A 72,089-nucleotide genomic window follows, 5' to 3' on the forward strand; every position below is an offset into this window, starting at 1 on the left:
GTAAGACGCTTCGTGTGAACTCAGAGAGTTTGTCTGATGTGAACTGGGCCAACGGGCTCCAAATGGCATCCAGCAATCCATCAGTTGCTGAATCCATGCCTAAGTAGGGTCATCCTGCATTTGCTGCCTAGGGCCTTTTGAGGAGTTGCTGCTGTGAGTGCCTGCACTGGGGAGAACCCTCCATTTTGGTACCCTCCATTATGCCTTTAACTTTCCCTCCCAGCCCCACCAGAGACCCACTGGGAGCAGAGGCACAGCCCACCAGGGTCTGATGGGCCGGGGGTGCAAAGAGGTGCTCCTGTGGCCTTCGTGCCTCTCGTTTCTTCATCAGGAGGCCACGCGCTGCCTGTGAGTTGTTTGGCAGGCCCTTTCCGGACGCCAGATATTTATGAGGTGCAACATCTGTACAGCACAGCAAATGTATGTCTTTGAAAGGAAAGCGGATGACGCCTGGCCATTTCTCATGAGCACAGCTCTTCAAAAAGGCAATTGGCAGAATTGCCTGCAATTACTTAGCCTGGCAGGTCCTTTTGCTGCTCTCATTTCCCCCGCCTCTTCCTTTTGGAGATGTCTGGAAGGAGGAAGAGCCTTGAGCCAGGAGGCCTTCAAGGACGACAACGAGGGGGACAAGGTCCCAAACCCCACCTGGCTGCAGCGGCCTCACTACCAAGCCTGACAGGGGAGCTGTGCTAAGACCCAAAGGCACCTTGGAGGGAGTGGAGGGGAAGAAGTCCCGCTCGCTACAGGTGGGCGAAGAAGAGCGAAGAGCGAGGCTGCCAACCGACCGACAGCTGGAAGCTGCGCATCTGGCTGGATGCAAAGGATTTGCCAAGCGCCCAGCAGCATTGCAAGCAAGGCCCTCCTGGATCCTGGAAGGGTGCCGTGAATCAATTAAAACATATATTTAGCAGAGTGAGTAACAAAGCAGAAGAGATGAAATATTACGACAAGGTGTTTCAGCTTCGGCTTCCTTCAACGGCTCGGCAGAAAACAGCCCCCGTGGCAGGCGGAAGCTCCAGCACCCTGGCATCCTATTTCAACTCTTCCTTTTGGCTCGTTAGCCTGATGGATGCCCGTTTCTGCGAGGAAGGCAGGATGTAAAATAAAGATGCAAGTAAAACGCCATTTTAATCAATCAGTCAACGAATTTATTGATTTCATATCCTGGGTTTCTCCCATATAAAGGAAAGGCATGCATGCATGAACCAATAAATTAAAAAAATAATTTTATTTATGCATATATTTCCTATCCTGCCTTTCCCCTCCAAGACTTTCTAAAGCAGTTCCTTTCAAATCAGATTGTCTTTGCCTCATGTTCGAAAAGATGTCCTTGGCCCACGAAAGAAAGGCAAGATATAAAACAAAGCCATAAATTACAAGGTAATGTAATCTGAGCTTGCCCTTCTGAGCAAGGTCCACCAAAGACACCAATATGAATATTATATGAAAAAATGTGTTTTTTAAGTCTCCCCCCCAAACAACTGTGGCTTATCAGAAGCACAGGAATCAAACGGCAGCACCGCTGTTCAACCGGTCAATTCCTGTGAACCAGGCAGGAGCTTTCACAACGGAAGGACCCAGCCCAATGCCTGCTCGTGAGAAGGAGCTCCACCGAGCAAAAAGGGCTCCGTTCTGAGAAGGTCCTGTCTCGGGGTTTGAAAACAATACTGTTGTTGTTGTTGTTGTTGTTGTTGTTGTTGTTGTTGTTGTTGCTGCTGCTGCTGCTGCTGCTGCTGCTGCTGCTGTTGCTGTTGACCCAAAAGATGGCTGACTGGTTCGAAGTCCATTCAGAGGAGTTAATGCCAGCCATTGAAGTTAAGAGAAGAGCTCTAGCAGCATACAAAGCCTGTCCTAGCGAGCACAACTTGCAAGCTCTTCGAGCTGCTCGCAGCCAAGTCCAACAGGCTGCCAGGAGATGCTCCAACGATTATTGGCTCCAGCTCTGCTCTCATATACAGTTAGCAGCGGACACAGGTAACATCAAAGGAATGTATGATGGTATCAAGCAGGCCTTAGGTCCAATACAGAAGAAATCTGCTCCCCTGAAGTCTGCTACAGGTGTGCTCATCCAGGACCAAGCACAGCAGATGGAACACTGGGTACAGCACTACTCTGAGCTATATTCCAGAGAGAATGTAGTAACCGAAGAAGCATTAAATAACATTGAGTGCCTGCCTGTCTTGGAAGAACTGGACAGCGAACCAACCCTAGCAGAAATAAAAGTGGCCTTGGACTCCCTCGCCTCTGGCAAGGCACCTGGAAAGGATAACATCCCTGCTGAAGTGCTGAAATGCTGTAAGGAGATCATCACCACTGAACTGTATGAAGTCTTTTGACTCTGCTGGAGGGAAGGTGGAGTACCACCTCGTCTCCTTAACATCATCAGATCTTTCCATGAGGGAATGAAAGGCACTGTAGTTTTTGACGGCTCAACATCAGACCCCTTTGACATCCGAAGCAGAGTGAAACAGGGCTGTGTCCTCGCACCAACCCTTTTTGGGATCTTTTTTGCTGTCATGCTGAAGCATGCCTTTGGAACTGCAACCAAGGGTGTCTATCTCCGGACTAGATCAGACGGAAAGCTCTTTAATCTCTCTAGACTGAGAGCGAAGACCAAAGTCCAACTGAAATGCATGCGGGACTTCCTCTTCGCAGATGATGCAGCCATCATTGCCCACTCTGCTGAAGACCTCCAACAACTCATGAATCGTTTCAGCAAGGCCTGCCAAGACTTTGGACTAACAATCAACCTGAAGAAAACACAAGTCATGGGCCAGGGCGTGGACTCACCTCCTTCTATTACCATCTCTACACAAGAATTGGAAGTTGTTCATGACTTTGTGTACCTTGGCTCCACCGTCTCTGACACCCTCTCTCTGGATGTTGAGCTGGATAAATGCATTGGCAAAGCAGCCACCATGTTCTCTAGACTCACAAAGAGAGTATGGCTCAATAAGAAGCTGACGACACATACGAAGATCCAGGTCTATAGAGCCTGTGTCCTAAGCACACTCCTGTACTGCAGTGAGTCCTGGACCCTTTGTGCGCGGCGGGAGAGGAAGCTGAACACGTTCCATATGCGTTGCCTCTGACGGATCTTTGGTATCACCTGGCAGGACAAAGTCCCTAACAGAGTAGTCCTAGAACGAGCTGGAATTTTCAGCATGAATACATTACTGAAACAGCGACGTCTACAGCATTATATCATCTTCCAGAAGAGAAAGCAGAGGAAATAAGAGGGGAAGTTACCAGGATCCTACGGAAAGCAAAACCCCCCAAAAGTAACATAACAAGAAAGGAGAGAAATGCCATCAAGTCCCTGAACTCAGATCCAAACATCATCATCCTACCAGCAGACAAAGGCAACACTACAGTAATCATGGAAACAGAAGAATAAAGGGACAAAATCAGAGAACTTCTAGATCCCATCACCTACAGAAAACTGAAACGGGACCCAAGTAACAAAATCACAAAACAAACAAACATGCTGATCAGGAGTTCCTCCCTGCACCCCAACGTCTTCCAACAAATCTGCAAGACAGAAGCTCTCCCACCTAGACTATATGGACTCCCCAAAATCCACAAGGACTCTACCCCGCTCAGGCCCATTGTAAGTGCCATCGGCTCCCCAACATATGAATTAGCCAAACACCTAGCGACCCTTCTACAGACCCACATTGGACAAACCTCATCCTACATCAAGGACTCAGGGCATTTCATAAGCAAGATCAGCACCCTAAAACTCAACCCCGGGGATAGACTGGTCAGTTTTGATGTAGTATCCCTGTTCACTAAGGTGCCGGTAAAGGACACCCTGATACTCATCCAGCAGATATTCCCAGAAGACATCAAGGCCCTCTTCCAGCACTGCCTTACAACCAGCTATTTCCAGTGGGATAATGAATTCTACGAACAGACAGATGGAGTGGCCATGGGCAGCCCTCTCAGCCCAGTTATAGCAAATTTCTACATGGAGCATTTTGAAAAACTTGCCCTGGCTTCAGCACCCCTCGCACCCACAGTCTGGTTCCGATATGTGGATGACACCTTTACAATCTGGAGTCACGGTGAAAAAAAATTGGAAGAATTTCTCAACCATCTCAACAGCATCCACCCAAATATACAATTCACCATGGAAAAAGAAAGAGAGGGCCAACTCCCGTTCCTAGATGTCATGGTCCTACGCAAAACTGACCTCCGACTGGAACACAAGGTCTACAGAAAACCCACCCACACAGACAGGTACCTACACAAAAACTCCAACCACCACCCACGGCAAAAAAGAGGCATAATCAAAACACTGGTAGACCATGCAAATTGGAACTGTGAAGCTCAGTTTCTCAACACTGAACTCGACCATCTGAATTGGGCCCTACAGGCAAATGGCTACTCCAAAAATGAAATCACAAAAGCCATCAAACCAAGAAAACAACACCAAACTGAAGAAGAAAAACAGCCACCCACAAAGTATTTCTGCCATACATCAAAGGGGTCACAGACCGCATGGGGAAACTTCTGGAAAAACACAACTTACAAACAGTATTCAAGCCCACCACAAAAATACAACAAATGTTACGGTCAGCAAAGGACAGAAGGGACCCTCTCACCACTGCAGGAGTATACCGGATACCTTGCAGTTGTGGCCAGGTATATATTGGAACCAAAAATTCAGCACTCACACTAGAGTTAAAGAACATGAAACACAGCAGACTAAAAAACCAGAAAAATCTGCAGTAGCTGAACATGTCATAAAACAAACTGGACATGAAATTCTATTTCAAAATACTGAAATACTGGACAACACCAGCAATCATTACGTCAGACTGCACAGGGAAGCCATTGAAATCCACAAGCATCAACAAAACTTCAACCGGAAGGAGGAATGTCTGAAACTCAACAAAACCTGGTTCCCAGCTCTCAAAAACACAGAGTGCAAAAGGTCAACGAACTCCACCCAGCCACAAGGTCAGGGGATTACTGCACACAAAAGACCAGCTAATGACACCCATCAACCACAGGGACAGATAATCTCCCCTCCTTATCAAAACAATACATCCACAACAAAACACATTAATCAACCATCTCCTGATTAGGACAATAGCCTACCTCACAAACTAGCCTTCTCACAGCCATAAATACTCCACCCACTCTCAAGCCTACCCAGAGCACAGTTTGCTGTCCTCTGAAGATGCCGGCCACAGAGACTGGCGAAACGTTAGGAAGAACCACTTTCAGAACATGGCCAAGAAGCCCGAGAAACCCACAACAACCAACGACGTCTACGTTGGCTTGGGCACGTCGTGAGAATGGCTGATGGTCGGATTCCAAAGGACCTCCTGTATGGAGAATGAGTGCAGGGAAATCACCCCAGAGGGAGACCACAGCTGCGATACAAGGACATCTGCAAGCGAGGGGAGGAGCCTTCTGGTCCTGGCCTGCCAGGTGATGGATGGAACTCTCTGCCTCAGGCTGTTGTCATGGCAATGCACATTCATGGCTTCCCAAAAGGCTAAGAGAGAACTGCAGAGGATGTTGCTTTACTAGTGGTTGCTCCAAAGGGCTCACAGTGGGGTACATGTGGCTCTCCTCTCTGCATTTTATGCAGAGGCCGCCATGACAACAACCCTGTGAGGTTGGAGAGGTTAAGGGGTGGAGGGGAAGCAACTGGCAATATGTCACATTGATCTCCAAGATCCCTCAACGTTCCTCCATCCATTCTAAGCTATGGGAGGGGGTGGTGCGGGAACTGAATGTTGGTCAGTGTGTAGAACCTGGCCCTTCTCCCCAAGTGGTTTGGGTTTGATGGACAGCTCCTCAAGGACAGCCTTGCCTGTCCCAAAGGGTCCAAAATGAGGGGACCCTCCGGAGGACCGCAGAGCTGCCCTTTAGAGCCTCTGTGGCCATGATGAGCCTGCTGGGAGCGCCTTCTGAGTCTGGGAGCAGCCTGCCCCACAGACATCTATGAGCTTCATCTCTTTATTTATTTTCATTTATTTAATATTATTTATGCAATAGATGTTTGCCCAGACTTTTTCCAAAATAGGTCCTCAAGGCAGGTTATAACATTTGAAAGAAAGAAAGAAAGAAAGAAAGAAAGAAAGAAAGAAAGAAAGAAAGAAAGAAAGAAAGAAAGAAAGAAAGAAAGAAAAAGAAAGAGAGCAGCATAAAAGTTCAAAAGAATAAATTGGGCCTCCAGTGAGTAGAGCCAGCCTGGGGGGTCCCAGAGTTCCACCAGAAGAAGAGAGGGAGAAACCACGTCTGAGTTACCTGAGAAACCCAGGAAAGGGTTGCCGTAAATCAAAACGTGACTTGACACCACCCTTTTTCTCCCTTCTATTTGTCTATTCTATTATGTCTATTTTTATGTAAAATCGTTTTTTATATATTTATTGTTCTATTTTATGCTGTTAGCCGCCTAGAGTGGTCTTAACCAACCAGATAGGCAGGATATAAATAAAATTAAATAAATAAATAAATAAATAAATAAATAAATAAATAAATAAATAAATAAATAAATAAATAAATAAATAAACAAACAAATAAACAAATGGTGATGATCAGAGTAGACTTTGGTCTAGATGGGCAGGGTAGAAATCCAATAAATAAATAAATAAATAAATAAATAAATAAATAAATAAATAAATAAATAAACGAGCCAGTATTAAAAACGCATAATGAAAACGAGAGTACGGTCCCTCAGGCTGCATACAGGTGAGCTGGCTGGTCTTCAGTGTTCCAGATCTCATCCAGGATGAGTGCCTTAGCCCAATACTGAGTGGCCGTGCTGGGCTGCGGATCAGGGCCTCTTGAGTCGACCTTTGCGACGTGGCTCTCCTTGGGTCACTTAGAGGGAGACCCGGGGATGTCCAGTGATAGGAATGACCCCAACGTGAGGCGCCCATGTCTGGACCACCCCGCCTTCCACAGTCCTCGTCTGAAGGAGCCATGCGCTTTAAGGGGAAACCGGTGGGACTTACTCCCGAGAGAACCTTGTTCGGCATGAGCCATGCATTTCCACCATGATGACTTCCTTGGAAGACGGGACGAAGCTCCCTTTTCACCATCCTCCTAAAAAGAATGGCTGTGGGGCATCCAAGGTGGGAATTGGCTGACACAGAAAATGGAGGAGGTGTGGGGAGATGTGGGGAGGGCGGGTTGAAGAGCCGCATCGATTCCTTTCGCCCGCTGCTTCTCGCGGCTTCTCCTTGCGGGTTTTGCAGCCGTTTCTGCTGAGTCAAGCCGCCTCTTCGGAAATGGCCAGAGCCCAGCCTGTCAATGGGATAGAAGGAGCGTACTCATTAGCGAAGTAATTAAGTTCCTCCTCCTGTAGATAACACAGGAAGCAAGGATAATTAATGAAAGCAAACTCTGAACCTCTCCCTCAGCACCAGGGCTCCGAAGGGTGCAGGAAGCCCAGGACAGCGAGAAAGAGAGGCCCGTTCGGAGGGCAGCGTGGGAAGAGCAAGACCCAGGCAGGTTGGCCGCTGCCCTGATTTGATGGGTTCCCTGGAAGACCGTCTCCTACCTGTGAACAAGGCGCGGACGCGCTTCGAGGGGGCTGCCATGTCCCCCTCCTCTCCCTAGGCTTTTGCTTATGTGCTTTTAAATGGTCACTGAGGCTGAGTGGAAGGAATTGATTGGCTCCATCAAATGGGGTGTGTGTGTGTGTGTGTGTGTGTGTGTGTGTGTGTGTGTGTGTGTGTGTGTGTGTGTGTGTGTGTGTGTGTGTGTGTGTGTGTGTGTGAGAGAGAGAGAGAGAGAGAGAGAGAGAGAGAGAGAGAGAATGAGAAGCAGCTCATTTGATGACCCTCCGCATGCACATTGCACTGTCTGCCCACTCATTTCCAGGCCCTTTTGAGATATTGCCTTTCAGCTAGAAATGAAGGCACTTTGCTGTAATACAGGGAGAAACCATCAGTTTTGTACACAAACACTGTAGAAATCTCAGCTTAAAAATACAGACCTAGAAGACTGTGACATCTTAATTAGACCCCCCAAAATCAAACAATGAATGCAACCTTTCATGGAATAAAAATCCACCTCTTCAGGCACACTCCAGTAACTTGTGAGTCGTGCAGACATTTTGCATGTGAACATCTCCAAAATGTGTGCCATACGTTGCCGGCCACATTCTTCTTAAGGTGTCTCTTTAAAGCTGGTTATCAGTAGCCTGTGGTTTTGTGGTTGGGAATTTCCACTGGGTATTCAGACAGAGGCAGCACATGATTTGGCATAAGCCTCTCCCGTCCTCTGAGTCGCTGGTGTTTGGAAAACCCATTTCCTTGGTGGCTGAGGGTGGAGGAGAACCATCATGCATGGACAGAGCCATCTCCATCAGAACACTAGGGTAAAGTTCTGGATAAATGTTGATGATGAGAACAGCTGCAAGGGTCATACATTCCCTGGCAGATGTGTTGGCCATGGATAAGTTCAGTCAGAATTTAGTCCAAAGGTTATTCCGGAGATGTTTCCTTCCCCCAGATTTCCTGTGTGCACAGGGCACATATATTTAGCACCTCTCGGTGGACCCTGCTTAAAATATCATCTGACATGAATTTAGGCTCTTCTCCACAAAGTGAAGAGCTTTGTTTTGCTTCCTTTAATCCCTCGAAGTCTGTTTTGCTTTCCTGCAAGGGGCCAATATTGTGGCTGCTAAAGGCAGGCTGAAGACCCTCTCTTTCATGGAAGCTTTCAGCAGGGTTACGGCGAACGCATTTCTTCTCTTCCGCGGCTGTGCTTTCTGCCTTGTTTGTAGGCTTTCCTTTCATATTGAGGGGTTGTAGAGGCAGGAAAAGGATTTGTTGGGTTTGTTTTTCAGACCGAAGCATCAATTTCATGCCTCCTGAGGCTAGCCAGGGAACAGAAAGGTCTTCTGCTTGAGAGATGCATACTGTGATGATGCGTTTTGGAAACAATACGATGTCCAGAGATGCCTCTGACCTGGAATTCATGCATTTTTTGGAGGGGGAGAATGCACAAATATGCTTTAGTTCATGCAAATCTGTGTACAAAATGCATGACTTTGAAAACGTATCATTTGGGAGAAACGCGCACAAAATATGCTCAAATGCCTGCATGTAAAAATAGTCTTAGATGGGAACACACAAATGGGATAGAAATAGACAAGCAGATCAGACTTGGAGAAAGCTGACAAGGACATCCTGTCGATTTTCCCTATTCTCCCTGCCCAGCTTTGAATTGTTTTGTGATGTTTGATGCGATGTGATCTGCTTCCTTTTTCACTTCTGTCCGTTTCCTGCTTTGGGAAATGATGAAAGCCCAAGGCTGAATTCATCTACGTCTAGGAGGGTTCCCAGTAGATCTCCCTCAGCTAGAAGGTGCCTTTCTCTGAGCAAGAAGAGACTCTTGGTCCACCTCCTAGTCCAAGGCTGTCAGTTCTCGCTGCCGCACAGCGGCTGTCTGGAGTCGTTCCTCACTGTATATGCAGGTACTTGGGATCCTGGTTCAAGTTCTCCTTTCCAGGGAGCAGCCAGGCCTGACTCAATCTCCTCCTGAAATCAGAGTCATTTGGGTGTGTTGGGGCAGACAGTTACTCCTATTCAAAGGCACAGGTCACAATACCCCGTGCAGGCCTAGGTTTGTCTCTTGTCCTTAGTGTACAGTAGAGTGGATTGTGCCTTCTGGGGAGCCTTTTCGGAGGTCAAAGTCAACCACCCTTTCGGAAGAAATTCCTATAACCCTAGAGAGCCCAAAATGGGCGTGACAACCAACATGGAATTCGTTGAGTGGGCTGGTGTTTGTTGTCTGTTTGAAACCGAACCGTGATGGGGGAATGCAAGAAGACAGTGTGTACCAGTGGTGGGAGTGGGGACCGGGATGGGGTGGCGTTGCTGGCCGTGTGCTGGTGGAGGGGAAGGGAGGAGGGAAGGCCAGTTGGTGTCCGAGCAGGGCCTTCAGCAGTCTAGTGAGGAACCTCCGCAAGGAGCAGGGATATAAATCTGAGCTAATTGGCCAGTGCAGTTGTACTGTAACTTTATTCTAACAAGGGTTCTCAGCGGGGATGCCTTAATGAAACAATTATTCTTTCCAATAAAATAACAATTAGTGGTCGGGATTGAACTCACTGTTGCCAACCTGGAGCACTGAAGCACTGAAGCACAGGAAACTGGCCAGAGCCGACTTCTTCTTTGCGAAGAGGAAGAGGTGTGTGCTGCCTTTCTCCCCCCGCCCCAAAAAATGTGGCCCATGACGATTCTCAACAGCAGCCGTATCTCATTGTCTCCTCAGCTTTCAGGGACAAGGCGGTGACTTCGTGGCCATGATCCACGGGAGATGTGCGTGTGTTTGTCTCCTCCTGGTGGGCAACAGCAAACTCGGCAGCTTTTCCTACCCCAAATAATTCAGGATCATCTGGAGACAGGGGAGGAGGGTTTGGATTCCGCGCCATGGAATCCAGATGTATTGATGAATGTTATAAAGGGCTCATCCCAGGACAGATTTTACCCCCTCTTCTCTGGTTCCAGTTTTCGTCAACAACTGGGGATAAAGGACTCTGCAGAAGAAACCGAAATGGCCAGAGGGCTCAAGCACAACCCTGCAAGGATAGAGGGAAATAGCTTGGCCTTCAATGGATAGAAAGCGGGGGGGGGGAATTCATTCATTCATTCATTCATTCATTCATTCATTCATTCATTCATTCAAATTCTTACCCCGTTCTACCTGATGGCCAGGCCACTACTCTGAGCGGCTCACAATATCATAACATGGATATGGAATAAAACCGAAATAATAATCCAACAAAACATCTGACAGACACCCCCAGTCTCTACATATAAAATAACTCAAACAGAATATACAAAAGATGGCTGAGACAGTTGGTTACGTTTCCCTTACAAGCCCAGTTCTTCAGCCAGTGAGTGGAGGATATTTGCAGCTCCACTGAGGGTCCAGGAGGTTCCCTGAAAAGGAAGTGTGATAAAAAACAGGAGATTAATTTCAGGTTTAGATGAACGGGGTCCCCTCTCCCCATTTTCCTCCTTAAGAGTAGATTTTGCTTCTCAAAAGTGACCTGTGGAGCAATTGCAGGAGATGAGATCAGGAACCGCGAGCAGTGAAGTCAGAGCATGCTCACGCTTGTGCCTTGAAATCATTTCTGTATGCAAAATTCTCAGGAGAGGCGTCCAGAGAGGGAGGGAGGGAGGCTGAGGGCTGCCAGAATCACATCCTCTCTGTGCCAATCTTTGTCGCTGGCAAAAAAATAAAAATAAAAACCAGCCATCTGTGTATGTAGGGCAGGGGGGCAGCGTAGAGTTGTTGGCATGTGTCCTACTGTGGAATAGCAATGAGAGCGACCACAGGCTATTGAGATGGCGGCTGGGGAGATCTCCAGCCCATGAATGCCTTGCACAGTGTGAGTCTCTTGGCCCGCCTAGTCCAAGGCTGTCAGCTGCAGCCTAACCTGACCTGATGACCTTGCCCAGCGGATCCGCGTCGTTCTGTCCACAAGAGAATGTTGGCCTGGCCTGCTCTTGGAAACTGCTTGGGAAGGAAGGAAGGAAGGAAGGAAGGAAGGAAGGAAGGAAGGAAGGAAGGAAGGAAGGACGGACGGACGGACGGACGGACGGACAGACAGACGGACAGACGGACAAACTGAGCCCACAGACTCTCCCTCCAAATTCCTCTTTTTTAATTGCTTTAATAACTTGGGTTAGGGTATGGGATACAGAAGGTAAGAGGGAAAAAAGGGTTTGAGTTGAGGGGGGGGAGGAGAAACAAAAATATACTAGCATCCATTCTATTCATATTGCAATATCAAAATTCAGATTCCGCTTTTCTACTATTTTCTGCCTTCCAGATTTCAATTCAAATTTTGATCTATGTTTATTCAAGCATTGTCTGGTGACTCTAACCATTTGTAGAATAAATCCCATCTTTCAGTTGCCTTTTCTAAAGGACAGTCCTTCATCACTTCTGTTAGAATGTCAATTTCTGCCGTTTCCCTTATCTTCTCCATAAAATCATCTTGTTTCGGTACCGCCGGACTTTTCCAATTTTTGGCATAAAGAATTCTGGCTGCAGTGACTATGTCTCTGCCTCCAAATTCCTGGAAAACTTGGCTCCCCTTCTGCCGGCTGGTCATAGTGGTTGGGCTGAAGCCCTGGACCCAGGTTGTATTCTTAAAAGCCTTGAAAGTGCATACATTATTCAGGGAAGGAGAAGTGGCAGGATCCTCTTGGAGGCAATTTGCAGGCATCCTTGGCAGGTCCTGGACAGTGTCCTTTGTTAAAAAAACACCAAAAAAAGAGAGAGCACAGTGCAAAGCCAGAAACGGCACCGCCCTGCGCCTATTAGTCTAGTGTTGGGCAGGCACCCGATAAGGGCATGTTATGCCGTCAAAACTAATCCAGCACGGAAATGGAAAACCTCCTCCTGGACATCGGGAGTAGCTGATGGGAAGTGAAAGCATTTTGGCTGGACTTTCCAGATCTGGAACCGAGACAAACCAGCTTGGGCTGGGCCACAGCAGCTGCTTTTCTAATCTCTGCGTCCGCCAGGTTCTGCTGAATCGGCTGGTTCTTGTGGGTGGCCAACATCCATGGTGTTGGAATGGGGGGCAAGGCCCTAATGCTGGCCAGTCTTCCTCCTCCCATGAGCGAGATGGAAAGGGGAAGGGCTCCAAGAGGGCCACGGGCTCGCAGGGCACATGGTCTGCCCTTGAACGGTGCTGACCTGGGCCCAGGGAAGCTCCTTTGGCCCACCAAACGTGAAACAGCAGGCAAGGGGCAGAGGAGCTCTGGGGTCCCCCCCACACGGCCAGGGTCTCAGGGAGGTCTGCAGGCTGAACTGGGCCAGATGTGCTTCATGCATTAAACATCAGCCGAGACGGTGGTGCTGCCGTAATTCAATCAGGGGATGTTGTAATGTAATAAAGCCGGAGAGTGATGGCCTGCTGTGTATTATAATTCAGTCTTTCTGCCTGCTTTCAATGGTGCGCAGATCTGCTTAGTGGGTTTATAGAGATTTAATTTACGCGATCAAATGACACAACTGAACAGCCCAGTGAAATACACCTTGACATAATACTCAGTGTTTTAAAGTGCATCCCTCTTTATGGCCTCATGTGTCATCCGAGAAAAAGCCGAGCCTTCACTCTCATCCATCCTGGAGACAGCCGCCACCCCGTCGTGCTCCGTTGTTCCGCCTCCCGTTTGGGTGAGGCCCTGCCCCCTTCGCATCACTCTTCCTTCAGCCTCTTGTCTTTCCTCTGAAGCCCTTCTCTCTCCTCGGGAGCACAATCCACAGAGGTTTTCCCCTTCTGGGGCAGAGGAAGGAGCCAGCGGCTCTCGGAGGAGCTAAGACCACAAGCCCAGCTTGCTCGCTCTTCTCCGGGACAGGTGTGGGCAAGAGGTGGCTAGTCGGCTGCATCCAGGTTCCTAAGAGAGGGAAGGGCTTCCCCTGGGTCAGTCCTCCTCTGCTTGCCTGGAGAACATCCTCGTTGACCTTCAGCCAACCGTTATCTCTTGAGGAGGCCTCCTTAGGACGGTAATAAGTGCTGTTTGCTCCCTAGAAGAACAGAATCAGGATGAGAAGGATAATGTCTCCCATTTGACTTTGGTCCAGAGAGCCAGCTTCACAGCCGACACGGGCTACAAGCCTCTTGCTTTCCACTGGGGCCGGGGAGCAGGAGGCAAAGCTAACCAGCAGGTCCTTCTCCTGGATGCTTCAACAGGCCTGCTTCCCTGGGTCTCCATCTCTCTAATGTCCAAAGGCTGAGAGGTTTTCTGGAGCAAATCAAAACAGAACAGGACACGGAATATTCCAAACACTCAGCTGCTGGTAGAGGAGCAGAGAGGGTGTATGAGAGCACAGTAGAGGGAACTCCAGTGCTTGCAATCGGAGAGACAAAAAGCTTTATGCCTCCTCCTGTGCTTTTCTCTCTCAAGAACTGAACATACCAGATTCCCGTCCATTCCATTGTATTCCCAGCCAGCCAGCAAAAAAAAGAAAAACACCTCCCTCCAGAGTCACCCCAGCACATTAAGGGAAAACTTCTCCAAGTGAGAGGGTGCGAATGTGGAGGATTCTTTCCTTACTGTGTTTTACTGATGTGTGCATTTAGCTGTCCTCCTGCAGGGGAAGGAAGGAAGGGAGGGAGGGTGGGTAAAAGATAGACAGGGAGAAAGAAGGATGGGAGGGAGGGAGGTGAATTCCCCTTGTCATCTTGTGCAGGGAGCAAGATTCCTTTACTGGGGTGTGTTTTTGGCCAATGCATGGAAGCACCATCTGTGCATCAATAAAAACACGGACCAGTCTTGATGCCAACCTTCTCTCCCTCCTCCCCTCCTCCGTCAGTCTCTGTGGGAAAAGCCAAAAGCAAACAAGGAGGAAAGGAACCAGAGGAAAATGAAGCAGCCACAGAGCACACCGCTAGCCCAGCTTGGAGCCGGAAGGACAGATTCCCCCCCCCCCAGTTGAAACTGCACGAAGACCATGACCGGAGCACCTGGTCCTCAGGGAAACAGATGAGCGCCCGCTGCTCCCACTCCCTGGACTCCACACGCGTTCCGTGTCCCTTCTGGAGAAAAGCCACCGGTTCTGTCGGACACGACATGGGTGTTAGCCACTTATGTCCTTCTGCGTGCCGTGCAGGCACCTCGACCGCTTTCGTGTTCTGTTCACTCTTCCTGGCTTCTCCCTGAAAGGCTGGAGAGAAGTGCCATCCTGTGCGGTCACGCCTCAGATCCTCATCAAGTCCTCCCTCGTCCTCAACCCTCCGAAAAACCGGCTTGCAGGGGAAGGGAGATGCCATCTCTTCTTGGCAGGCCCCGGCTGAGCAGAGAGCCTAAGAAAGAGCAGGAATCTCGTGAAAGGGAAGGAGATTAATGGTTATTGTTGTACACAAATGGGTAATCAGGAAGGAAGCAACCAGGCCAAGTGTCTAAATTTAATTTACGGATATACAAATCTTTGCCTAATGAGAACCTAACAAGTATATTATGTCACGGGAAAAGAAAGCCGGTAGCTGAAAGAAATGCCCCTGATTTTAGTCATTACCTGGCAGGCCGAAGAAAGCAGAAAGACGGGGGTGGGGGGTGGGGAAGGTAAGGCTGCTTGCGGGATGCATTTATTATTCCAACCTGCTGATAGAGTCCTCCCTGCACACAGGGAGAAGTGAGCAGAAAGCAGCAAAACTGAATTTGAATGGGGAGGTTAAAGTGGTTTTCTTCTTCTTTTACAATAAAATGTCTCGGGATATGCTTAAACATTTTTCCCCCTGAGCAAAGCGAGATGGAAGCTACTCAGAATCTGTTGTTGATTTTAAGCAAAAAAACGCTTTGCATTCATTCAGAGGGCAGCGGGTGCCGTGGCTAGGGTTGGCGAAACCCAGGCCTCCTTCAAGAGGAAGCTGATTCGGCAATAACAAAAAGAGAGACACGAAGAGAAAGCTCTCCTTTGCGTGGCGTGCAATAAACGTGTGGCATTTGCTGCCTCCAGAAACGGTGGTGGTGGTGGCGGCGGCGGCAGAGGAAGAGGAGGAGGAAGGATCTCTGAGCAGCCGCTGGCCACTGGAGTTGAGCAAGTATCTCTCCGAGTGCCAACAATCCACAAGATCGTGGATTGTTTTGCAAGATTTCTCTCTCAACTCTGGATCACATCCTGGCCCTTGTTATTTGCTCTGTGGAGAGATCTGGTGGACGGAACCAGGAGGACAGACTCCACAGATGTGGCCCGGCAGGATAGCCGCTCATGCAGCAAGGGGCTTTTGGTCCAGCCCTCTGAAAATGTCCTGTACAGGCTTCATACCCACAAGCAATATCTGGCCCTGCAGGTTCTCATGGCAGGAATGATTGCTTTGTGCTCTCTTCGAGGGCCTGGGAGCCCCGATCCTGAGCAGAGCCAGCCTTCTCCTCTCAGAGGCTTTGCGGCCGGCCAGCTCCTGCAACTGGTCTCTGCTTCCTCCTCCACCCGAGTGCTTGAGCAAGCTGACTTTTGGCTTTGGCTCCAGGCAGAGCCACGTGGCCTAAATAATCGATCTGCTCAGTCACGGTGGATCTACCTTTTGAGCAAGAGGTCAGAGAAGGCAGAAGCCCAGGTGGACCAGGTCAGTCCTGGAGCTACACTCAAGCTACACCGCCCCCCCTTTTTTTTTTTGCAACAGCATGTTCTGGACATGTGCTAGCATGTTCCCCTCTGCCCCTCCACCTCATGTAGTGGGCTGTGCAGGAAATCAGCATCAAGCAACATCAATATTTCATGCCCTCAAACGCTCTGAAATATTTACAGTCCGAGTACAAAGCCAATAAGGTCAGCAAGCCGCTGGAGGGGAGGGCCGACGCCTTTCGCACCCCTGGCACCGAGCAGCTCTGCCCCGCCAACCTTTCCTTTCGAAGAGTCAATGCAACAAGCTCTGCCGATCAGCAAGGCTTCAAGATGGATCCCGCTCTTTTGAGATCTCCCCATCCCATGGGGGGAGAGGGTGTGGGGGAAAGAGAGACTTCAGCCCCATGAAAACGTCAAGGAAGGGCTCTAAAAATTAACTAGACTACTCCAAAGTATCTCCTATTGTGTTTTTTGCTGTTGTTGTTTTTTTAGCCGTGTAACTACCATTATGTGTATCTCTATTTGCTATTAATTTTCCAGTATAAGTTTTTTTTTTAAGTTTCCTATGCCAATAAAGGTTACCGAATTGATTGAACTGCACTTCTCTGCAGGACTGCCAGGTGGGCGGTGTTGTCAGGGAATCTGAGGTTACAAGACCCTCCCTCCTGTCATTCCCAGATCTATACTCCTTCGGCTCCCTGTCTGTCTTCAGGCGCGCCTGTCTTGAACTCTGGACATCCCTTGCACCTGGCTTCTGAATCTCTGGTAGGACTCCGTTTGCGAGACCTCTGCCTTGACAACCCCCCAGCTCTGGACTTCTCAGGCTGGGCTTGTTTTGTGCTTCCAGCTTCCAGGAAGCCAGCCCGCTTGTGGGAGGACAACGTCGAGCACAATATTGCTTGCATTTTGGAAATCGGCCAGCTTTATTTCCTCACTCAGAACCTTGAAATTCAACAGAAAGCACCGAATCCTTTGCTAATCTCACCTTTCCTTATGCCTTAATCCCGGAATTACTAAATTTAGAAAGTGGGACCCAGAGGGGCTGAGTGGTTTCTCTCTCTCTGTGTGTGTGTGTGTGTGTGTCTGTGTCTGTGTGTCTGTGTGTCTGTGTGTGTGTGTGTTCCTTGCTCGAAAGTCTTGAAATGCAAATGATGTTGGCTGTAGTTAATAACAAAGGTATAACTAAGTTCAACTGTAACACAATCAAAGGACAGCTTCAACTCTTCTGCGGTGTACCAGTAATGTTCAAAGACATGATTCTTTGTTGACTTTAGTTACTTTGAATCATGGAAGAAGAAGAGGACGGTTGATGTTTCTGCTAGCTTGGGCAACTGCTTTGTGCCTTGAGATGGGGTGGCAAGGGGCGAGGTGGACAGGAGATGGATTTTGTGCCACATCTGTGGCATCCAGATGTATGTTGTTCTTGTTGTTGTTTTAAAAAACTAAAAGCAAACATTTTAGTTAATGTTAAGAAAGGGACAACTGACCAGCTACTTTTAAAAAGTTGTAGCAGGGCATTTAAAAAAATCTAAGATTACAATCTCTAGTACATTGTCAGTAAATAATTGAGGAATCTAGTGTGACAGGTGAACCATGACAGGTAGACAGGTTCAGTGATTACAGCTGATTATTTGGCCCAGTGTGATTGATATTATTTGAATATCATTTGCATATGGCTATCCCAGGAGGTTGGGATTTGGTGGTCTAAGACAACACATACAGACAGACAGACAGACAGACAGACAGACAACACACACACACACACACACACAAATACATATATTTCAGCTTCATTCTCGACGTTTAATTAGGGCTGAGTGTAAATGGAGGAAGGGTGCTTTTCAGGAACCTTTTCTCTTCCTGCGAACAGCTCTGCCCCTTTTCGAAATGAAGGGATCGTTTTTAAAAAAAATGGATGGACGTGTTTGCGGTATTGAGAGCAGCTTAGCAGTTAATCAAGCAAGGATTACTCCACTGGGAGTCATAATAGAAAAGAGATGGTGGGTGAGGGGTGCAGAGCATGGTGGCAGAGGAGATCAGTGGCCCAAGCAGCCAAACTCCCACCAGCCTGTTCACTGGATTTACTATTTACGCTCCCCTTAGAAAGTCAGGCCTGCGCTTTGGGTGTGCTCCTGTGCTCAGCCTTGAGCTTGGAAGCACCGGTCTGGGCAATGGCCAGGAATGCGGGTGTACAGTTAAAGCTGGTGCGCCAGCTGTGCCTGCTCCTTGGGATGTGCCATCTGGCTAGGATGACACGTGCCATCGTTACATCCTGTTTGGACTACTGCAACAAGCTCTGTGTGGGGCTGCCCTTGGAGAGTGCTTGGAAACCTCCGCTGGTTCAAAAGGCTGCAGCCAGGCTGCTGACGGGCGCTGATTACAACAGCTCCACTGGCCACCTGACTGTTTCTGTGCCCAAATCATGCTGGTCATGACCTATAAAGCCCTCCTAGACAGCCTGGGTCCAGGATATTGGAAGGATTGTATCACCCCCCCCCCCCCATATGAGCCTTTTTGGCTTCTAAGGTCTTCTGGGGAGGACCCCTTCTCTCGGTGCCCCCACCTTCCCAAACTCACTTGGTGAGGACATAAGAGAGGGCCTCCTCAGGGGCTGCTCCCAGGCTCTAGAATGTGCGGCGCGGTGGTGGTGCCGCCCCCCCCCCAACACAATTTTTCCTAAAATTTTAATTCCCCAGCATTAACACAAAGCCCTTTGACAAGGAAAAAAAACAAGTTCCCAAAGAGACACTTACAGTACTGTGCTTTGATGAAACAAACTCTCACACACACAAATACTTCTCACTCCCTCCATTTGCAGAAAACAAGAGGAGGTAGCTGACCACCCTTTGTTTGATGTTTGGCTGTGGAGGGGGCAGCAAGGGGGGGTCTCAGGGCTCTGCTTGGGTGCCAAGGGAGGCATCCCCCCCCCTAAACATATGTGCCCCGCAGACTCACCACCACTCTAGGCTCTCTCTCCTGGGGTCTAGTGAAAGGCTCTCCTGGTGGTCTAGGGAGGCCCAAAGTCACTCAGATGAGCCAAACATCCAGATTTAGTAGGATATCCAGACCTGCCCAAAACTTTTTGGCAGAAAACCTGCCACCCCTTTTAGATAAAGAAGGCATCAAAGTAGGCAGGAAAGCAAGCAGGGCAGTCCCAAGAGAGCCAAGCCTTACCATTGGAAACAAAGCCACCCCCCTTGCAGCTGCCCCAAAAGGCCCCCACAGCTCATGATAAGGGAAGGCATCCATGGCAGGGCCTGACGGAGAGCAGATGCTCCTGAAGTCACGGTGAGGTGTTTTCGGAGGCACCAAGGAAGCAAGTGAAAGCATCTCTTCTATTGTCTTTCTTAGTGTCCTTGTTGTTTTTCTGGACCATGAAGTCAAAATGGACTTCCAGTGACCCTTCCAAAGTTCATGAGTGTGGCGATTTCCCAATGTCCCTCAGGGTCATATTCATATATTCATGAGCTGATTTGCATGGACCTATGAGAGGACTGGAGGGGCGGAGTCAGGAGCTGCCTCAGGAGGGGGGAGAGGAGGGCTGAGAGGGGGGGCAGTGTCATGTGGCCACCCCTCCCCTCCCCCCTCCGCCCTTCAGGGCGAAAAAAGGCGGGAAAATCCTTTTGAAAAACTGCTGAGAGAGACTGGCTGAGGTTTTGGGTGGCGGGAGCCGGAGATAATGGCGTTCCTGAGGGAAAAAGAAGGGCCGTCGTCCTCTGCATGGCCTCCTCCTCACCAGGGGGTGGGGTGGGGTTTGAAGCTGCCCAGTCCCAGGAATGCAGGCCCTCCCAAAAAAGCCAAGTTGCCCCCCTCCCCCACCTTCCCACCTTCCTCTTGTCTCTCCATCATCCTCAGGCAAAGACCTTCCTCTTCAGGCAGGCCTTTAAGCAAAAAGTTGTCTCTGGGATGCTGGATTTGAGCTTACAAGGTCTTCGATGTTTTAAAATTGTTTTTAGGATTTATTTTTAAAAGCTTAATGCGTGTTTGTTTCCTAAAGGTGATACTTATATAGTGTTTTTAAATTTGCTGTTTTATCCCTTGTTTGTTGCCTTGGGTCCTCTGTGGGGAATAAGATGACAGACTGACTGACTGACTGACTGACTGACTGACTGACTGACTGCTTGATTGATTGATTGATTGATTGATTGATTGATTGATTGATTGATTGAGAGGGAGGCCAAGGCAATGCAGGCATGACCTTACCATCTCTGAACGGGCTTTGCTAGCCTTCCATGAGGCAGCTGTATGAGGCAGACTGGTTTGGCAACGTGGCCTCTTCACATCATCTCCCGCCCTGCACAAGCTCTAAGGATCCCTAGAGATCCCAGTGGGTTTCTGCGTTGCTCGAGTCCGACTAGATGACCCCCCTAGACGTCCACTCTGGAGTTGGAGGAATCCATTATTCCCTGCGTTCTGGTGGGGACTTCACAGCCGTTAAAAAGAGAAGACCACCCCCACCCCCCCAGAGATGGAGGAGAAGGTGACGCGGGAGAGCAGAAGGAGACCAGCCGGCTGGAAAAGAGGAAGAGGGCCCTTTTCTGGTCCCCTGGGGCATCCAGAGGTGCCCCTCTGTCCATGCCCTCAACCCTCCCAGGAGCGAGGGAGGGCCGAGCGCAGCCACCGTAATATAGACACAGCACTATAGCATCCAGGGATGCTTCTGTGGAGAAGACAGAATGATTTACTCCCAGGTAATTACAGGGAAGCGTTTTATGGCTGGAGGCAATTGTCATAATTCTGCTTTGGAATTAACTTCCTTTTTGGGAGGCAACATCATTCAGGAGCGGCACACAATAGAGACACCTTGTTTATTCTTGGCACGGCCGGCAGCACTACGAGTGGCTTCTCCGGTGATTTAGAGGCAGGAATGGCAAAAAAAACAGGCACAGGCTCTCAACTTCGGCAGAGACGCAAGACAGCTGGAAGGCAGGCGATGGCCAGTCTCGGCTCAAGCACACGGTTGGTTTCAGGCAGGGCGTAAGTGGCCACCGCAGCAACGTTTTCAGAGCACCGACGGTGTTCCCTTGCATGTGCACGTGCAATGTCTTACTTTGTGTCTGCTCAAACAGGACTTTCTGGTTTCTGAAATGGCATCAAAACCTGCGTAACTTTTTATATATGCATGATAATAGTCTAAGGGTCAAACTAGACAAGATGGTTAAAAGCAGAACTTCCTTCTAGGGTAAAACTTGTTTGTCCTGGCACATTTTTTTTTCTTACTCCATAATTGCAATTTTTAAAACTTGCAATTGGTCATTATTAGACCCGTGCAGCTCTGAGGCATCCTCCTGCTGGAGCATTAATGAGCTGTCGGCTTCTCCTTGCTAGCTGGCCATCTCAAGTCATTTGACCCTGGGCTTAAGTAAGCTGTGCGGGTGGGCAATGGGGGTGGCGGTGGCGGTGGTGCTGAGGAGACAGCCAGGCAAGAGGAAGAAGAAAGAGCCTGGTGGCAAAGGGGACCAAATGCACGGGCACCCCCTCTGGGTTTGTTGAAGTTCTGGGCAGGTCATCCCTACTGATGCTTCACCTGCCCTCCTGGAGCTGTGCAGGCAGTTCGTCATCTTCTAACTCTGCAGGGTCCAAGCATGGCCTTTTCCAGTGGGTGTAAGTTTGTCTTCTCCAAAGGCTGGAGGAAGTAAGAGGGAAAGAAGCACCCTGGGTCAGCCCCCCCCCCCCCGATACAGCAGATGGCTCAGGGGAGGCTAGAGGAAAGCACCCTGATCCCCTGCTTTCAGGAAGCTTTTTTTGGAGGTCCCACCATTGCGTGCAAAGGCCTCCTCCCACTTCTGCTCCTCCTTGCTACAGCTTTCCGACATGGGTCGGGATTTTGCTCCCCACATTCAAGGTGGAGAGTGGATGCTCAGAAGAGAGCAAGGGGTGTAGCTAAGCCCAGATAATCAGAACTCATGGGACCAGTAAGATCTGAAGCAGAGGCGGCCCTGATTCCCACTTCCTGGGCAGTCCTAAACTTGCTCCCTCAAAGGTGGTTCCCTTTGGGAACTCAGAGCAGACAGGTTTGAGGCGGCTGCGTTTAGGCTGGCATCCGGGGCTCACCCGGAAGGAGGTGCCGTTGAACCCAATGGGGATCATGCTCTTCGTCCTGCAGGGCAGGTGACATTATTCAGGCAGATGCCCAACGGGTGAAGGCTGCTGGGAAAGTCCCAGTTTCCACCCAGTTCATTTCCATAATAAACTTGCCATCCACATGATGCAAGGCACTGACGGAGTGGGGGCCAGTGCCTTCCCCTGCCTTTCTGTGACTGTTTCTTTTGAGACATTTTATTAGGGTGGTCGTATAGACCAGATGGGTGGGATATAAATCAAATAAATAAATAAATTATTTTGGGGGGGGAGCTGGCAGACATTAGCAATAGGGTCATTTGAAGAAGATGCTCACTTCTGTGCCAAATGCTTCTTTTCAGAAACCTTTAATTTTAGCTAGGCCAAGAGGGAAAGAGAGAGAGAGGGAGAGAAGAAAAGGTCCAGAGGTGACGTTCCACCAGAGAACTTGGTTTATCAATGTTTATAATGGGGTTCCTTCCAGAAACAAGGGAAATTTTGTGTGTGTGGGGGGGAATAGATCTGCCTTTGGCAGTGCAGTACAGATGTAAATCCATACTGGGTACTTTTTAAGGAGAAAGGTGGTCTAAGGACTATTTTAAATAATAATATGTAAATTAAATAAATTCTGGTGAACCCTGGTATGAACTGTGAAAGCCCTGGATCCCAGGGAGATGACCTCTGCATCCAACCTGTTCAAAAACTGTGCATTCAACTAGCCAGGAGCCCGAGAAAGGAGGAGCCGCCAACCTCATCAGGACAAGCAGAATGAGCTTCCCCGGAGGAGGTTTATTATCCTCTTCATCATTTCCAGTGATTTGATTACAATTTGCACAGAACCCTCACTTCAGTCTTCTTGCCCGTGTTTTGCATCCGAACAGCTGCATCCACTTTGGGGTCAGGCTGCTCCTGCCAGGCAAGAGGCTTAATTGCTAAATGAACTTCTCCGAGATCTCCCTCCAGGTCTTCTGCTCAAGAGCAGCATCTGCTTGAAGGGTGAAAGCACTCAGGGTGGGGGACGGCGCAGAAACGGATGGCAAAAACAGCTCTTCCAACCCAGGTCGATTCCAAATGGAAAGTGTGGATTGGGGTTGAGGCAAAGCAACACGGTGAGGAGGATGCTTGAAAGGTTGGCGTCCTTGTGCTGAATGCTGATGTGGGGGAAGACTTGTCCCCGTCCTCTGGCTGGGGGTTGCAAAAACAGAACATGGAGGGAATCTTAGTAATAAGATGTTCATTGCTTTCAAAAGCGGAGAGTCTCTCATGTACACACATAGTGTACATGTAGTGTAGTGAATTTCTCTGAATACAGTGGGGTCTTGACTTGAGAACTTAATCCGTATTGGAAGGCGGTTCTCAAGTCAAAAAGTTCTCAAGTCAAATCTGCATTACCCATAGGAATGCATTGAAAACCATTTGATCCGTATCTGCTCTTTTCCGTCCATAGAAACTAATGGGAAGCTGCTATTCCGCCTTCGACCATTAGAGGGGGATAGTTTGTTTCTTTTTTTTCTTAGGTCAAGAAAGGTTCAGGGAAGGCAGGGAAAAGACAGTCCAGGCAGGACAGGACCAGGCAGTCCGAAGACTGTCTCCCAATCCACTCTCTAAACGCTGGGAGGAGTGAGGAAGCAGACAGGCGCCCTTTTCACTGGCCAACAGTTAACTGAAAGTTCAAATTTTGCACTTTCCCTGCCTCCCACGTAGGTTTTTTTTCAGTTCTTAACTCAAATCTAAGTATGTAAGTCAAGTCAATATTTTCCTATGAGAGTGGTTCTTAAGTCAAAATGTTCTTAACTCGAGCCGTTCTTAAGTCAAGACCCCACTGTAATAAAAGAGATATAGCTCTTTTATAGCTCTAAGAGGAAAGTTTCAAAGTAACACGGAGCATGTGCAGGAATGCGTAAATAAAACAATAAATGAAAGGAATTATGATAAAGCTTTTCACTGTTTAGATGACGTGATCAGGAAATTGTTTATTTCATTATTTATTTATTTAGCTTTATATACCACCGCATTAGTGCGATGCGCTATTCTGGAGGATTCACAACAAGCAAAATAGCAGATGAATAAGAAAAAAATGTGTAAAACTATAAAATAAAAACTAAAAATGTGAGAACAGCAATAATAGACCTTTGGGTAGTGTGGGCAGCATATAAGTTAAATAAAGTTAAATAATACAAAGCCATTTTTCTCTATGAGAGCCAAAGCAGAGGTGTAGCACCAGGCAAGGTGGTTACGGAAGCTCTCCTTGAAGAGCCTTGTTTCAAATTGCCTCCAGAGGGGTTTATCTATGGCAAAGCCTCCGCTCGACCTGAGAGCCCTTGAAGACAAATGTTTTGGATCCACTTTCGTGCCCAAATAGGATCGTTTCCACATTCTGCCTTCCACGTTCTGCATTTTTCTCTTGCCACTCTCCGCAATTTCCCTCCACACACATTATCTCTCTCTCTCTCTCCTCACTGAGAGGAACACGAAAGATCCAACCCATCAGATGGAGGAGGAAGCCGCCCTTTCCTCTGGGTCGGGGGGGGGGCGCAGGCTGGCATGGTTCCTGGTCCCCACGGGCCCCCTTCATCCTTAAACTGTGGTGAAGTGCCAGCGAGAAGAAAGCAAGGAAAGGAAGATTCAGAAGTAGGGAACGTCCTTCTCTCTGTTTTGGACCACAGTGTCCTGAATCCCCCGTGGGAGGATTTTTTGAGAGGCCCCGCTGGGCCTCCTCTTTGCCGTCCTTCCACAAGCAGGTCAAGAGACCTTTCTCTTCAGGACGCCTTTCCCTGAGTGACCGACTCCCTGAGTGGGTTGTTTTAAAAAATAGATTGTTGTACCTCACTGCTCCAAATGTGTTTTGCTGTTGCTTGTGAGATTTTTTTTTCGGGGGGGGGGGTATCCTTTTTATTTCAGGGATGGGGTAAATGGTATAAGTGGTAAAAGGGGATTAAAAAGGGCAGAAGGATAACATACCAGATACTGTCATAAAATCTTGTTATTCGTGTTAAAATGTCTCGTCAATTTTCAACCTTTCTATAGGTTGGTTGCCCGTCTCGATTTCTACTTTCCAGTTCTTCCTACTGACTCAAACCATTTATATACTAAATCCCATCGTTCACTTGCCTTTTGTATTGGACAGTCTTTCAACACTTCCGATAAAATGCCCATCTCTACTGCTTCCCATATCTTCTCCAGGAGGTCCTCTTGTTTCGGTATCTCCGGCTTCTTCCAGTTCTTAGCATAGAGAATTCAGCTGCTGTGACTCTATGTATAACTAGGTAGCTCTTTGTTTTATCTATGTTGTCAGGTATAATGTTCAATTAAAAAAATTCTGGGTTTAATTGAATATTACAAAGCAATATTTTTGTAACAAAGTGTGCACTACTATCCAGTCCTGCTTCGCCTCTCTACAAGTCCACCACATGCGGTAAAAACTTCCCTCTTGTGCTTTATTATTTGATGATTGTTAGCCACCTAGAGTGGTCCTGAGTTGGCTAGATAGGTGGGATATAAATAAAATAAATAAATAAAATTTACACTTCCAACAAACATTTAACACTTCTGTATAAATCTTTGATAATTTTTTTGAGTAATATACCAACTATGAAACATACATGTTCTCCTTAAAATATAACAATTTTGTGAGCTTTATATTATTTTCCTATACAGTATTTGCAACCAATGATCAACGTCAATATTATGTCCTATATTTTGTGCCCACCTGATGATACATTCTTTTACCATCTCATCTTGCATTTTAGTTTCAAGCAAATAATCTTATATCTTCTTAATTACTTTCTCATTTGAGCCCAGCAGAAGTTTATCAAATACTGTTAGTTCTGTATAGAAGACTTCTATTTTATCTTTTATATACCTAGATTCCATTTGTGCTCTAGGCCACCAGTCTAAATACAGTATATATATTTTACACCTCTAACTTTGGACTTTAAATCGCAATCCTTTTTTAAAATAAATCTTGCTATCTTAACAATTTTGTTTCTATCAGAGGACTGGGTTGTGTAAAGCCCTCCATAGCTGATACCCAAGCTGGTATTTTTTGGTATATCTGCTGTGTAATCTTTTTCCAAGTCCATAGTAGGGCTCTTCTTATCATGTGAGTATTGAAGCTTTTATGTTCTTTATCTTTTTTTTTACCATAAAAAAGCATGCCATCCTAACTGCAGATCATGTCCTTGTAAATTAAGTAGCCTCTCATGGTCTAGGGTTATCGATTCCTTTATCCAAACTAATACAGAGGCTCTATAATATAACATCCAATCCGGAAGACCAAAACCTGCTCTTTGTTTGGCATTGTGCATTGCTCTGATTTTAATTCTTGGTTTTTTTACCTCATCAGATGAATCTCATGATTATCTTAATAAATTCTTTGAAGAAAGGCTGTTTTAATATCACTGGAATTATCTGAAATAAGAATAAAATTTTGGGTAGAATGTTCGTTTTGATAGTTACTATTCTTCCCATCAATAACAACTGTAGTTTATCCCATCTCTCCAAGCTGGTCTGTATCTCTTTAATCAATTTCATATAATTGTCTTTGAATGGTGCACTTGTTTTCTCTGTGATTTGAATTCTTAAGTATCTGACTCCCTTCTGTTCTTGGAAATTGGTCCTTTTTATTATTTTCATTCGTTCTTGATCTCTCATATTTTAAAAAAGTATTTTTGTTTTCTTTTGATTTATTTTCATTCCTGCCATGTAGCTAAAATTCATCAGCATCTCCATCAGTTGCCACTGGATCCTCCCATATAATAACTAGGTCATGGGCAAAAACTTGCAGCTTGAAAACTTGACCCTTTACTTTTATTCCTTTTATTTCCTTGTTATCTCTGATTTGATCAGTAAATATTTCTAGGGCGAGAATAAGTAATAATGTTTTTGGTTTTTTTAAGTATTCATTTAATCCATTTTAGTATCTGTATAACTCAGTGACATTAGCTTTAAATACTGTCTTTTAAATAATTTTTTAATTATAAAAATACCCTGCCTTTCTCCTTAAAAGGACCTAAGGTGGTTTGATGTAATGATGTAAGCTGTGTTGGGTCATTTTAAGAAGAAAGGCAGGGTATGTTTGGTATGTTTTGTTAGTAACTGATGTTTAGGTTTTACTTTATTATAATTGTATATTTTTTGTTGTTAGCCGCTCAGAGTGGTATAAATATATCAGATGGGCGGGATATAAATCAAATAAATAAATAAATAAATAAAATAAGGGTATAAATAAATAAATAAACAAATAAACAAATAAATAAATAAATAAATAAATTTCCCCACATTTTCAAAGGCCTACATGTGGCATTCTCCACATTCCAAGGAGGTTTACTGGTGTGATATATCAGGGGCTACAGTACTGTCTCTGCATAATTTTTTTTATTCAATAGCCCAACATGGCTACCGATTCCCTTACCCTTTCTGGAGGGGGAAGCATGGTGACTGCAGAGCCGAATCTGCAACTGCCTGAAACCAGGCCTATGTACGTGGGCAAGGAAGCAGGTAGAAGAGAAATTTGTTGTTGCTGTTGTTTAGTCGTTAAGTTGTGTCCGACTCTTCATGACCCCATGGACCAGAGCATGCCAGACTCTCCTGTCTTCCACGGCCTCCCGGAGTTGGGTCAAATTCATGCTGGTTCCTTCAATGACCTTGGTCAATCATCTCATCTTCTGTCGTCCCCTTCTCCTCTTGCCTTCACACTTTCCCAACATCAAAGTCTTTTCCAAAGAGTCTTCTCTTCTCATGAGATGGCCAAAGGATTGCAGCCTCAGCTTCAGAAAGAGAAATAACATTCATTAAAAAATAAAATAAAAAATTAAAAGTAAAACCAATACACCAAGTCAAGCAAGAAAAATAATTCTCTACAATATGAACAGATACTATTTGTATACAGTCTGATGCCAATCTGTTTTCCTCTGGGGTTTGGTGAAGCCATGCCTGGTTTTAATCTGCTCTTTAGAATAGCTGTCCCAGGTCCTGAACCTTGTCATTAAAAAGAAGTTTCAGCACCTTGGAGAGCTGCCACAGAGTGCAGGACGGTTGGGCTCAGCACAAGACTGGCATAGGCTCTCCCCGAGCAGGAGGCAGGAATACCAGGCAGCTCCTGTTCCCACACTGACCCGCTCAGGCCCATGTAGACTGTGGACTGTGGCTCTAGATCACTCGAGAGAATGAGTTCTGCCTCTTTATTTCACTTGTCTGGCCACAAATGACTCTTTCGAGAGCCTGCTGCTGCTCAGCAAATTCATTCAGAAAAATAGTCTTTGCTGCAGACTATTTCCTCACTGGTTTCTTTTGTTCCTGAAATCAGTTTCATATGAGTTATGAAAATAAATGGTTCTGTGGTCACACCTGCCGCTCTAACCATTCACAGTTAAATACTGACACTCTAAATACAAGTCAACAGTTGGACTTCTCTGCTAATTAATTGTTAAGAGCAGAAAGTGCATGCTGAGCTTCAAAAAAGATCTGCCAGGAAGCAATCCATTAAAGTCAAACCCATTTTCCAGAAGGCCTTGAGAAACCAGTTTGATTTCCACAAGTGGAGTTGAAAGCAAGGCCCCATGAAATCCTAAAATCCTGTGAATCACTGGGATTTTTGTTTGGCATGCTGAGGGTACAGCTTTTGTTCCTAATTTTAAAGGCAAAGTTTCTACTTTCTGGGTCCAAAGAGGAACATTTCAAGCTTCAATATCAATTTCCAAGGCAGCTTAAGGAATTTTAGTTCTGAGCTAAATGGTTTTACCGAGACTCTGCTTCCTCCATAACCCTGGATAAAATCCTAGAATCCTGGAATAATGAAGTTGGAAAGGACCTATAAGAGCATCAAGTCTAAACACCTGCTCAAGGCAGGAATCCAAAGGAAAGCAGATCTGCCAGGTGGTTGTCTAAATTTCCCTTGAAAGCTTCCAGTGTTGGAGCATTCACCAACTCCCGAGGTCATGGGGTCCATCATCATACTGCTCTAACAGTTAGGAGGTTTTTGCTGAGATCCAACTGAAATCTGGTTTCCGCTAACTTGAGCTCATTATCACATGTCCTGAACACATGAATAACTAAGAACATATCTTGCCCCTCCTCTGGATGACTACCTATCAAATCTTTGAAAAGTGCTGTCCTATCTCCTCTCAGTCTTCCTTCCTCCAGGCTAAATAGGTCCAATTCTTTCAGTCTTACCTCTTAAGGCTTGGTTTCCAGTCCCCTGATCATCCTTGTCGCCCGCCTTTGAACTTGTTCCGATTTGTTATCATTGTTCTTGAAGTGTGGTGTTCAGAACTGGACACAAGACTCAAGATGAGCCCTAACCAGTGCTGAAAAAAGGGGGAACTAGCACTTCACGGGATTTGGAAACTATACTTCTATTAACGCAGCCTAAAACAGCATTTGCCTTTTTCGTGGTTATGACATCAGTCGCGAAGAACACAGCTAAAATTTCTCACCTTCTCCCCCAGTCTTCCAAAAACCACACTCCACGGCTCCTGGATACCCACCCGCTAGACAATGACTAAAATCAAAGAAAAGCTTTCTGCATGAATCTCAAGCTCTAAATATCAAGCTAGAAGAGGATAGGCTAAGGCTATGAAGAATAGGAACAACCCCACCGCACAAAATGGATGAATGCTGAAAGGTGTCTCCCACCAGGACGAGACTCTGGCTGGACCACCTGGAAGTCACTTCATAGACTTTGAAGCAAAGAAAGGTCAGGTAAAATGGGGCTACTTGGATATAGGACAAATTTTCTGTGACTATGGAGAAATTCAATCAATGCAGCACTTATGTGCATGCAAGGTATGCCCCACCATGTGGACAAAAGGTGATCTAGCATAATGCTATGGAAGTAGCCGGCTTTGGGTCATAATCAGTCTAATTAGCGTAACATTTTAATTTGTTTTTAATTTTATTTATATTTCTTAGACCTCCATAATTTCAAATTGTGTAATGTTCTGATATGAACAAAGAAAGAAGAGCAGGCACTGGTTTCAGGTTCAGAATTTATTTGGGTTCTGAAGTGTGTGGTGGATATTTGTCCTCCTCAGAAGTGTTATAAAGAAAAGAAAAGCAGCACAAAGCAACTCATAAACTGAAGCAGGGCTTTTTAAAGCTTTGAATATTACTTCACATGTTTGGTATCTCATTAATTTTAATGTTAAAGAGCTGAAGTTAAAAAAAAACACTGAAAAATTAAAGCAGTCCTGTAACAGAACCAGGGAGCTCAAAGGAGAAGAGGTTGAAAAGCCCAGGCTTTCCTAAGAACCTCAATCACACACATAGGGAGATAAGCCCTCTGTCCATGTGATTGGCATCCATTTTGCCAAGGCATCGTGCTCAGAAGACAGAGAAAATGCTATTGGCCTTGCTTTCATTTTCAGGAAATAGGGTGTGTACTATGTGTACAATAATTTTTCCCCTTCTCTTTTAGGCAGCTGCAAATCTCAATCTCATCAAAAGTGTACTTTTATCTCTAGGATTCATGGCTCTTTGCAAAATGACATTCCCCCGACTCCATCTCACAGGATGGAGCCATGATGGATGTTTATGTGATATCTCTCACACTGGTGCTCTGAGATGCACTTTACCTAGCCTATCAAAACAGAGAACCAGGACCTGTAAAGGGCGGCAGCATTGATGCTGAAGAACTCCCTTTCCGGAGAGACCCACCAGGTGCGTTCTTTGCTGAGGTTCGGGAAGCCGGCACCGGGCTTGGTTTTGGGGCAGGCCTTCAAGGAGCCATCCCGGCTCTCCGGCTGGTTGACTGTGATCCTTGGACAAGCTGTTTGAGAGTTGAACCCAGATCGCTGGTGGCCCCTTGGGCAGGATAAGAATGCGGTAAGAAGAGCGAAATGGAAAGAGGAAGAAAAACGCTTTGGTCTTGGAAAGTGCAGAGCCACTCAATAAGCTTATTTCCACCGTGACCGCTTCCAGGGAATGCACAGCAATTATCCTGCAATCAGGCGTTAATTGCCAATCCGTAACTACCTGACCTGTGCCATCTCCCTTGACAGAGGCAGCCAAAGGATGCCCCTGCGTTTGGGGCAGCCTTCCTCCTCCTGCCCCTCTTAACACTCTCCCCCCTCCCGCCGTTTCTTAATTAAAAAGCCATTCCTGGGGGGGGCAATCATTTACACACAGTTACAGGTCGAGTCTTTTCAGCGGAGCATTTCATGCCCACTGGAACGGGATGGTCAAATGTTTACTGCAGAAGCAACAGGAAAACTCAAATCATTTTGATCTTGCATCAAGTTGGCCTTAAATCCAGTCATGTTTTAATATTAGAACACGTTTCACTGTGTTTTTTTTAGCTATCATAAAGATTTGGGCTGCCTTTATCTGTATTTGTTTTATTCTCATTATGAGCCACCTCGAGGCCTAGTTGAGGGAGAAAAGCAAGACAATAAGTCAGAGAAAAATAAGTGCCTGAACAAGCCAACCTGCCCTTCTGGGTAGCAATACCAAATGCAACTGAAGGAAATCTTCTACAGACAAAACGATTAGACTTTAGAGTGCCAACAAGGTTCTTTCGCTGTTGTGGTTTTTTCCCTGCAGCAAACTAATATGGCTGATTCCCCAACACCCCCCCCCCCCCAGAAAATGAGAACTGCTGCATCTTGAGTAAGGAGAGAAAGCCACAGAGTCGAACCCTGTATCTGCAGTGAGCTGCATCTCCTTATCCCAGGATGGTGGCCCCACTCCTATGATTCCTGTCAAAACAGAGAAGCGGTCAGGGGCGGAGGTAAGAGGGTGCTGCTGAGTTTGCATTTCTGCTTCCCGGGATGTGGTTCGTTGCTCATGGTGGGAAAAGAAGGCTGTGTTGGGAGAGCCTTTAGTATGATCCACACTGTTCTTCTTTTGTTCATACCTTGGCATTGACAGGGTTATGACACATTTCTTACAATCATGGAGATCCTTTGGAATCACATCAAGGATTCAGTGTTCCAAGGGAAGCAAACCTTTGCTTTACGGGTGTTCGGTTGTGCAACACCAGCTGTTTAACTGGGGAGAATACATGGAACTCTCTAGAAAGCAAATCCCACCAAACTTGGTGGGCAGGTGGGCCTCCTCTATGGGAGCCCTCCTCTATGGGGGGCGGGGGGGGGACTTTTCTTTGGCCAAGTGTCTGCAGGGGCTTCTTTGCTTTAATGAGACAGACCCAGAATGGCTCACAGAATCCATTTTTACGAGATCTCCCCAAACAGCGGGAGCTGGTGACTCCTGTTTCAGAGGTGCTGTGAATCCACTCCAGGTTTTCTTTTGCACTCTCTTGCAGCTGTCTGAGCTGCTAAAGCTTTGTGGGGGATAGGGTTCAGCACCACAGATAGCTCCTCTAAAGGTCAGATTAAAATCTGGTTGGATTCACAGCATGGCTGCAACTAGAATTGGTAGCTGCCTGGATGACTTGACCAAAAAAAGAAGAAAAAAGAGGAAGAAGAAGAGAGAAGAAAAAGAAGCTCATATTTTTCAATATTTTAATGAACAATTTAATAAACATTTTAATATGGATAATAAATGATATGGATGAAGGAGTAGAGAGGAGCTTGGCTAGGTACTGCCTCGAGGAAAGAAAATGCTGGGCAAAACAAGAGGAAGAGAGATGCAGATAGCAAAGTGTGCTGTTTATATACCACTGCATAGTACTTAATGCACTCTCTGGGTGGTTTACAATTCAATTATGCAGGGTACACTTTGGCCGCCCACCAGCCAGTGAGCTGGCTGGTACTTAACTGACTTCCTTTATAAGGATGAAAGGTTATCTGGGCCCACTGGGATCAAACTCAGCTTGTGAGGGATAAGTGCAAAGGTCTATCTAGACCTAAGCGGGGGGAAACACAAATGTACAGCTACATGATGGGAGATACCTTGCTCAGCAAAACTACGAGCAAGAAGGATCTTGGAATTGTTGTAGATGGCAAGCTGAATATGAGCCAACAGTGTGATGTGACTACAAAAAAGGCCAATGCTATTTTAGGCTGTATTAATAGAAGTAGAGTTTCCAAATCCCACGAGGTGCTAGTCTCCTTCTATTCAGCACTGCTTAGGCCTCACTTTGTGTCCAGTTCTGGGCACCACACTTCAAGAACGATGCTAACAAAGTGGAACAAGTTCAGAGGAAGGCGACAAGGATGATGATCAGGGGGCTGGAAACCAAGCCTTATGAGGAGGAAAGACTGAAAGAACTGGGCCTTATAGCCCGTTCTAAGCAAAATATGGGAGGTAGTAGATCTTTGGTCTAGATGGGTGGGGTAGAAGTTCAGATAGATAGATAGATAGATAGATAGATAGATAGATAGATAGATAGATAGATAGATAGATAGATAGATAGATAGATAGATAGATAGATAGATAGATAGATAGATAGATAGATAGATAGATAGATAGATAGATAGATAGATAGATAGATAGATAGATAGATACTTCACTGGTTTGGCACTTGCTTTGAGATATACAGAAAGAGAGAGAGAGAGAGAAAGGAAGAGAGACGGAGAGGAGGGAGGGAGAGAAACCAAGTCAAATACTGCATGGCAAAGAAAGAGAGGAGTTAAGCCTAGAAATGTTCTAGTTATAATAAACATTCAGTGTATTTTGAATGAAATCACACCTTGTTTTCCCTCATGGCGCCTTCCTTCACTTTCACTTTGAATTTGCTGTCACTTTCCTTTGAGTTCCCCCTGCCCTGCAAATGAGATGACAGCCTGTCAATGAAGGGGGATTCCTCCACTGTTTTCTTGGCCCTGGAGCGATTCTTTAGATACAGATAGATATAGATATATCTATCTATCTATATATATTTGTCAATAAATGCCGATGGCAAAATAGCGACAGCTGCTTCATATCAGTCTCAGAAGCCAGATTTTCTTACTTTGTTCTGAATATTCATGAGCAAACCACACAGTGGCTGTACACGACCGTTCCTCTTTCTCTCATTTTGTTCCCCAAGAAACCCTGTGAGGTCAGTTTGCCCAAGAAGTGCCCTGGCTGACCCCAGGACTCTCGATGGTCTTTCTGAGTAAGCCAGGATTTGAACTCTGCTCTCCCAGTTCCAAGACCAACATACAAACTGCTACCCTGTCCTGCCCCTCTCGGGCCAGTGGTTACGATACAAATGGTGCTCAGCAGAAATGTATTGCTAGAAAAACAGGGCAGCGATGAGGGTGCTTAATTTGCAGAGCGAGCTAATTTACATCATATGCAAATGAGTCCCCTTGGAGGTCAAGAAGGGGATCTGGCAAGCCTCTTCTCTACAGACAGAGCGGCTTGCTCCTGCGTCAGCTGAGGTTTGGCACCAGTCAGGGGACCCATCCCCATGGACTATCTCCTGTTGTCACACCTAGGGATGCTCTTAATCTCTTCCCTTCCTGCTCTTCTCTCCACCTGACCCCCAAATCTTTTGCAACGCCTTGATGGCTGAAGGAATCTGGTGATCCTGAAGGCAGATGCAGAACCTGATAAGTGAACACCACCCACTTTCCTTTTTCGCCTAGTCAATGTGTTGTCCAAACAGGGAGACTGGAGCTTGCATTGGGCTGGGTGAATTTCATGCCACCATGTGCAAAGTTTGAAGGATGTGATTGCTCTTTGCTCACTGCTTAAGGCAGCCCCACTTCGAGGCGCAACGCCGCTGCCTCTGGGTTCTGCTGTAATGAGCAGAAACTAGGGCTTGGCCTGATCAGAGCCCAACCTCCCACAGACTTGCCCCAATCCCCCCAGCTCTGGCCAGGAGAAGACTGCCCAGCAGGAACCTGGGAACTACGAGAGGCCAGTCAGCCTGACCTCAATCCCAGGCAAAATTCTGGAACAGATCATAAAGCGGTCATTGATAACAAGTGATAACAGTGATAACAAGAAGCCAACACGGATTTCTCAAGAACAAATCTTGCCAAACTGATTGGATCTCATTTTTTGATCAGGTCACCTCCCTGATAGACAGAGGGCATGCTGTAGACATATTATATCTTGACTTCAGCAAAGCTTTTGACAAAGTGTCCCATGCTCCCCTGATGAGCAAGCTAACCAGGTGTGGGCTGGATAGATCAAGTGTCAGGCGGATACACAGTTGGCTACAGAATCATACTCGGAGGGTGATGATTAATGGGTCCTTCTCTAACTGGGAGGAGGTCACAGGTGGGGTACCCCAAGGCTCAGTCCTGGGCCCAGTGCTCTTCAATATTAATGACTTGGATGAGGAAGTGCAGGGAATGCTTGTTAAATTTGCAGATGATACCAAATTGGGAGGAATAGCTAATACCTTAGAAGACAGAAACAAAATTCAAAATGACCTTGATAGGATGGAGCACTGGGCTGAAAGCAACAGAATGACATTCAACAGGGAGAAGTGCAAAGTCCCGCACCTCAGAAAAAGAAACAAATTGCACAGTGACAAGATGGGGCAGACCTGGCTCAGCAAAACTTCGAATGGGAAGGATATTGGAATGTTCGTAGATCACAAGCTAAATATAGCAAAGGCTATTTTAGGCTGCATTAATCGAAGTATAGTTCCAAATACTGTGAGGTGCTGGTCAATCTCTATTCAGGATTGGTTAGGCCTCACCTTGAGTCTTGTGTCTGGTTCTGGACACCCCACTTCAAGAAGGATGCTGACAAACTGGAGCCAGTTCAGAGGAGGGCAACAAGGATGATGAGGGGACTGGAAACCAAGCCCTGTGAGGTGGAAAGATTGAAAGAACTGGGCAGGTTTAGCCTTGAGAAAAGAAGCCTGAGGGGTGATAGGAGAGCACTTTTCAAAGACCTGAAAGGCTGTCCTACAAAGGAGGGGCAGGATCTGTTCTCGATCATCCCTGAGTGCAGGACAAACAACAATGGGCTCAAGTTAAAGGAAGCCAGATTTCAGCTGAATCTCAGGAAAAACCTCCTAACTGTTAGAGCAGTATGACAATGGGACCAAGGACCTTGGGAGTTGGTGAGTTCTCCAACATTGGAGGCTTTGATTGTATTCCTGCTTTGAGCAGGGGGTTGGACTGGATGGCCTTGTAGGCCCCTTCCAACTCCCCATTTTCTATGATTCTATGATCTCATACCGTCAGCATGAGCCTTGAGGCTTCAAACCTCCCCCCTTCCTCCCACCCCTGCCCAGCTTGCTTGCTGGTGGAGCTTAAAATCGAGGGACCTTTTCCCGAGGTGCCCCCGAAGTGGTGGCTCGGCTTCTCCAGTTGCCCTCCTTTGTTTTCTCTGCTGCACTTCATTCCCTTTGCTTCATTAGGCCTGCCGTGGAAAGGCAGGTTAATACAAGGTAACATTTAGATCACTTGCCGCTCAACGGTGCAGAAAAGCAAAAAATCAATCATGGGGCGTTGAAACTATTCCTGCCCACACATTTTTATCCTCCACTGACTTGGGAAAGGAGCAAAGGCCCTCTTGCTAATTGCAGGCCGTGTCTGCTAACCAGCCCTGTTTGACTGTTGGTTTGAGGCTCTGCTTCTAGGGACGTTTTTTTTTTTCCTGGCATAAATTGCTTTGTTTGGATTGATCTGAAGAAGTGAATGGGATTTCCCAGGAAGGATTAGCACTCCCCCCCCCCCCCCGTTCTCCAGACCAGCAAGACCATATTGCAGCTCCGTTTGATTCCCCAGCACAACCTTGACATTTAGTCCAGTCGTGTCCGACTCTAGGGCACGGGGCTCATCCCCGTCTGCAAGCCATAGAGCCAGCGTTTGTCCGTAGGCAGTTTACGTGGTCATGTGGCCAGCGCGACTAGACATGGAACGCTATTACCTTGCCACCGAGGTGGTACCTATTTACCTACTCACATTTGCATGCTTTTGGACTGCTAGGTTGGCAGGAGCTGGGAGAAGTGACGGGAGCAAACTCCGTCATGTGGATTTGATCTTACGACTGCTGGTCATCCGACCTTGCAGCACAGAGGCTTCTGTGGTTTAAACTGCAGCGCCACCATGTCCCCAGGGGCATACAAACATCCAGAGTCCTCTTTTACCATAAGGACTTTCGCTGTCCCCGCATCCTCCCACAAGGTGGGCCTAGAGAGGCACAGACGTCACGGCCAAAGGGAATGGAAATGTTGCAGTGAGGAAGCGAGAGGAACCCAGTCCCCTTCCAGAGGTAAACTGTTGCACTGATCCCATGGCAGCCTTGCCAGCTGGCAAACGGAGCCTCTTCCTTCTGCCTGAATCACTAAATGGAAGAAATCTGAAATGCGGCTTGCAAAACGATGAACAGGTGTTGGAGGATAATCAGATCTCTCTTGCTATTTAAGTCAGTTCCCCTTCTAATTCTGAAGCTTCCTGTCTTGTTCCAAATAGCCTCAGATTGCTCCCCTGTTTACTCTGACCACGCTCCCCCATCTTTTTAAAATCTTTTTTTATCCCATTTGGAATTCTAGACTGTTAGCTTCTCTGAGCAGGTATGTGCAACAGCTTTCACATGATTAGTGAGTGACGCTCTCTGTCCCTCAATCAGCATCACTAGCGACAGTTGACACTTCTCTGCCAGAAATCAGCCCTTTTAAGCTACACGATGCATCCAAGTTCCTCCTGAGAAAAACTCCAGAGATTATAGACAAACATTCCTGACAGACCAGGAGGCGCCTCTCTTTCGGTGTAAACCTGCAATAATCGGCCACTTGCAAAGGTGCAAAGCCTTTCTGTTGCGCTTTTCCAGAGGAAGGTGGTGGAAAACACAAGTCTCCCCGTGTCCTATGCCAGGGCATCTCGGTGGCATAGCTCAGTCATGGAGGAGGTCCTGTTCTAGCCGAAAGAGCCCTTCCACCCCAGCCACGCGAAAGAGGGAGGGAGGGAACCCAAATATAGCAGAAGGAACAAAACCCTGATCCCCTCCAGAGGGAGATCGATCTATGGGGTCTGAGGAAAAGATGGGGAACTTTGAGATGGGGAGGAAAAAAGGGAGCACACTGCTCTGGAGGGGAAGCTCTCTGTCCCACGGCCAAAAATGGAGAAGATGTCAGCGAGGGAGGCGAACGCGCCTGCAACCCGGGGAATGGAGGCCACTTTCCCGACTGGGAAGTTAGCCTCCATAGAAATCCTCTGCTTGGATTCTGAGGACAGGGAGCCAGTTTGCATAGCACCAGAAAGCTGAAAAGCCTCCGCGGTGGAGCCCGGTTTGGGATTCTCCCCCCCCCCCGGCCGTCATGGGGCTGTCTCTCATGTCTCTTTCGGGCTTATTAAAATAAATTGAATAAATTAAAAATATGATGCTTTGTGGTAGGGCTCACGTCTGCAAGCTTCTGGGTTTGGCCTTTCAGAACGGCTGGCTGTATGCGCTAGGGATGGGAATTACAGTTCCCCCCCCCCCCGATCACAAAAAATATATATATTTTTCCATGCTGTAAGATTAATAAGGTCTGAGCATCTGCAATATCTATTTTAAATAATTAAGAAGCACTCTACGAGGGCCCTTTGGTAAGTTGCATGCAATTATTCCCTCAGCATAAAATAATAATTAAAAAATCCAGGCAGGTCTCATGCCCCCCTTTGTGTCTAGATCAGCACCTACGACATCCATCCATCGTGTGTTTTTCTACTTATGGCATCTTCTTAATCTTCTAACAGGAGTGTCTTGTCTTAGGGTGCCTCTGTTTTTGCTTGTTGTAGTTGCTGTAAGCAATTATACGACACCTGAACATTTTTTTAATGTCAACATTCCCACTACCCATTTTCCTTTCTGTCTTCCCCATTTTTTTTGAGAAAATAAAATAATAATAATTTTTAAAAAGAATTTGCTCAGTTGCCATGAAATTCTTTTCAACAGCTTCAGTCAATTGCTTGCCAGCTTTCCGAAGATGAAAGGACATGTACCTTGTGCTCCTGTTGGCCATACTGGCAAGCAAGATGGGAGTTGTAGTCATGAGCCTCTGGAAAGGATACCTTTGGAGAAGAGGCAAGTTCACATGGAGGAGAGGAGCAGGATCAGCTCCTTCCGGGTTTTAAAACCTGGCCGAATGCTGTAATTATGTGGCGCGTGCCAGCCCAAAAGAGTCTGCACATTCAGTGCTGCAGGCTCTCATGTTCCTGGCGCACCCTGTGGAGTTCATCGCTAATTAATTCCAAGAGGGTCTTCCTGCCGTTCTTGAAGCCTAATTAAACCAATCAGAGGCCAAAAGCTTTGTAAACTAGGCCCTCTGGATTAGGGACATAGTTATCCGTCTGTCCATCCATCCAAGGCAGGGAAGCATCCATCTTTCCGGCTTTTTTGATCGTACGCTAATTGAAGGCCATGCTCGCCTCCCCCCCTCCCCCCCGGGTTCCCCATGGCATCTGAATGACTGGCGTGTCTGTCCCTTCAAGTAACGCGGCCGGTGGCCAGCGGAGCGCCTCCCTGCTCCCTCGCCTCGTTCTTCTTTCCCAAAGCCTGGCCTCCCTGCAGCAGATTAATTGCTGATGGTAATTAATTTAAGCATTTAACAATTTAACATTAAGAACCTTGCTGATGGATTCGGGGCTGAAATCCAGTAGAAAGCGACATCAAGAGTAGCCGTACTTCAATCAGTGGAGATTTGGAGAGTTAACCCCTCTGTAAGTCTCATTAAGTCAATGGGTTTACTCTGGCTGCCACTTACTATTGGATTTCAGCTCATGCGGGCTGCCTGTTTCACACAGGGACCATAGGATGATGATGATGATGATGATGATGATGATGATGATGATGATAACAACAACAAAAAAACAACAAAAATAACAAAAACAACAATAATGATGGTGGTGGTGGTGGTGGTGGGAGTTGGAGCAGCAGCATTGATTTGATTCAAATTCTACCCTTCTTTCTCCTGAGAAACCAGGGTGGGATGGAGGGTGGACAGGTTGGCATCCTCTTAATAATGTTGTTATATATTTTTTATTTATTGTCCTAATCATACGACTAGACTATGACAAGATAAAGCAGTTACAATCAGACTGACATAAAATAATAGTAAAAACCGCTAAAATTAGGGTGAGAGAGATAGAAGAATACAGTTTAAATCCCACATTGCAAATATATAAGATACCCCATCCCAAATTATACATGTTCAAAACCAGAACAAAGAGTTGTGTGTAGACCAACAGGTTTCAAGGACTCTCATGCTTCATTTGGCGTCAGCTCTGGTGGAGAACATCCGCCGGCTGCTTCAGGTGCTCGGCAGCAAAGCTCCTGGCCTCCTCTGAGAACTTCTGGCAGATAAAACGGGCTGAGGCCAGAAACTCCCTCATTGTTTCTGCAGCAACAGACTAACGCGGCTAGCGCTTGGAAGTTTCCTAGACTGCACATCTCTGAAACGGAACTGTTTGCTGAAAGTGTGATCAAAACAATACAAAGAGGAAGAAAGCAAAGGGGAAAATGGAAAGGCACACGTGCAGGAGAGGACGTCGGCAGGAGCCCTCTTGGAAAACTCTACTTTCTCACGCCGGTCAAAGGCTGGTGGGGCCTTTCCGGGGACAGCCGGAGCCCAAACAGCACCAGTTCCAAACTGTGGGGACCGCCTTCCACCCCGATGGAATGCCTGCCCCGGGGAGACCTGCCTGGGCCCGACCCGACTTGGCGATCTCTCTGCTCCTTCTCCTGTCTTCAGGCCTTTTAACCCTCTGTGCTCCTCGACTGTGGCTTCCAGTCCTTTGATCCCTGCAGTATTTTCGAAATACTGTCTTGTACTTATGACACCCATGAGCAAACACGGGAGCTGTCTTTCAGCAAATGTGCACAACAGATCAAATCTGGGTTTTCATTATTGGCGAGATTCCAGAAGGACTCGTCGCGGGGTGGGGGGGGCAAGGTGCCACTTTTCACCACCTGGAGCAATCCTGGAACGGATCCTTCACATGGACCTCGGCCTTCATTGGGATAAAAAGGCAGCCAGTGATTTGAAGGCAGGGGACATCAGGAGGAATCGGGAAGACTGAGCTGCCGGCCTCGAAGGGGAGCCGAGTGCCAGCTGGAGCCCTCAAGCAAGCCTGAGATCTCTGTTGAGCACCTCAATCCTTGGGTCACTGCGCGGGGGGGGGGGGGGGGGGCTCAGGCCGAAGAGAAAAAGGAAGACCTGTGTCATTGATGCTTCCTACTCCTGTCCTCTGAAAATGCCCATGGCCACAGAGACTGGCGAAACGTCAGGAAGAACAACCTTCACAACATGGCCAGAGAGCCCGAAAAACCCACAACAACCATCAGATCCTGGCCGTGAACACCTTCGAGGAGAATAGACTTGGGGCATTGCTTAGGGTAGCCTCTCTCTCTCTCTCTCTCTCTCTCTCTCTCATTCTGGGAGATTCTGGAATAATCGATTTCAATTTTTTTTAAATGACTGCTCTCTTTCGCCACAGTGAGTGCTGTCTGTGGTTTTCCTCCCACATGGTCCAGAGACTTATAGAGCAAGCCATGCCAAAATAATGAAATCCTTGAGGTGTTTTTAGTTGTTATTGTGAAAGATAATAATTCACGTGACATCCTTCCTTGCATTCAGGGGTATTTCAGTGGGATCCTGAACTTAACATTCCAGGCTCCATTTCCTTTTGGGGGCAGCTGCAGGGAACAAGAGAGAACATTTCATACAATGTGGATCTCTCTCTCTCTCTCCCCCCCCGCCCCCGGACATCTCACCCCCAACCCAGCCAACCACCCAGCTCATTTCCCTTCACCCCTCAACCAGGGTGCGTGTACAGTAAACCTCTCCTCCATCAATCGCGAGGGAGTGGACGCCACCTCCACCTACCTTTTTTTTCTGACACTGCCAGCCCCTTCCTGACCCACCTCCCAAGGGTGTCTGCCAGGGGGAGATCTGATGATGTCCAGAGAGACATACAGGCAGAGACTTCTGCCCGATACGTCCCTCTGGCCAAACAATTCTCAGTGGTGCCTCTATGGTGAGAGGAGCTCTCCGCGTGTGCGTCTCTGGGAGTGCAGACCCCGGGGTCCCCTTGGAGGACACACTCCCAGGCTGTGGAACTCCTTGCCACGGAAGACCAGGCTGATCCCCTTCCTGTTGTCCTTCCGATGGCAAGCAAAGACTTTTTGAAAGCAAGCTGCCCTTTGAAAGCTGGCTGAGGAAGGGCTTTGAAATGAGAGAGAGGGGTCTCTCTGTATCTCTCCCTGTGTGTGTGTCTGTATTTGTGTCTCTGTGCTTTCACGGACACTCCAGGTATATTTTTACATTGCTTTTAATTTGGTTGTTGTTTTGCTTAATCTTTTTGTTTGTTTCTTTGAACAATATCACAACACATGGTAGAGATCTCTCTCCACTCTTTGAGAGCCATTGAGAGGAGGTCCAGGTGGCTTGCCCACCTCCAGTTCTTGGTACGCTGCAACTCCCAACACCGTTGACGACTGGTTTCGCTGGCTAGAATGGTCCAGATTAGCAGTTCCCCCTGGAAGGTCACTGATGCCGGACCCCGTGCCCCACCCGTCCGTACCAGTTCTCTCGCCTGCTCCCCGTATCTTCCTTTCCCAGAGACTTCTCCCAGTTAGGCTGGACTCTGGTCCCCCCTTGCCTGCCTTCTTGCCTGCCTGGTTCCACCTGGTGCCCTGCCTGCTTTCTCACGAGTCGTCTTCCTCGCCATTATCACAGGGACCCTCCTTAGAGTTTTGGTCTCCTGGTTCCATCAGGCTGCCTCTGGTGAGAGGATTAGAGCACCTTCAAGGCTTAACAAGACAACACCATCTTTCTTCTTAATACAAAATACTGCTTGTAGCTCACGCCTCCCAGCCTTAGAGGCAAGCGGTGTTAAACTGCAGCTTACTCTTTTTTTCACCCATGCCAGCATTTCCTCTTTGATCCCCTCCATTACACTTTTTGGTGTTTAGTCCTTCAGTTGTGTCCGACTCTTCGTGACCCCATGGACCAGAGCATGCCAGGCCCTCCTGTCTTCTATTGCCAGAGTTTGGTCAAATTCATGTTGGTCTCAGGTGACACTGTCCAGCCATCTCGTTCTCTGTCGTCCCCTTCTCTCCTCTTGCCTTCACGCTTTCCCAACATCAGGGTCTTTTCCATGGAGTCTTCTCTTCTCATCAGATGGTTAAAGTATCGGAGCCTCAGTGAGCACTCGGGGTTGATTTCCTTCAGAACGAATAGGTTTGTTCTCCTTGCAGTCCAGGGGACTCTCAAGAGCCTCCTCCAAAACCACAATTCAAAAGGATCAATTCTTCAGTGGTCAGCCTTCTTTATGGTCCAGCTCTCACTTCCATACATCGCTACTGGAAAAAGCATAGCTTTGCCTATGTGGACCTTTGTCGGTAAGGTGAGGTCTCTGCTTTCTAAGATGCTGTCAAGGTTTGTCATCGCTTTCCTCCCAAGAAGCAGGCGTCTTTTAATTTCATGGCTGTTGTCACCATCTGCAGTGATCCTGGAGCCCAAGAAAGAAAAATCTGTCACTGCCTCCATATCTTCCCCTTCAATTTCCCAGGAAGTGATGGGACCAGTGGCCATGATCTGAGTTTATAGCCCCACACAGAAAAACAAAACAAAACAAAACAAAACAAACCCAACCTGCCTCTTTCGAGGATGAGTGGGCAGAATATAGCTTTGTAGGTGTTGGAGGGGTGAGAAGTCCGCCTGTCCCAACCATTCTCTGCTCTCCATATCTCACACCTCTATCAAAAAAAAAAATTCATGGCTGAAACGAAAGCCCATTTCCCCAATGGATGTTTATAGGCATTCTGTAACTATAGTTATTGTTTAGGATAAGTTTTAACAGATGTAACCCTGCATTAGTACCACAGAGTGTGCACAAATAAAAATGACAATTCTATAGATAGCTGAAAATGGTACTAGTGAGTCTAAATTTTATTGCTATGGTAACCATAGAAAATCTAGATAATGCATTTAAAAATTCAGCAGTGATGATGGAGAATCAATTTTATTGCCAATTTTCCCATGGCTACAACACCAGCTGTAATCGTTTTCCCCCCTTTCCTGGGTCCGAAACCTTTCAGTCAGAGCTGGACCACTTCTGTGTCTCCCCAACGGAGACCTAAGGATAGTCAAACCCTTCTCCAGGGAATGCACAGCTTCTCCCGCTGCCCTCTCTCTCTCTACGGCCTTGCGTCATGATTGTCACGACCCACCTCTTGACCCTGGAGGGTGACCGTGTGGGTCCTCATCATGGCAGAAAAGGGCAGAAGGTTGTCCTCGGAAGCCGTAGCATTCTCCTACGGTTGGGAAAAGGGGCTCGGAAACAAGCAGTTGAAGGAGAGAAGCAAGGTCAGGTAGGTATAGCCTAGAGGTCAGAAGGCTGAGAGGAGACAGGAGAACCATCTCCAAATATAGGAAAGGCTCTTGTGGAGGAGAGGAAGCATGCGCGATGGCTCCTTCTCTAGAGGACAGGACTCTAACCAACAGATGCCAATTAGTAGAAAGCAGGATTGAACTAAACGTGAGGAGCTGCTTCGGTGGTGAGACGGATTGCCGTGGAGGGGCTGGACTCTCTTCCATTGAAGGGGTCCAGGCAGGCTTTAGATCAGAGTTTCCTGCACTGGAAGGTGGTCACTGCCTGACCCAGGGACTATTTACATTCTGCAGCCTGGATCGGAAATACCTTCTGTGATCAGATATGATCTGAGATGCAAGGGATATGACCTCACACACACACACACACACACACACACACACACACACACACACACACACACACATTGTGCCATCAGTTGTGCCCATGGCTGTGTAGACAGTTACGTGGTGGAGAACCAGCAAAAAGGAAAACCACTTGCAAAGTGAGCTTAATGCGCACGTGGCTTTCCTTCACAGGAAGATGGGAGAATCAAGGAAGATAGGAAGAATCAAGCGCCCGGCCCTCCATCGTATTTCCAAATCTTGACAAGGGGGAGAGAAGAGAGAGAGAGAGAGAGAAAACGCAATCCTCACAATCCTCATGTTGCTCTTACTTGGAAGCGAGGGATCTTGCCCGCCTTGAACCTGTCTCATCCGGCGGTCTTGTTGAGTCAAGACAGCCCGAACCAATGACAGCTTTTCCCATCAGGCGAATCTTCCTTGGGCAGATGGCGTTGGCTGCTCTGTGTCCGGCCCTAAACAGCCTTTGGCTTTCCATCTGCGTACATGGGTTTTCATTATCACACCCACAATCATCATCATCATCACCACCATCACCACCATCACAACATGTTTATCTTCATGAGATTGGATTATCTTCTAGTATTTAAAGAGCTGCCCCAGAGAAGGTGGACAAAGCTTATTTTCTCCCCCTTCGAAAGGCAAGGCAGCAAAGTAACAAAAAGGAATGGGTCCAAATGGCAAGAAAGGACTTTTTTTTTGCCAAAACTTTAGGAAGAACCACACTGAGTTGTGTGACAGTGGAAGGGAACTGCCTCAGAGGGCGCTGGACTCTCTCCTACGTGGAGGTTTTAAAACCAAAGTTGGAGGGCCACCTGTTCAGGAGGCTTTGGCTGGGAGATTTCCATCTTGCTCAGAGGCTGGTCCCTGTGATGCTTCAAGGGGTCTCTTCCAGAGCTACCGTTCTCTGATCCTCTAACCATTGAAACGACCAGCTGGCGGAAGGCGAAGCTGTCTTGACTTCCTTTCCAGGAAAGTGGAACCTGCCCAAGAGCTTTCAACTGCCGTGTATCCTTCACCTCCTTTTCACCGCTGCTTGGTCACCGGGACCAAACTCATGTTTGATGAGCTGGGTTCCTTTGCACGCCTGTCTCTCCCCCCCCCCACCCCCAATTTTTGCTGGCAATGTTCAGATGGAAAGCCCCATGGACAAGCACCAGCACCACTTCAGCAGGAGCTGAAGAAGCAACAGATGACTTCACTAAGGACCAAGTCATAGTCATCTCAGAAAAGGTGGCGCTTGGCCCACTGAAATGCAACTTTGTCAAGCCCGTTTGCTGCCACACGGCTGTCCAGGGACATCAGGTCACGATGGTGGCGAAAGCGAAACCAAACCCGTTTTATTGGGCTGGGAGCGCATGCCCTTGGGTCCACACCACATCCCACAGTTCACCTGAACGGCTGCAGTGGAGAAGACCCCCAGAAGAGGAACTTAGCAAAGAAGGAGGACGGCTGTCATGCCAAAATAAACAGGTTGAGATGTGTTTGTTTTCAACATGTCTGTCATTATGTTAAGATAATAAACACCCCTGCTTAATGACATAATTATGACTAAGAGTGCCATAAATAGAATGGCACAGTTTGAAATTTGTTTGCAACAGAAGGCAAACACACCTGAAACACTAATTTGCCTACCTGCGTCAGGTTATTATGCTAATGATCTTGCCCACCGGTCTTGGATCGGGTGTTACTTGCTGTGTTGCAATCTGCAGTCTGAAGGGTTGCCACTGCGTGGTGCAGGAGCAGTGGAGGCTCTTCCTTTAAGGCAAGTGGGCTGCTGACCCTCCTCAGGTTCAGGCTAAGATTTTGAGGAGCCCGGGATGCTGAAGGAGTGGTTTACCACTGCTACCCTCAGCAAGTGTTCTGTGCCTCAGGAGAGATTCGAGCCCTGCTCTCCTGTGTCCTGCTCCAAGACTTTATATCCACTACACTGCCTGCCTCAAGAGTTCTCTGCTACACAGCAGCAGTGGCTGAAAATGGATGGATGGATGGATGGATGGATGGATGGATGGATGGATGGATGGATGGATGGATGGATGGATGGATGGATGGATGGATGGATGGATGGATGGATGGATGGATGGATGGAGAAGGAGGGAGGGAGGGAGGGATAATATTGCCTCTACCTAACCTACTGCAGGAATCAGAAAAGCTAGCACCTATAGACTCAGGTAGAAATCGGAAAGGGGAAAAAAGCAAAGTGTGCTGCTTATCTACCGCCCAAAAGCACTTCAAGCACTCTCTAGGCGGTTTCCAAGTTAATTAAGCAGGCTACAAAGCGATCCCTCGCTAGATGTCCAAAGAAAGATCCAGGAAAAGTCAGAGGGAGACATCAATCCAGGCAGAAACTGAGAAAATCTTCAAAGAACAGGAAAGCAATGAAGCTGCAGCTTTACCTGGTGGAAAGGAAAAGGAAAGGAAGGGGAAAACCCCATTCGTGCAAACCATCCAGGCATTGAACCCGAGGTCCCTCTTCTTCACTCTCTTGCATTTCCTAAGCGGGAGAAATCTCCTCCTGCCCTCCATGAGAGCCAGACCCACCTCAGAGCCACCCGCTTGCCCCACGGATTGACCGAAGGCCCATCTTCCTCGTGACTCTTCTGTTCCTGATGGTTGAACCCCTTCAGAGGAGGCCCTTCCGGAGCGCCTCTTGCCGTCCAGCAGCAGACTGTCCTGCCCACCCTGTTTGGAGAGACTCCAAAGGGAAGAGGAAGACTATGGGAAGGGGGGTGGGTCTCTTGTTCACAGTTCCCTGCTCTTGAGGAGCCCTGGACATGTCCCCCTGCCCTTGTGAGTTTCACAGGGCTTTGTATAACACCTGTTATGATTTTTCAGAACAACATGACCACCACTCTGCCAAAAATAAAGTTTTGATGGTCAGAGGATTTGAAGGAGGAACAGTGTAAATCTGTTCTGATTCGGTCTGACAGGAAAATGTAGTTAAAATCCCAAGTCTGTTTATCTCACCTACATTTATGTAGCTGCCTGATGGTGTGCGGAGAAAATGCCATTAATGGCTAGCAGCGGAGTTGCAAATGAAATTTTGCGTGGGAACAACGTTTAAGAGGTGTGTGTGTTTGTGTGTGTGTGTGTGTTTAAATTACCTGCTTTTCCTACTGAAAGAAATATTAAGAATAAAAGTTTGGCATATTTTATTTTGTGGCTCGAGCACTTGCTAAAAGGTTCCATTTCTACTCACTACGAAATTCAGCTATAAATTAGCATTGCAGTGAACCGGCGAGAACTCCAAGGAAGCTGATCGCACAGTAAAATCCCAGGAAGAACGAGGAAGAGCACAAAGGACCTGGCCGTTGGCCTTCTGAGAAGGACTGGCGTGAAAGACGCTTGGAGCTTCAAAATGCTTGTGGTCCAGATTCCTTTGTGTGTGTGGTTGTTTGTGTGTGTTTGTTTCTTTTGTCCTTTTGCATGGTGTGCACGCTCTTCCCTAGACAAACAGCCCTGAAGGGTGCTCAGAACAGGTAACTGGGCAGCTAGCTGTGGTTCACAAGTTTGAGTCCCCAGATTTTCTTGGATTGCAACTCCCAGAAATCCTGGCCAGCGAGTGTTGATGGCTTCTAGGAGTTGCAGTCTAAGAACATTTGGGGATCTGAGGTTGAGAACCACTGGCATAGAGCAACAGGTTGGCCGATCGTGGAACAACATCTCTCATGTAAAAGGCTCTGTCATTGCCTGAAGTCCATGCTTGGGCTCGGACGGACAAAACTCTCACCTGGCACAGCATTTAGTAGGTATATGGGATTCCTTGGCACATGGCTAGATATATTCATGTGAGGATATACATTTGCTGTTGTTTAGTCGTTCAGTCGTGTCCAACTCTTCGTGACCCCACGGACCGGAGCACGCCAGGCCCTCCTGTCTTCCACTGCCTCCCAGAGTTGGGTCAGATTCATGTTGGTTGCTTCGGTGACACTGTCCATCCATCTCACTCTCTGACATCCAATTCTCCTCTTGCCTTCCCACTTTCCCAGCATCAGGGTCTTTTCCAGGGAGTCTTCTCTTCTCATGAGATGGCCAAAGTACTGGAGCCTCAGCTTCAGGATCTGTCCTTCCAGGGAGCGCTCAGGGTTGATTTCCTTCAGAACTGAGAGGTTTAATCTCCTTGCAGTCCAGGGGACTCTCGAGAGCCTCCTCCAGCACCACAATTCGCAGTTAGAAGATACACATACTAAGCACAATTAGCTGTAAATGGAACCTCATGTAGGCAAGCAATCTGATGTTGTCATGAGTTGTGAAGTAGTCTCAGATCTACATGTTATCAAGTCACTTCTGATAAATGCCTTCTCTGTGAATTAGTTGACCTTTCCCCAGAAAGTCCTGTCATTAACCACCCTGGTTGGATCCTGCCAGCTCAAGGCAGTGGCTTCCCTTGTTGAGTTAATCAGTCTCATATATGGTCTTCCTCTTTTCCTGTAGCCTTCATTTCCCCCCTGAGTTTTTGGCTTTCCCACTGAGTCATTTCTTCTTGTGATGTGCATAAATTAAAACAGCTTCAGTTTAGTCCATTTTAATTCTAGGGAGAATTCAGACTTGATTGGATCTGATACCCACTGGGTGAGTGTGGGGCTGGCATCAGTAAATCTCCCCTCCAAGACCCAATTGTGAATGAATTAGTTTTCCCTCCGCCCTCGTCTGTCTCCTTCGCACCTGCACATACTAAATGGGAATAAGTCATATGGATGATCTTGGTCTCGATCTCCAGTGACACAGCCTTACACTTCAGAGTCCTTTCTAGTTCCTTTATACTACACGGGAGGTACATGGCAACAATTTGTTTGTTATAGATTGACGAGCCCAACCTCATAAATAGAAACACAGCCCATGGGGGAAAAGGGGTTGAGCCAACTTGAAATATTTACTGGAAGCGATTCCTTTCAAGGAGTTTTAAAAATTCTTTCATGTGAGCGGCTGCATGATTTATTTTTGGAAACGAGCATCAAAGGCTTTCTCTAAAACTTTAATTTATGGATCAGTAGGGGGAAAAGCACCCAGAACTTATCAGAGTCTAATTTCAACAGCTTTGCTGCTCTGGGTTGTATCTTACATCACAGACGTCAAATATAATCAGGTTGACTTTCCCCCTGCTTGGGCTCTAGCAAAAAAGAAATCTTTAACTGATAAGCCAGGAGGAGATGCTCCGAGAGACCTCGCCCGCAGGCGGTATCCTGGGAAGCGAGCCAAGATCTTGGGCAGAATAGTTGGGCTTACACTCGCTCAGGACGGAGAAAGTAGTACCCCTGTGGCTGGACTACAGGAGCAGGGCTCACAGATCTACCCATACGAAATAAAACCCCTGCATGTAGCAAAATGGCATGCCAGCAGCAGATCAGGGAATCTCTCCTGAACAGGCCAGTTTTCTCTCTGCAGGGATTTTTTAAAAAAACTGTAGGACGCAGCACCCAGTAACATGAGCCTCTTCATTGAAATCTTTGCTTATTTTGTTCTGGCAGGTGAAAAGTCCCCAATGGTTTTCTCCCCGCTAAGTGAGAGTACAAGGATGTTTATAAACGTTTCAAATGTTGTGACTTGTCTTGTGAAAACAATGTGAAAGTGAAATAAAGAACCGCCTTATTTCTGTTGGAGTTTTATTGGCAACCTGGCACGCTGTCTGTGGTTTGTCTGACTTGGAGGGGGATGTCTCTGGGCTGCAGTGAGTGTCTGTGTATCCAGCGCTAACCAATCGGTCCTTCCAGGCTTTGAATTTAAAAAAGAGCCCCACCTCCCTGCTGAGTTCTTTCCCCCTCTCCTTATGGTACAGTAGTTTGTTTGTTGTTGATATGTTCAGTTCGTTGCTAATATGAGTGCACTAAAGAAAGCAGCACACACAAGTCTATAACTTCAAGTATCTAAAAGGAAAGACATATTTCGTTTTTGTTTTGTTTTCTTTCTACGACAAATGTCTCAGAGTAACTGGGACATTAAGTGCCGATCAATGAGAAAGGGGTGGACTCTGGTGTACTTGTAGCTATTCTCCTCTGTACTTCTTTGTTGTTGTTATTTAGTTGTTGAGTCGTGTCTGACTCTTCGTGACCCCATGGACCAGAGCATGCCAGGCCCTCCTGTCCTCCACTGCTGCCTCCCGGAGTTGGGTCAAATTCATGTTGGTCGCTTTGATGACCCTGTCCATCCGTCTCATCCTCCGTCGTCTCCTTCTCCTCTTGCCTTCACACTTTCCCAACATCAGGGTCTTTTCCAGGGAGTCTACTCTTTTCTCATGAGCTGGCCAAAGTACTGGAGCCTCAGCTTCAGGATCTGTCCTTCAAGGGAGCACTCAGGGTTGATTTCCTTCAAAATAGATAGTTTGATCTCCTTGCAGTACAGGGGACTCTTAAGAGCCTCCTCCAGCATCACAATTCAAAAGCATCAATTCTTTGGCGGTCAGCTTTCTTTATGGTACAGCTCTCACTTCCATACATCACTACAGGAAAAACCATAGCTTTGACTATGCAGACCTTTGTCGGCAAGGTGATGTCTCTCCTTTTTTAGATGCTGTCGAGGTTTGTCATTGCTTTCCTCCCAAGAAGCAGGTGTCTTAATTTCGTGACTGCTGTCACCATTTGCAGTGATCATGGAGCCCAAGAAGGTAAAGTCTGTCACTGCCTCCATATCTTCCCCTTCTATTTCCCAGAAGGTGATGGGACCAGTGGCCATGATCTTAGTTTTTTTTAAATGTTGAGCTTCAGACCATTTTTTGCACTCTCCTCTTTCACCCTCATTACAAGGTTCCTTAATTACCCCTCACTTTCTGCCATCAGAGTGGTATCATCTGCATATCTGAGATTGTTGATATTTCTTCCAGCAATCTTAAATCCAGTTTGGGATTCCTCCAGGCCGGCCTTTCGCATGATGTATTCTGCATATAAGTTAAATAAGCTAGGGGACCATATACAGCCTTGTCGTACTCCTTTCCCAATTTTGAACCAATCAGGTTTTCCATATCTAGTTCTAACTGTTGCTTCCTGTCCCACATATAGGTGTCTCATGAGACAGATAAGGTGGTCACGGTCAGGCACTCTCATTTCTTTAAGGACTTGCCATAGTTTGCTGTGGTCCACACAGTCAAAGGCTTTTGCATAGTCAGTGAAGCAGAAGTAGATGTATTTCTGGAACTCTCTGGCTTTCTCTATAATCCAGCGCAAGTTAGCAATTTGGTCTCGAGCTCCTCTGCCCCTTCGGAATCCAGCTTGTACTTCTGGGAGTTCTCGGTCCACATACTGCTGAAGCCTACCTTGGAGGATTTTGAGCATAACCTTGCTAGCGTGTGAAATGAGTGCAATTGTCCGGTAGTTGGAGCATTCTTTGGCACTGCCCTTCTTTGGTATTGGGATGTAGACTGATCTTTTCCAATCCTCTGGCCACTGTTGAGTTTTCCAAACTTGCTGGCGTATTAAATGTAGCACCTTAACAGTGTCATCTTTTAAGATTTTAAATAATTCAACTGGAATGCCATCACCTCCATTTACCATGTTGTTAGACAAGCTTTCTAAGGCCCACTTGACTTCACTCTCCAGGATGTCTGACTCAAGGTCAGCACCCACACTATCTGGGTTGTCCGGGATATCCAAATCTTTCTGATATAATTCCTCTGTGTATTCTTGCCACCTCTTCTTGATGTCTTCTGCTTCTGTTAGGTCCCTCCCATTTTTGTCCTTTATCATGTCCATCTTTGCACAAAATGTTCCTCTAATATCTCCAGTTTTCCTGAACAGATCTTTGGTGTTCCCCTTTCTATTATTTTTCTCTATATCTTTGCACTGTTCATTTAAGAAGGCCCTCTTGTCCTTCCTTGCTATTCTTTGGAAGTCTGCATTCAATTTTCTGTAACTTTCCCTATCTCCCTTGCATTGTGTTTCCCTTCTCTTCTCTGCTATTTCTAAGGCCTCGTTGGACAGCCACCTTGCTTTTTTGCATTTCCGTTTCTTTGGGATGGTTTTTCTTGCTGCCTCCTGTACAATGTTATGAGCCTCTATCCAAAGTTCTTCAGGCACTCTGTCCACCATAGAGCTAGCATTTGTCTGAAGACCGTTTCTGTGGTCATGTGGCCAACGCGACTGTGACGGACAGCCCAGATGTCACATGTCCATCATAGAGGAACCCTGACGTGAGAGCCAATGGAGAGATCGGAGGGCGGAACCAGAGGAGGAGAGAAGAAAAAGAGAAGGACCGTTGGTGGCAGTTGAGGGCTTGGAACGTGGACCAGGAGGGTTCAGAGAGAGAGAAAGAGAGTTAAGGGAGTGAATTGAAAAAGGTTATTACAGAGATTGAACAGTGAGAGGGTTAAAGGGAACCGATACTGAGTCATATGTTGTTCAGAATAAAAGTAGCACACCAATAAATACACAAACCTTATTTAATGTATAATGTGATTTACTCCTTGTGATTTACGCTACAATTTATATCTGATTCTTAACACCCAATGTTCAATAAATGGATTATGTTTGGCAGCTCACGTGTCTGAAGTATGTAATTGGTATTAGGGAAATAATATCTGGTGGCAGCGTGAAGAGTAAAGAACGCAAGCCTTTGTGAGAGCAAATAAACAGGGGCCACAAGGGCGAACGCCACAGCGACTAGGCACGGAACGCCCTTACCTTCCCACCGATGTGGTACCTATTTACCTACTCACATTTTGCATGCTTTCAAACTGCTAGTGTTACCACCCAATTTCGGTCCCGATTTTCCGGCGGGAATAACAGATAAGACGGTGCATCGATCAGTCCATATGTAAGCCAATTTATTAAACATATAGCTGGACTCCGTTCCTAAAAGGCGGACCAGGAGCCCCATCATTCATTAGTAAAAGAATTGTATAAGTTTTTTTTTACACAAAGGACAGTATAGCACAGCATCTCCTATTGGTCTCCTGAACCCTATGGGTGCCTGTTGGGTCATCCTATTGGCCATAATAGTTGGAAGAATATATCCAAATTGCATCCCAAACCCCCCTTTGGACCTGTGGGTTAGTGGAGTCAAGTTTGTGAATTTGTGTGACCCATTGTGCAGCTTATCTTTAAATATGTTAATGACGGATTTTTCCCAGATGGGCCATGGGTTAGGGTAGAAGTTACAGTCCTGAATGAATTATACATTGTTGTGGATTGGCCTTGAATGGGGAACAGCCCATGTAGGAGGTTTTCTCCAAGCAGGAGGGGTCAGGAGCACCAAGAGAGATCCAATACTTTGAGATGAAATGAGGATACAAAATACATTGACTATAGAAAATGCATATAAAATACAGATACAAAAATGCATATAGAATATCATTATAGTAAGGAAATAGTAAGAAATCATATTTCAATTACAGGTACAAGGTATGATTACTTGTGTAAAATACTGATTATGAATGTTAGGTACATATGAATCAAATAGCATGTGTTATCTTAAATTGTAAAGCTTCATATATGTTATATCAGAACCTCATCCTTGCCCCCTAACACTAGGTTGGCAGGAGCTGGGACAAGCAACGGGGGCTCACTCCTGTCGCGTGGATTCAATCTTATGACTGCAGGACTGCGCAGAGGCTTCTGTGGTTTAACCCGCAGCGCCACCACATCCCCATCAAAAAGTCCAGTACCAATTCACAAAACCTTGAACTTACATAAAGGCAATATTAAATTACTGTGTGTCTATATTGAAAATGCAGATCCATCTTACAGTAAAGACTTGAACATCTTATGAACATTTTAAAAATTAAATATGTGTATTGATAATTTAAAAACACAATCCACTTATCTTACCTGAATGTGAGAGTTCTTCAATGGCAGGCAAGTTTCCAGCAGTCAAAGCTTTTTTCAAAGCTTCCTCTTTCTTATCCCTCTGCAATGCTTTATCTAAATACTAAGCAAAATAAATAAATAAATAAATAAATGACAGCAAATAATTTACTAGATGTCTTGCAGATCCATTGTAAAACAATACTTCATTTATTACTATAAAAGTCAGTGAACACTGAAAATCTAACATGTACCTGCTTCTATCCTACACTGCAAAGGCCAGCTACACTTTTTCCCCCTGCTACTATGTGTAACAAACACAGATAGCACATTTCTGATATATGCCCTACACTTTTAACAATAAGGGGAAAACATGCAGCGCTATCTCATGCAAGTTAGTAGCCACTTACTCATAGACAGGTAAACCACAAAATGCTACTTCCAATATTTTCACTTCAGTTTTGTTCCATCCCAACTATGCATCCACTAAATCCTGCTAGTGCAATCAGGAACAGTGTCTTTCATATGTTACTGTAGTTGAATTGGAAATCTTGGCCTGCTGTTTTCATCACTGGCCAGAATTGCAAACCAAAATAGGCTGAGAGTTTCTAATACATGGCTTGGTTTGAAGCAAGAAAGCAACAGTAAGCAAAGTTCCTGCTTTGTTTTAACAGTTTTTGCTACCGGTGAGTAGCAAAGCTGGAGGAAACGGTTTGGATTCACTCCTATGATATGATGTACTGCCAAATTGCACTTAATGAACTGCAATCCTAATAGGGGGTTTGAAGCATGGGAGATAATATTTAAGAAGTGGTTTTACCAACAACCACCCATACAGTGAGTTTCCCAGGTGAGGAGGGATTCGAATCCAGGTCTTCTGAGCGTTAAGGGATCCCTCCATCAGCTAAACCAAAGGGGATTTCCCTATTTTGAGAGTTCTTGCGAATCTTTCCTATTCCATGCAAATCCAGCAAGTGAGCAGAAGTCAGATTAGGCTTCTATTGTAATATCTAAGGAAACACTCCTGGTCTTTTTTTAAAAAAAAAAATCTTAAAAGTGGTAGGTGTTGTTTTGCTTCCAACTTTATGAAGGCCTTAAACCCATTATTTAATAGTTCCTTGAGAACATGCTTTATATTGTCAGTAAGGAAAAGTGTGGAAAATAAACCCAGGCCCCAACGAATCTTTGCCTTCCCCCCTTGTCTCTCTCCCAGAGCAGCAGCAAAGAGGCCCCTTAATGAACGAGCCCCTTTGATCCAATGAGGAATGTGTTAAGCGACAAAAACTGGCACTTTTACCAGGAAATCCAGCAGTAAGGGGTTCACTGGATGGCCTCAAAGGACTTGGGGAACCCACTTCTACCTTTCGACTTATGGTGTGTGTGGGGGGGGGGGGTGTGGCATGCCAGGCCTGAATGGCCCCAGGCAGGCTGCCCTTGGAGAGACATGGAAGGTGAATCAGGGGCCCTCCTCTGCTCCTTCCATCATCATCTTAAAGGGAAAGGGGGGTTCCACAGGTTCTTCCTGAGCCCCTCCTTCCATTCAGCTGGGTGAAGGAGGCCGATGGGACTCCCCTGAGGGAAACACAGATTATTTACAACCCCTCTGGAGGAACAAATGATTCTTCTGGCTGTTGTGGGTTTTTCTGGCTTCTATGCTCTGAAGGTGGTCCTATCTTCTCCCCAATTCTGCTTTCTGACATACAGAAGCCCTTTCTTTCCCCTTCCCTTCAGGCCCAGAGGCCCAAAAGCTGATGGCAAAGAAGGAACCCATGGCAGGGCCTGACGCAGAGCGGGTGACCCTCAAGTCATGGCGAGGGTTCTGAGACGCACAAAGGAAGCAAGTCAGGGCTTCTCTTCTGTTGTTGTTCTTGTGGTTGTTGTTGTTGTTGTGGACCATTAAGTCAAAACTGTGACCCTAAGAGGGCTTCCAAATTTCATGAGCGTGGCGATTTCCCATGACCCTCAGGTGTTCATATTCATATATTCATGAGTCAATTTGCATGAACCTATGAGAGGACTGGAGGGGCGGAGTCAGGAGCTGCCTGAGGATGGGAGGGCTGAGAGAGAGAGAGAGAGAGAGAGAGAGAGGCCCGCATCACGTGGCCACCCCCTCCCCCCTCTGCCCTTCCCGGAGGGGGGGGGAGAAAGGCGGGAACCATCTTGAAACCTTTGCTGTGGCCCCTGAGAGAGACTGGCTGAGGGTTTTGAGAGTTCCTGAGGGAAAAGAAGGAGGGCCGTCCTGTCGTCTGCATGGCCTCCTCTTGGGAGGGGGGGGGGGGAAGCTGCCCAGTCCCAGGGCTCCCCCCCCCGAGGAAGGGATTTGGGGGGGAACCGTTGAGGAGCCCCCCCTCGACTCCTGAGAAGGGTCTCTCTCCCCCAACCCGCCTCAGCCAGGATGATCACAAGGAAGGTCAGCCCGATTCAAAGGGGGGTATCACTAGAATCAGGGCCTGAGGAGACCCACCCCTCCTTTTGAGTGTCCTTTGTGGGGGGGGGGGAAGGGAGTAGAAACCTTTTCCCAAGAGAGAGGAAGGGAAGGCCGGCTGGCCGGGGGGGGGGACATTATATGGCGAGAAGGGGTTCTCACCTCTGCACGTGGAACAGGGAGGGCGTGGAAACACAGCCTCTTCCCCCCCCAATCCATTGGCCTCCCACAGGGGCCAGCCAGGAGGGTCTCTGAGCCCCCCCCCCCCGACTCCTGAGAAGGGTCTTCCCCCCCCCCCCCGCCAGGCTGCACTTCTTGAGGGCATAGGACAATACAATTGATTTCTTCATTGCCTCCACCCATCAAACAAATTGTAAGCATGTACTGCAGCAAGATGTTGCAGTAGGGAATGATCCTCTCCAGGGTTCTAGCCAAGCCATATTCCAGGAAACACCATTCCGTTCTCCCACGACTTGTCTTTCTGTTTCTTCCTCCTCTAGTTACTGGAAGAGTAACACATATGGGCCAAGTGAGCGGATTCTGATTCAATTACTGTATTGGGACTTCTTGTTTAGTCGTTTAGTCGTGTCCGACTCTTCGTGACCTAATGGACCAGAGAGCCCGCCAGGCCCTCCTGTCTTGCACTGCCTCCCAGAACTGGGTCAAAGTCATGTTGGCCACTCCGATGACCCTGTCCAGCCATCTCGTCCTCTGCCGTCCCCTTCTCCTCTTGTCCTCACACTTTCCCAACATCAGGGAGTCTTCTCTTCTCATGAGATGTCCAAAGTGTAGTCAAAAGGGAATTTGACCAGAATGGAGGCTCTCCCTCGCTCAAGAGAGGGCTAAAAAGGGAAAAGGTGGGAGGGGGCTGCACACGGGAGCCCCAATTTGCTCAAGGATCCCCATCCTGTCCCACCCGATCCTAGCCTTCCGTGTCCTGAGGGAGAAAGCCATCTCTGGTACAGCTGGACTCCTTCCTTGCTCGGGGTTTCCCAGAGGCTTCTACTCTGAAATCAGGGTGGGCAACGCTTTTAAAGGAACCTCTAAAATGTCACGACACGGTGGCCGTTCGGGTTCTCTTGGATTCTTCACCAAGCTGGTGGAGAGAGAAACGGGGAGGTCTAAAAAAACATCCTCACTTGATGTTGAAGCTGCAGGCAATGGAGTTAAAGTTTCAAGATGGAGGCTACAAAACATGAGGTATGGCGGAATCAGGTTTCATTTCAGGGAATGAAGCATCATTTCCCCCCCCCCCTTTCCCATTTTTTTAAGCCAAAGGGCTGCTCTCCACTGTCTTTGACCCAAGCAGACAGCTCCTTCGTCAGCCGGGAGCAGAAGCACCCAGAAACATGGCAATCCCTGTGCCACAAAACCTGGGCCGTAGATTGAGATGGGGCTGATGCACCTGGCAGAAAGAGCTCTGGGTTGTTGCTACCTAGAGGGTGGGAGGAAGAAGAGGGCCTTTTCGGCGTGGTGCCGCAGGGTCTCTCTAGTGCTGGCAAATCTCGCTCTGGCAACCACCGCACATCCTGTGTTGAGCAGCTTGTCACTGTCCTTTCCAGAAAGAAACAAGTAAGAAAGTTTCATCTCTACAAAAGAGAGACAGACAGACAGACAGACAGACAGACAGACAGACAGACCTCAGTCAGGTATGGTCCACGGCTTCAGTTCAGCTGTTCTTGAGGCCCAGGAGCGGAAACCAAGAAAGAGTTAAAGACCAGGAGGGCGACCTGGCCTTTGAGGGTCCCTGGGGATGCCTGGAGTCCTGGTCTAAGCTGTTTGGCGGAGAAGCCACTCAGTCCCTGGAACCTGGATTCAAGGTTTCGGAGAGACAAGGAGACGGTGCCCCCCCCCCTTTGCCAAATAAGCTGACGAAGGAGTCTGCTGCTCCTTTTTGCTACCTCTAAAATGCTTCCCTCAAGGACAATTTGGGTCTAGGACTCATTTTGGATTTTTGAGTGCATTTTTAATAATTTTAAAAGTAACCCTTTGCTCAGATTTGCTCTTGAAATAATGGATAATGAGTAATGCCAGTGAAGTCACTCACTCACTCTCACACACAGACACACACACACAGACACACACACACACACACACACACACACACACACACACACACACACACATACAGAGAGAGAGAGAGAGGCAACATCTAATTAGTTACGCTTTAGAAATAATATTTGCCATTCCAGCTTTGCCATGACCTTCAGCTACTATTTGCAAGGAATGATGATGATGATGATGATGATGAGGAGGACTATGGTGATGATGATGATGATAAGAATAAGAATAAGAATAATTACAAGAACAGCAACTGTAAATATATTAAATGCTGCAGACTTTAAAAATAAACAATACCTCATTGGTCTCCTAATTTTTACTGTTCATTAGTTACATGCCATGAAACCAATTCTTTTTTTTTTCTCCTCAAGAAAAAACACTGGGGAAGCCACATTATGTTGAAACGTTGAGAAACCCACTTAAAAAAAGAGAAGATGCCATGGCTAGAAGAGGTTCTCTCAGAACAATTTATTAAGCACCACTTAAAATTAAACCGAAGGGATTAAGGGGCAGCCCATTGATCTGGAAGGAGAGGATGTTGGCCCGGGCCAAAAGCGGCTTACGGCAGCCTCCGAGCCCCAGGGAAAAGAATTGTTGTCACGATTTTCAGCAAGGGAGGGAAGGCCTCTGGTTTCTCTCCCCACCCCGTACCATTTTCTTGACAACGGCAATTTTGTATTCCCTGAGAGTGTAAACAGTTATTAAATCAGGTCGAGGAAGGAGGAGAAGAAGGAACAAATAAAAGAACCTTTAAATAAATAAACAAATAAACACACCACAAGACAGGAGGGACTATCGAACAAGGCAGATTTACCCACGAGCGCCCTTTGTTTGATGGCTTGATGAGTATTCAGAAGTTAGGAAAACATTGTTGAACTCTGTTCTGGTTGACCAGCTTACGGTCTATGTAAACAATCCAGGCTGCCAATGAAAAGGTCGCCCTATGCTCTGATAGTACACACCAGTCATGGGCTTTGTGAGACCCCACGTAAAATAGTTCCCTACCTAATATTTGAGAGCCGGTGCCCTCCTCCTCCTCCTCCTCCTCCTCCTCCTCCTCCTCCATAGGGCCAGTGAGAGGTACCAGAATTATGTCTTTAAAGTCAGAAAAGTCACAGAACTGGCTTTAGGGTGTCTGTAATGTTAGAGAAAAATCTAGAGCAGATCCCCGGGGATCTTTGAGAAATGCTCACACCCTTGTTACTTAAATGCAGTAACCAGACAACCAAAAATACAAGCATTATTAAAAAGCAGTTTTGCAAAAGCGGGTGTTCTAGCTTTTGTCTGTATTCTAAATGCCTGTCAGTCACCTCTGATCTCAGCAGAGGAACAACCAACATGGAGGCCGGAGAGAAAAAGACGACGTGATAACTTCAGAATCGGTAGCATTGGAGGAACTAGCAGAATGATGAACAAGACTCCCCAGAAAGACTGGCTTTTGTGGAGCCAGTTAAATGAAATCAGGGGATGTCCCAGGTGAGGCATGGGGGAGCCCATCTGAGGCTGGAGACTGAAGGAAGAGGTTAGGGAGAGGAGAGAGAAGTAAAAGGAGGGCTCCTCAAGATGAATGTGAAGGAGGAACGCTGACCAGTGGCCAGGGCTTGCCAGCAACATCTGCAAAGAGCAACTGGTCAAGGGTTGTACCATGACCTTTCCCCCTGTACCAACAGTAGAACTGCCAAGACATAAAATTTTGTGGACAAAGGTCTTAAAATAATTTCAGGGCTGTAGAAAATGCAGTCCTGAAAATGAAAGTGCTTTTAAAAATACAGCTTGAATAGCAGTTTACTAAAGGTCATTCGAAAACAATTAGTCAGGTCTCCAGCTGAGCAAGGTCACCGTACAATAACATTGCCTAGGAAAAGGAATTACGTTAATGTCTGGCAGTTGAGCCATGGGAGAGAACGTAAAATATATGGAAATAATTATTCAGCAATTTGTAAAATGTTGCAAGGTGTTAATATGACCAGAGGTGGCCTTTGCAGGTGTTCTAATGTGCACCCTCTGTAACTAAGTTGCTCTGGTTATACAGTATCTTGGTGTGTCAGATTCTGTATTTTACAAGCCTTTACTCCTCCAGGCTTTGCAAAATGTTAGTCATAACAAGGATGATTATCGTCATAATGGCAACATGCCAAATTCTGAGTTACAATCCCTTGTAGCTACGGGAGGTGCCAGAACAATGGAAATTCATATTTTTCAAAGAAAGAAAGAAAGAAAGAAAGAAAGAAAGAAAGAAAGAAAGAAAGAAAGAAAGAAAGAAAGAAAGAAAAATCCTCAAGAACTTGCAGGCCCTGGAAAAAAAATTGTTGCCATTTAGAGGGGAGGTGTGGACATGTGAGAGAAATAAATATATAAAGAGACAGAATGCACACACCACCGTCATTCTGCTCATCAACTCATGAGCGGTTGATCTATGGTCTGAATTGCCTTGTGTTGGGGACATATCTTCAAGAACAAAAAAATATTTTTTGCACCAAACTGGCATTGTTGGATATTTTTCCCTCTCCTTTTGGAATACACATTTAAGTTCAAAGTTTCTGGCCAGTTTCTTTTCCCCTCACCTTACTGCGGCCACTGGTCAGAATGAGCACATGTGGAACACATGAAACAACTTCCTTTGTTCCCAGCACATGGAGGAAGGGAGGGGGGATTTCCCATGATTGATCTTCCAGATCTGAGCCTGATTTCAGGCAGGCCTGAAGACCTGGAGCTGGCTTTGATAGCTCAGTGAGTTACGTAGAGGTTGGGAGTTCAGTCCCCCCCCCCCCCCCGGTGCATCCCAAGAGAGCCGGCCTCGGTGGCCTTGGGCAAGCTGGACCCAGTCTCGGGGCAGCACAGAAGAAGGAAAGGGCAAACCACTTCTGAGTATTCTCTGCCCTGAAAAAGGGGGCAGCCTAAGTCAGAATTACTTGACGGCACACATTTATTTATGTATTATTATTTAAGACCTGGAAGTTCTTTCTTTCTGAAGTGAAAGGTGAGGATCGGCTGGCAATAACGGGCGACAGCAGTTGCCCTTGTGACCAAACAGAATGCAGATCACAGCAAATTATCTTCGCCAGGCTTGGCTCCACCAAGGTGGCTTTATTTGGTCACTGATTAAGTCTTCTTGTGTCAAGTAATGAAAGGTGAACGGGCAAAGACCCATGAAATTACCTTTTCTATTATCCGCTGCGTCCTAGCTCTGGGGCACAGTGCTTAATTTACAGGAAAGGTGAACAGACCGCATAGGCGAGCGTTTTCTCTCTCTCTCTCTCTCTCTCTCTCTCTCTCTCTCTCTCTCTCTTTCTCTCTCTCTTTTTGCTGACCCACGGCTCAAGAAATCAGGAGGTCTCTCCGCCGACAACAGGCCATCACCCACTCCAGCGTAATGCCGAAGCAGCTCCTCATTTGCAATCGGTGGCCCGGCAGGCAGACATAGGAAAGCATTGGCTACTTTTGCCTGACAGAGTAGACAAGAGGTCGAATCAGGCGGTACCGTCGTTCAAACATCCATCGTTCAAACATCCACTCGGAGAAGGCAGCAGGCCTGTTTCCACAGAGAGCAGCAATAACTGTTAGCAGTAGAGTTTGGATTGGGCTTAAATGTCCATTATAAATTACTCCGGTTCTCTGCTGCCAAGTCTCTTCCGGCTTGTGGCAACCTGGGGTGTGCAAACGTCATCTACTTTGATTCGGTCAAAATTCTTTGTCTTTCTGATCACGACTGGTTCACTTTGGGCCCATTTATTGCTCATTGGCTCAGTTTGCATTTGAATATTCTGAAGTATTGATATGTATTTGTATTGCCCTAACAATACAAGGGCAATACAAATACACTACTCCTAGTCCCCCATACAGAGCACATTACCATAGTCTCTCGAGACCGAAGGATGCCTAATCAAATAAATAGGATAAATTAAAGTAGGAAACCCTTTGGCTTGCATCTGAACATGGTGGAGGGGTGAGCTGAAACTGTGTGATCAATGACTGCTCCGCCCTCTGTGTGCACTCACTGCCTGCCTGCCTTCCTGTCCCGTCCTGTCCCATCCTGTCCTGTCCCCCACTGGAAGCTCTGTGGCCTCTTCCCTGCCCAGCTCTGTGGATCCTTTCTGCACGAGCATGGCTCTGCTGCCCTGCCCTCAGTCACCACCCCGAGAGCTTTTGAAAGGGAAGCTGCGGCTCTGGATTGCTAAGCCCTGAAGCACCAAAGCAAAATTCAGTGCTTCAAAGAGAACCTCAGGTTAGTCGTTTTTTGTTCAGGTTAGTCGTTTTTTGATCTAGGACCCACTTGTCTGTCCTTCTGGCATCCCAAGCAAGAGTCCTGTGGCAGAGTGGTCAAACTGCCATAGTAAACCCAGGCCTCTCTGTTCAGGGCCTGAGTTTGATCCCAACAGGTTCAGGTTAGCCGGCTTGAGGTCGACTCAGCCTTCCATCCTTCTGAGGTTGGTAAAATGAGTTCTCCAGCTTGCTGGGGAGAGGGAGGGCCAGGTGTCGCCTGTGTAATTAACTAGTAAACTGCCCAGAGAGAGCTTTAAGTGCTGTGGGGTGGTATATAGCCGCAAACCTTTTGATTTGTTTCTCCATGGTATACACAAAGCAATCTGCCAACACGACAACTGAAATGAACACGTTTTTTCCCCCCAGTCAACCTCACTCATGGTTCAGCTGTCACATCTGTACATAGCAATCAGCAATACAGCAGTGCAGATCATCTTCGCTTTGGACTCCGGTGACACGTCCTTGCACGACAGGATCTTTTCTAGTTCCTTCACATCTGCCCTTCTGAGGTCAGTGAATTGAGGATCCAGTTCTCTGCAGGTGGAGAGGGGAGGCAATGTCTAGCCTGCATAATTAAAGCTGGTTCCAGTCACACATGCCTTAGTCACATCCCGCTTGGATTACTGTAATGAGGTCGAAGACGGTTTGGAAACGTCAGCTGGTGCAAAATGCCGCAGCCAGACTACGGACTGGGGCCAGTTAGAGGGAGCACAGAACGCCCCTGTGTCACCGTCCAAGAGATCCCAGGCAGCCCCTCCTCAACAGGGCCAAAAAGGGCACCAGGGGACCCCATCCGCCACGCAGGGCATCAAGTCCAAAGGCACTCTCACTGGGCAGCGGGTCACGATGACCAAGCAGAGGCAGGAGGCAAGTCCCAGGGCCAAGAGCACGGAGCTGGAACAAGGCGCGGAGATGCAGGAGACCAGCAGAAACAAGCAGGGGCCAAGGCAGGGCCAGGAACAGGGACCCCGGAGGTCCAGACTTAGGGAGGCCGGAGGCCAGAGCAGAGGTCAAGGCCGGAGCACCGGAAGGCAGAGGCTTCGGAGCTCCGGAGCAGCAAAGCACATCACGACACACAGCCGAAGGCCTTGGTGGCCGAGGCCCGTTCTGGGAAGGAGAATCCACTCCTTCCAACAGGCTTTCCCTCCAGGTTTCCAGGCGAGCTTCCTGAGTGGCCCAGCAGCTGCTACCCAGGCCAGGGCCTGAGCCTGCAAATACCAGGCCATCCCTGGGGTCAGGCTGACCCTGATCCTCCAGCTCCCAGGTTGGTACGGGCCAGATCCTGACACCCTGTTACAACAACTGCACGGGCTGCCAGTCTGTTTCTGGGCCTGATTCAAAGCACTGGTCATCACCTATACAGTATACAGCTTGGGTCCAGGCTACCTGAAGAACCACATCTCCCCACACAAGTCTTCTCGGCATTTAAAATCGCCAGAGGAACATCAGGCGTCACAGTGGATGGGGTGACGAGAGAGGGCCTTCTTGGTGGCTGCTCCCAGACTGGGATACGATAAGGAGAGAGACTTTTTTAGCAACGGTGGCTCCTATCTGGCTGAAAGGTCAGGAACTTTCCTTTAGATTGCAGTTTCAATTATGTTTCATGGATGAAGTGGGGGATTAAATTCCTGTTGATCACCATCCTCTATATTTCTACTCAGATATAGGTAAGCTTCACGGATTTTATTAGCGCTCACTCCCAGTAATTTTAGTTTTTGCAGGTACTTAGCAGCAGTGAGAAGGGGTTCCTAATGCATGTTTAGCACAGAATGCAAGCACAGGAGCGGATCGGCTCGTCAACACCAGGACCGGTGCTGTGGCATTTTAATTCTTCCTCCTCCTCCTCCTCCTCTCCCTCAGCAACCATCACAATTTCCTCCTGCAAGTGGCCTTTCTGCGTTTGACTTCATGCCTTTCGTAGACGTCATTTTTTATAGCAAATGTCTTAACACGTTGTACTGCATCCTATGTACTGAACATCCTCAGGATTTTTTAAAAAAACAAACAACCATATAAGTGATTCAAGCTGCAAGGAGCGTTTGAGAGAGCATCCATGTCAACAGAATGCCTTCTCCTCGGGAAGAGATAAACGAGGAGCTAATTTGCAGTTAATGGGTGGTGTCAAACTGCAAGCTACAACCCTTTGCTCCTGCTTTGATCCTCTTCATGCAGGTGCTGCGTATTTCATAAGCCTGTCAGGACTGTCAACTTCTCATCTTCAGCCATGTGGTGGTGGCGGCGGTGGGGGGCAACGCCACGGGTAGGGGAGCCGCCTGCCCCTCCATTTCAAGAGCTGCGCAAAATTTCCAGTGACTCATCAGGTGGTGTTGCTGAGACACAGTTTGGGAAAAAAATAACTTTTTGGACCACAGCCCTCAAGGATTCCCCCGCCTGGCGTGGGGGACTCCTCTCTCCCTCTCTTCTCTCCCACCCCAATCGGGTTTGGGTCTCCCTGCTGTGCCCCCGCGCACCCCTGAGCCGAGGCGGAGACCCTTGGCTTAGTCCACGGCCCCCTTGCTCTAGATCCTGATTCTACAGGAAGGTTGTGTTTGGGAGGCCCTCCAAGAGGAGAGGAGGTGGCTGGCTCGAGGGCTCAGGCGGGACGGGGGACTTGGGACTCACTGAAACATGAAAGCCAACCTTCCCCTCAAGAGCAGCCATGAAATCCTCTTCAGACCGGTCTTTGCACCACACTGATGGGCAAGGCAGCCCGGGGTGGATTCTTTGCACAGACCAGCTGGGCTAAGCCAAAACCTTTTCAGTGTTTGGGCTGTAAAATCTCCTCTCTCCCTCCTATGCCCCCAAAATGAGAAACCACGGAAACGTATCTCTCTCGCCCATGCGTTGGCAAGACAGGTTTTGCTGCTCCCCGTGTCTGTTGTCACCGGCTGGAGAGCCGTTTCTGCTCAAACTGCAGGCGTTGAGGCTATTTTGCCGACGGATGGCAGAAAGCGCTGACAGTCAACCACCTCGTTGAAAGGACGCTTGAAAATGAGAGACACTCAGAGGGGTTTTTCTGCCTGCCTCTTCCTGATCAATCGGGTACTCGTTCTGCGCTCAAGCACCGCGTGGTGTGCGCTTTGCCTCAGGAATGGAAAAGGCAAGGAGCCAGCCCGAGCAAATGACAGAAACCTGGCCTAGGATTAAACGAAGCGAAACAAAACAGAAACCACCAGCAGTAGCCACTGTGGCCACCTCTGCTCTGGACTTGCTCCTGGGCTGGAGGGGAGGCCAGCCATTTCTTAAAAGAAATGTCTTGTCAAGAACAAGCCACCTTGTGAGTGTTCCCTCATGCCTGAAGTCTACCTGCCAGAGGTCTTCTGGTTTAAAGGAGCCTCCAAGAAATATGGAATGCAGCCTCAGGTCTCGCTGGATCGGACCTGAGGCCACTGGAAGAAAGGAAGCTTTGTGCTGCATGCTGCGGGTTAATCAGAGTGTTTGCATAGCTTTTAATTTGACACAGCTACATACATGCACATACGTACAGACACATGTGCACATGCATGCACACACACACATGCACACACAGAAAGTGGGGGAGAGATGGAGAGAGTTTTCACAAAGCAAGGCGACCGAAGCCATTTAGAAAAGCCTGAAATGCTCACACTGGTCAGTCTCGTGCAAGGGGGAAAAAACTCCTGAAAAATGAAATGGAGCACAACAGCCAATGAAGTCAAGAAAGGACCGAAATACCGGTTGTATCCTAACTCTACTGCATCCTAATACGAAGCTCTTGTTTCCTTAATCCCCTCAGGCTGTTTCCTCCAAGGTCCTGCTGCCCACAGGAAACACCCGGCTCCATCCTGCTAGTGCCATACCTGGATAGGGGCCACCCGCAGCAGCTCCTGACTGGCTCTCCGTGGAGGTGCAGAGGGTTATAGTGAGAAGCGGTCCTTCAGAGCTGTGTGGGTGTGTGTGGGTGTGTGTGGGTGTGTGTGTGGATGTGTGTGTGTGTGTGTGAGAGAGAGAGAGAGAGACAAACATATCACAACAGCCTTCTGCTTCTGTGATGTTACAGACGGACTGGCCATTCTGTGCAGTTTGGTCTCCCAGGTATCACTAGATATTAAAAAGAAACACCGGTCCTGCTTGCGTTTTCAGGCACAACATCTGGCTTGGAAGTTGGGAGCCATTAAAGAGCGTCAAAGGCCCCTTGGGACTTACACCTTCCCTCTTGAAATCCACTCAGGATGCTCAAATGAAAGTTTAGTTTGCCTGGCCAGTAGAGGACCAAAGTCTTCGTAAGAATGAGGGTCCTGTGCAAGATCTCTCCTCTTCATGTGTTCACGGTGGGCACCACAACCACCCTGTAACTCTGGTTGTGACAGGGAGCAATAGCCAGCAAAACAACATGGCTCTGATTATCTGCTACAAGAAGCCACGCTTTGCGGTGAACTTCCATCCTGGCCTGTATAAGCAGCAGCTGAGAGAAGGGGTTCATCACGGAAGCCCCTCTCCCTCGTTCCACCCACTGGTGGTGAGCGAGCGATGTGCAGACCCCCCATCCTCTGTTCCACCTGTCCAAGTTGGTCCATCTAAGACATGATACGAAGGCCACTCTGTCCAGGCAGAGTCCTTCCCATTCACAGGACAGATGTTGTTCCCTTCCTCCTGAGAAATGGGACCCAGGATTTAACAATGACTTGTCCCGAGGCTTCCCTGGTCTCCAATGATTTTGGAAGCTAAGCGGGGTCGGGCAGGGGACATGCTGAGAAGGAGCGCCCCCAGAGAATGCCAGGGGTCTCCAGGTGGGGCAAGGGAAGGATTCTGGCTGGACCCATGGAGGTCCCGACCTCGATGGAGCAAGGCTCTCCCTTCACATTTCAAGCAGCTTCCCCTATGCTCCTGATCTTGATTAATCAGATGGCCCAGCAGGTCCCTCATTTTTCAGCAAAAGTTTGGAGCCCGGCTTTGGCCTCCCCCCCTCCCGCAACCTCATTAAATCTTTGCCATTACAGCTTGGCTCTGCAAGATTTAAGAGTCTGTTCAGCGTGGACCACATAATGAGCCCCGTGGCTTGGTGTCGGGAGAGTGGATTGCCATGTGGTCGCCATGATGAGTAGGCCTACTTTATTACTGTCATATAAATCTTGATCGCCCTATCATATTAGCAAATTAACATAACCGCCTAGTGGGAAAGAGCAAAGTCCAGCCAGCTGAATTGAAACGCATCAGAACTTAGGGAAACTAACTTATTTAAGAGGAGCAGAGAGCTTTCTGGGGGAAAAATGCTGTTTGAGCTATGCTAGGCTGTGATACGTCCCTTGGTGACACAGTAAAGCTCCAGGAGATATTTAAACATGGGGACTTCTCCTGTCGCCCTGGCCCCGGATGCCATTCCTGCCTGTACTTGTTGTCTGAGACAAACTACACAGCTGCCTTCCACCTGTAGGGACTCTGGATGTTCTCCCTTTGAGTGCAGAAGCTCCTGGTATTCACTGATCAAGTGGATGTGTCGGAAGGTGGCCACGTGGGCAGTCCTCTGCTTGAAGAGCAGTCTCAGGAAAATCTGTCTTTTGGAGGTTTCTGCTGTTGGAAGTCTTCAGGGTTGAACCACGGAGCCCCCTGATTTAAAGAGAAAGACCCCCTATGGAGGGAGATCAGACAGCCCTGAGGTTGACCACCATCTACCACTGCAAAGAGGCCCATGGCCTGGATTTGGTGGTACAAGAGGATGAGCCCTCCCACGGCAGAACAAGGGCATTCAGAGCTTCCACCCACAACAGTGGCCCCATCGGGCCAGGCTGGGGCTGTCTGGTCCTTTCCCTGGCAGAGCGCCTTGGTCTGGTGCTGCCCTTGTGGCTAGTGAAGAGGCACCTTTGCTCCGGAGGTCCTGGCCACATGGAGCGGGAGACGAGTGGGTGGTCAAGGAGTCCGGACTGCGGTCATGCTGGCCTCAGACTCCAGCCAAGCGAAAGTTGGGGGCGACCAGGCTCTGTCCCGGGGCACCCAGATCCTAGAATGATGGAATGGGAAGGGACCTCTAAGACCATCGAGTCCGACCTTCTGCTCCAGGCAGGAAACTGGAAGGGTGCCAAAATTTGGAAGTAAATCCCCTTCTGAGTGATAGGAAAAGGAACAGCAACACACACACACCCAGCCCTATTCACTGTCCCCTTCTTCGGTTTTGTGGGTTTTTTGCTCTTTCTTTTTTAAGCGAGGAAAGGGGCATCCCCTTTACCTTCTCATTTTTCTTGGGAGACTCTCATGCCCATATCTCAGGGTGAAGCGGGTGGAAGGTGGTGCCCAAATTGACTCTGGTGCCAACGTGACTCGTGACCGCTCCATCTCCCTGCCAGGTCTTTCCACCTGGTGAGGCCTCACCTTGTTCCCACCAGCCTGAGCTTGGGACCTCTCGCTCCTGCTGCTGCTGCTGGACCTCAGGCTCTCCGAGGGGCCCAGCCTCTGCCCGCTAGCAGGGGACTCCCCAAGCGGTCCTCCTCCTCCTCCGTTTGTGGCTCCCAGATTGATCTGCCCCCTCTGGACAGGATGCGGTGGATTTCCAGACCCTTCTGGCACTGGTAGTTTAGTCATTAAGTCATGTCCGACTCTGCGTGACCCCATGGACCAGAGTGTGCCAGGCCCTCCTGTCTTCCACTGCAACCCGGAGTTGAGTCAAATTCATGTTGGTCGCTTCGATGACCCTGTCCATCCATCTCGTCCTCTGTCATCCCCTTTTCTTCTTGCCCTCACACTTTCCCAACATCAGGGTCTCTTCCAGGGAGTCTTCTCTTTTCTCATGAGGCGGGCAAAGTACTGGAACCTCAGCTTCAGGATCTGTCCTTCCAGGGAGCACTCGGGGTTGATTTCCTTCAAAAAATGGATAGGCTTGTTCTCCTTGCAGTCCAGGGGACTCTCAAGAGCCTCCTCCAGCACCACAATTATACTGGCACTGGAGGAGACCTACAAAGCCAGACTCTTCTTCCTCTTCCTCTCTCACTTTCCCCTGCTGAAGAATTCCCCACCGCCAACTCATTAGTACGCTCTGAGTGGATCAACCTCCTTGCCTCTTAAAGATCTCAGCGCATTAACAAATCTTTGTAATATTGTTTCTCCCATAATGCATTTTAAATAGCAGGGCGTTAGAAGCAGAGCTCTTTAAATGAGGAGCCCATCTTTTGGTGTAACTACAGGCACAGCTGCAAATCCCCCTCCCCAATTCCCCACCACTGCCACCACCAACTCTCCTTTCTGGAGGTTCTCCATGCCTTCCTTGTGCTCATTACTTTCCCTTTCAGGAGCTCCCCACTCCGTCCTTCTTAAACGAAAGCAAACCAAGAAACAAAAATGCAGCAAAGGATCTTGAAGTGGAATTCTTAGCTGGGCTGTGGTGGAAACCGGGAGCTATTTGGAGGTGGGAAAGGCTGAACCCATACTATGGGATGTGCCCTGTCCTTCCACAAGCAGCTGCTCTTCAGGAAAGGGAAAGCTGGAGATGGGAGGTTGCTTGGTGGCCCTTGGCTGCGCCGGCCACGGTGCACATTCTCTGTTCCTTCTGCTGGGCATGGAGACAGGAATTCCTGGCCTAGCTTTTTGAGGAGGAGAGGAAGGCAGAGGTCATCTCAGAAGACCATAGAAGGGAAGATTTATTCCCCTAATTCGGTCTGAGCTATTCTCCACGGGACCCTACTGTCCAGGTGGGGAAGACAAGCAGTAATTCAGAATGACAAGCCACGGCCCGACAGGTGCGAAGCCACAGATTTTGGCAGCTGGACTCTAGTAGGTGGGCTGCAGAACCAGGAATTTTGGCAGTGGGTAGTGCTTCCAGAAGCCAATTGGCTTGATCAGCTGATGAAGGTATTTCTGGCCTTCACGTGGCCGATAAAAAGAGGCTGAATAAGCAGGCACAGAAAACAGGAGAGTGCATCGGTCCGGACAGGCCAGCAGCTGTGGCGGTGCCATTGGTGGGGAGAAGCAAGGGGCTTGGGGCATCGGGTAGGTGGCAGGGCATCCTCTCAAGGGGCCTGAGAAGACAGAGGGGCTCCAGAAGAGAAGGCTTTTTGTGAAAGGGGGAGGGCATGGAACGGACCTCTGGTCCCGATCGTAAGGATGGGGCAGCCTTTGTACCTGTTGCCTGTGTCCTCGGTGGTGCGAGGAAGCAGCTGTCGGATGGCCCGGGGTATGTTTGAGTCTATAGTCCAAAATTGGAATGTCTCCCCACCTCTGAAGCCTCTCCTCTCCTCCTGTCCCAGCAGGGCAAAGATTCCAGGAACCGGCGAGCGGCTCCGTCATTCAGCAGGACCTTCCCTCTGCCTGTTGACTGAACTTTTAAAGAAAGTCCTAAAGAAACGGTCCTCAACTCAGGGTGAGGATTACTTTGATTTATTTAATGCCAGCTCTGGGCGATAGCTGGAGCATCTCAATTGAAGGGGAAAATGTCATTATATATATATATACCCCCACTGCCTCTGAAAAAGCCGCAACGGAGAAACCAAGGGTGTGAAATCCGAGATCATTTCCCGCTTGTTATGTCTTATATTGCTGCCAAGCTCTATGGCAGGCAACGGTGGGGAGAAGCCGCTCTCTGCTTCTCTCCCACAAGCTGAGAGCGGCCAAGGGCCGGCAGGTGCCAACTCATGCTCACTTGCGGAATTAGAAGCTCAAGGTCAGAAAGAACAAAGTCGCCGCTGTGACCCTCCTCGGAATTGGCTTATTAAGTCATCTCAAGCAACCTGCAATTTCCTCTCTCTTTTTTTTCAATTAGGTTCCTAGATTAAGGTCATAAAACGCAGATTAGCCGAGGAAGGTCATAAAGCAGAGATTAGAGGAGCAAGGGCTTGAAACCTTCACACCCACGAAGGAATAAAGGAGGCACCCTACGGCTCCCGCTTGGCTTGCAACTGCTGGCCTCCCTGCCTCCCGCTCTGCACTCTTTTCTCTGCACAGCAGAAAACCGAGAGGCAGATAGTGCCCTCCCGTGGAGTGAGGTTCTGTTTCTTCCCCCTTGACTCCAGGGGCTCTGTCCGAGGAAGGAAGA

Source organism: Pogona vitticeps, chromosome 1, assembly GCF_051106095.1.
Source record: "Pogona vitticeps strain Pit_001003342236 chromosome 1, PviZW2.1, whole genome shotgun sequence".
NCBI lineage: Eukaryota > Metazoa > Chordata > Lepidosauria > Squamata > Agamidae > Pogona > Pogona vitticeps.